Below are 65229 nucleotides of genomic sequence, written 5' to 3' on the forward strand. Positions count from 1 at the left end.
TCATCTTTGGATCGGCGCAGCATCAGCCGTTGCGGTCACTTGGGGAGCGAATCATCAGATGGAAGATCTTCCTCTCTGTATATATGACTTTGTAATAAATAAATCTTTATATATAAAAAAAGCCATAAAAGCCCAGAGTGGGTAGGGCTCAATTCCAGTTAGTTAACCCTCTTTAACCCATCTGCAGCTGCCCACACCTAAACCTGAACCCATAAACAATGTGACACAGATTCAGTCCAGGCCATTTATTGGGGAGGAGAACAAACGATGTGGAGCACAGCATGAGATGCCTGGAGTGTGAGTGTCAGACGAGGTGAGCTAGGGCTGAGGAGGCCAGAGTCTGTGATAAGAGAGAGAAGGCAAAAGCAGGCCAGAGGGAAGAAGGGATGGTGGAGACAACGAAGCAGGAACACAGATCACCAAATTAAAAAAGGGAGACAGCAGTCAATCCCTCACTCTGGCTTCAAGTTTGGCCTGGCACTGGATCTGAGAGAGCTGGGTCTGAGCTGAAATGGCACGTCATAAGAGGGAGGGCACAACCAGATGATGGCAAAGGGATGAAGGAAACAATGTTCCTTCCCTTGGCCAACCTGGGAAGAATCCATTGAGTTTTTTTTTTTGTTTTTTTTAAAGATTTATTTTATTTTTATTACAAAGTCAGATATACTGAGAGGAGGAGAGACAGAGAGGAAGTAGAGCTGCCTGGACTAGAACCAGCGGCCACATGGGATCAAGGCGAGGACCTTAGCCACCAGGCCACGCCGCCAAGCCCAATCCATTGAGTTTTGATTTGGTTTTGGTTTTTAAAAGAACACCATCATGGCTCAGTAGGAAATTAAAGCAAAGCCATATAGGTACTGGAAATATGAAGGAGGTTGCCCCAAGAGATTAGTGACCAGAGAATGAGGGTTTTCTCAGAGAGGGCAGCGCAGTATGCTGGGGGGTGTGAGGGAGACATGCTGGACCAAAAGGCTTTAGAGAAGGGGAATGTGTCAGGGTCCAGCACGGGGAAGAACCACAAGTCCTGAACTGTTGAGGAACAAGTAGATGTGGCGCAGGTCAGCAATGGACATGTCCACGTTTGGGGGCAGGAGGTCCAGGTCGTCAGGCTCCTTCCCAGCAGGAAGGCCAGGTTGAGGCAATGAAAGATTCAAGGCCTGGTAGAACTGCTGGATCTGGAAGTCCGACAGGGGCCTGGCCCTGTCGTGGTGCTCAGTCGTGGAGCTCTCAAGCTGCGGGCTGGTCCAGGAATTGCAATAATCGTACGGACAGCACTGGACCTCGTACCAGTAGTTCGACAAGTAGGTGCTGCGCTTCTCTTTGCAGCGGTAGGAATTGTGCTGCCCACAGCCTCGGATGTTGAAGCGAGCCTTGTTATCTGGAGGACAGGGGACAGCTAGTGACTCCTGCCACTGCCTCCCACAGTCCTTAAACCTGGCACCCTGCCACTGCCTCCATTCTCGAGTCACACTTGATTTCTGTCATGAATTTCTTCAGAAGTTGGGAAAATGAGTTTAGCTGGTCCCCAAAACCCCAACCCTTTCCTCCAAGATCTTCCTTACACTTCAGAGCCTGGTAAGCCCTCATTTGCTAAGGGAAACCAAGCCGGGGACTGTCTCAGCAAGAGCCCCTTCTTGGAACTGTACTCACTATAGTGGATGGTGATCACCATGCACAGGGATGAGGTGCTGATAGTGCACTTCTCTGAGCCTGAAATGCATCCCACAGCAGGATCTTCCAAGAGGCAGAAATGGCAGGCCCGAACTTCCGGAACAGGAGCTGGGAAACAGAAGGGAGGGACACGAGCACTGGCTCATTCCCCAGTACCCTGCCGGGCAAGATGTCGGAATAGCTGGAGTCCCACCTCCACCCCTCCCTGAACACAGGCAGCCCTTTCTCCCTGTGGGGGTCCCCTTACCCTTCCCCGCTACGAGGTCCACTATGATCAGCACACCCACAAGGGCATGGACCTCCATCATGTAATTCTGGGGACAGGGATGCCCCAAAGCTCCAGGTTCCTGTGACCACGCGCCTTGATCTGGAGCTGCAGCAGGCTTGGGATAGGCGGTCTGAGCCGGAGCTCCAGTTATAATCCTGAGGCAGGAAGTTCCTGACTTGGCTAGGAAGACAGCATCTGCTGCCCACAGGTCTGGTTCCTGGAGTGTGGGAACCACAGCCTACACAAGAAAAACCGGGACACCACCTGGGCCTTCAACCACTTGTGTACTTTGTCCTCAGAGAACCAATTTCCCTAATCCTCAGGGGTCAACTGACTAGTGTCTCTCTGGCGCCACCTGCTGTCCTCTCCTCACTACAAGGCCAAGTCACCAACTGGGGAACCCAGGATGTCCTTTCTGAGAGCATGTTCAGCTCCCCCAGCAGAGGGCACACAGAAACCATTAACAGCAATTCCACACCAGCCTCCCCTCTGCACCCCATACAGGTCTGTTCATTTAAAAACTTTAAAACAAAATTCAAAAAGTGCTACTGATTGAAACCCTTCACAGTTTAAAGGCAACTAATGATACCCCAAAGTTCTAATCTTGGAAATTCCATTTTTATGGGTCTTTCTCAATTTATACTTCCCATACCTAATACTAAGAATTTTGGTCTGTTCTACAATAAAAACATCCCATAAACCCAATGGGCACAAATCTGGGGAGGCTGCGCAGGGCTATGAGGGTCCCGGGGTCCAGCACATCACCACTGCCCCTTCCACTACCACAAGCACCAGCAGACTGCCTCGTGGCCTTTTCTTCCACTTTATTTCATATTCCCACCACAATAATGACTCCTTTAATTTAAACTAAAAACCATAGAGGGTTTCTGAAAGGGTGACAGCAAAGGAATAGAGGTGTCAAAGACTGAGGGGCAGCTGGGTTGGGGAATCAACGGATCGTCTTGACTGGGCTCTTGAAGTTGCTGGCGGCTTGGAGCTGCAGCTGATAGGCCATCGGATGGATCTTGAAACCGTAGAGCCTGGGTGGGACACAGGTCAGAGAGACAGCAGGGTGAGGTCCATCCTGGCCCTGCCAGTGGCCTGCATGCCCACTCCCTGCCAGCTACCCAATGGTTCCTAAACTTCTTCACTCATAAGTACTTGAAAATAATTTTAAACAATCTTTAAAATTAAAATTTCAAAAGTTATATGTTAATACCACTTTCAATAAAAACTGAACTTTTCTTCCCCACTCCAGAGCAGATGAACCAAACTTAACCTGTAACTGAGGATCTCTTAACAAAAGGTCAAGTACTTGACAGGCAGACAGTAACAGCTACTGTTTAAAAATGGTACTTTGAGTGCTACATAGTGGTCTAAACTCATACATCTGAAAAGCACGATCAGGCAAGTGCTGCTGCCACTCCAGCTTAATGAACAAGGGAACTAAGAGATTGGTCAACTTTCCCTCAGACACCAGCAGGAAGCAACCCTGGCTGTGAGAGCAGTTGGCTGCAGGAGTGGGTCACCCTCCGCCCATCCTTCTCTCTGGGGGATCCTGAGTCTTTCCTTTGACACACAGTAATTCTACGTCTGCTCCCCACCTGGGCACAAACTGGTTGGCAGGTCGCTTGGGCCGGTACTCGGGATGCACCATGAATAGCATGTGAGGGAAACCGGTGCCGAAGTAGGCGCCATCTGTGTGATGGTGCCGTGACGACTTGGGTGTGTATACATCCATGCACTTAGGGCAGTAGAGCTTCACCATGGCTTCACCTGGGATGTCCGACAGACCTGGGAGACATTGCAGACTCAGCAGGCTGGGCAGCCCAACTCTGTCCCACTCCTTGCCCCAAAACTTACTTCACAACTTGCTGCACCCGAGGTACTTCCCAGGGAATTGCCCGATGGTGCCCGCTTCTCCCTGCTTTAATACTCACCGATAGGAAGCATTGGCTGGTTCTCACAGTACACACGGGGACAGTAGCCAAAGTCTCCCTGCTGGTATTTTTCCAACTGAGGTGAATAAAATGGAAGGGATTGGCGGGTAGGGGTGAAGAGAAGGAGAACTCCTTCATCAGTCTAACCCATGTCACTCTGCCCCCATCTCCTGCCTCTTCTCGAGACCAAATGGGCCCACAGACCCCTCGGCTGCCTTCCGCCAGTCAGGGAGGCCACAGACCTTCAGAGCCATTGGCTATTTGTTCTCTGAGGAAAAGGCAGTCTACAACTCTGATCAAGCTCCTATTTCTCTCCTTGAGAACACCCCCTCCAAAGAGTTCACAATTCCCCAGTCCAAATGCTGGGCTTCTCTCATCTCAGCTAGACGTCTCGACAGGGCTGCCATGTTACTTCTCCCTGTAGGAACCTGTTGCCCTTACTGCCTCAGAGGGAGTTCCGTGGGAGCAGAAAGGCCTCACCATCTGGGCGATGCCTCGGTTGGTGAGGATGTAGCGAGCATGGATCAGTCCATAAAGCATCTCAGCCGCCTGCTCAATCAGGTCGCTCTGGTTGGGGTTGTCTTCCAGCTCTTCATCTGAAATATGGGCCAGCCAAATGCAACCACTTGTTTGCCAGCTTTCCTTGGCACCCCGCCCATCCCCGGGGGCTGCTGGTTGCCCAGTTTGCCCAGCACCTAGCTTTGAGCCTCACCCAACTCTCACGTGGGCCTTTACCCTAGGGTCTCAGACCCTTCCACCAACTCAGGTAGCCCAGCCTTCTTTCCACACCTCTTCAAGCCTCTGCTCTCGTCTCTCCCTCCCAACTCCTTAGTATATAAATACAAAGATATCAACGCAGAAGGTGGAACTCTAGACTGGAAGGTACAAGGCAGGGAAAGAAACAGTAAGCAAGATCTATGAGAAAACTGGCATTCACAGAAGAGAACTCAGTTACAAACTCAGAAAGTAAGGGAACAAGTGATATGCTATAAAACTAGGCATGAGTTCAAGTTGGGGATCAAACCCAAGCAGGGACCTTGGAATTAGAGGTGTTAGGGAACCAAAAGGAAATGTAGGAATTCAAGAGGTAAATAGGAATTCGAAGAGAAAAAAATAAACGCACACACATGTGAAACAACCTTGAGGGTGTCTTACCAGGTTCCAGGTCCAAGATCATGTCTAAAGCTTGTCGATAGTGAGGCACCTGCTCATTGAGCCCAGTAAGGTTAAATTTGTCCTGGATGTAGTCTTCATCCACCTGTTAGAATGCAGAGGTCAAGACAGAACTTCATCTTAAAATATACATATATATATATTTTTAAAAATTTATTTTTATTTGAAAGTCGGATACACAGAGATGAGGAGAGACAGAGACGAAGATCCTCCGTCCGATGATTCACTCCCCAAGTGACTGCAACGGCTGGAGCTGAGCCAATCTGAAGCCAGGAGCCAGGAGCCAGGAGCTCTTCCAGGTCTCCCACATGGGCACAGGGTCCCAAGGCTTTGGGCTGTCCTCGACTGCCTTCCCAGACCACAAGCAGGGAGCTGGATGGCAAGTGGAGCTGCCGGGATTAGAACCGGTGTCCATATAGGATCCAGGTGTGCAAGGGAAGGACCTTAACCACTACGCTATCGCGCTGGGCCCAAGATATATTTATTTATTTATTTATTTATTTATTTTTTTTATTAATTACATTGCATTATGTGACACAGTTTCAAAGGCTCTGAGATTCCCCAACCCCTCCCTGTGCCCTCCCCCCATGGTGGATTCCTCTACCTTGTTGTAGTATTAAAGTTCAAATTAAGTCAAGATCCTTTCTTTGCAAACAAGATATATTTATTTTTTTTATTTTTTTAAAGTTTTTTTTTTTAAAGATTTATTTATTTTATTACAAAGTCAGATATACAAAGAGAGGAGGAGAGACAGAGAGGAAGATCTTCCATCCAATGATTCACTCCCCAAGTGAGCCACAACGGGCCGATGCACGCCGATCCGAAGCCGGGAACCTGGAACCTCTTCCAGGTCTCCCACACAGGTGCAGTGTCCCAATGCATTGGGCCGTCCTCGACTGCTTTCCCAGGCCACAAGCAGGGAGCTGGATGGGAAGTGGAGCTGCCGAAATTAGAACCGGTGCCCATATGGGATCCCGGGGCTTTCAAGGTGAGGACTTTAGCCGCTATGCCATACCGCCGGGCCCAAGATATATTTATTTTTAAAGGTAAATTTTACAGAGAAAGAGGCCTTCCATCTGTTGGTTTGCTTCTCAAAATGGCTGCATTGGCCGAAGGTGAGATAATCCAAAGATAGGACCCATGTGGGTGCAGGAGCCCAAGGACTTGAGCCAATCTGTGCTGCTTTCCCAAGCCATAATGAGGCAACTGGATGGGAAATAAAGCAGTTGGAACTTGAATCAGAGCTCATATGGGATGCTGTCGCTGTAAGTAGAGGATTATCCTGAAACAAAACCCCACCTGGCCCCAATGGGAACTTCTATTGGAATCCCCAGCGTTAACAGTTAGTAGGCAAGGTGATCTAATGCTTGTCCTGAATACAACTGCATCTGGCTTCCGTCTCCCACTCCCCGCCCAGCCTAAGCACTTTAGGCACCCATGCCCTCCTACGAAGACTTCAGCTTCTCTCCTCTAAGGACAAGCAAGCACAGCCACCTCCTCTTACAGACAGCTGAGGTCCCCATGCCTCCAGGCCTGTTTCTCATGCCTAGGAAGCAGTCCCATCTTCTCCTTGGGGAAAGCTGCTCTGAGGAAGGCGGGAACGGAGCATTCTGGGTTTTGAGGATGGTGAGAATTACCTGCGTTTGCACATTACCAAACGTCCTAACAGTCACCAGACATAGGGACTACCAGCATGATTCCACTCATGCAAAAAGAAAAGAGGAAGGACATTTGGCAAAGAAATTAGAGCACCATCTGGGACACCCACAGGCCAAACCGGAATGCCTGGATTCAAGTCCCAGTTCATTTTCAGTTCCAGCATTCCTGCTAGCACACACCCTGGAGGACATCAGGCCCAAGTACTCGGGTCCCTGCCACCCACCTGGGAGGCTTACACTGACTTCTGGGATTTCTGACTTCCGCCTGGCCCAGCCTTCACTGTTGAGGGCATTTAGGACATAAGAAAAACGAAAGCTAAACAAAACCTCCACAGCCTGACTAGTCCAAAGTTACCTTGCAGGAGGGTGACAGAATTGGAACTTGGATCTTAATCTTGCCACATCACCACAGGGCAGTGGGGGGTTTCCTGACAGGACCCCTCCTGTACAGCAAAGAGTTTCCATGTAGCAAAACGTGCAGAAGGCAAATCTGTACAATGCCTGTCCATGGGGATAGCACCATGGCTCAACAGACTAATCCTCCACCTGCAAGCACCGGGATCCCACAAGAGCGCCAGTTCATGTCCCGACTGCTCCACTTCTCTTCCAGCTCCCTGCTTGTGACCTGGAAAGCAGTAAAGGATGGCCCAAAGCTCTGGGACCCTGCACCCACGTGGGAGACCCAGAAGTTCCTGGCTCCTGGTTCACACTGGCCGTTAAGGCCCTTTGGGGAGTGAACCAGAATAGAACATCTTTCTGTCTCTCCTGCTCTCTGTAAATCTGCCTTCCTGATAAAATAATCTTAACAACAACAACAACAACAAAAATGCCAGGAGTTGGCAAGTGGGAAAAGCGATCAGAACTCACCTCACAGAAGAATTCATTGCCACGGAGCCCACAGAACCAGGAAATCCAGGACACTTCTTCCGAGCTGCTCATCTTCAAGTCAGCTGGAAAAGGGAGTTTCTGTCAAGCCCAAGCTCTCCCCTCCCTGGCTCGGGCATCCTCCCTCCTCCCACACTGTCTTTCAGCTCTGGAAGAATTTGGGCCACCCCTATATTTTTTTTTAAAGGAGCCCGGCTTCCGGGGCATGCTTCTCTAGCTCTTCTTACACCTCAGCCCCTTCTCTCTAACTTGAGAAATTCCTTGGGGTCCCGGCACTCGGGAGGAGCCAGCAGGGACTGCCCTGCCAGTCCTTGCCAACACTTCCCCCGCTCCTGCAAGCCAGGACCCTCTCCCGCGTGTCAGCTCGGGCAGAGCCCTCGGCTCGGGCTGCCCACCACCGCAGGGCTCTGCAGGTCCCGGCACTTCTCAGGATCCCGAAGTTTCTCTCCCCGAGCAAGGACTCAACACCTCCTCTGCTCACAGCTCGGGGCGGGGCATGGGCACCATCGGGTTGCTTTCACCGAGTCTCCCCCCGAAGCCCCAACAACCTGCCCCTCATCTCTTAGGCCATCCCTCCCTTCCAGTGGCGCCGGACTGGATCCCTTCCTCCCTCGCCCCCCACCTCAAGATGCCGGAGACCCCATGTGCCGCTCCGGAGACCCGGAGCTCCGCACCGCGACGACCTCTGACTCACCAGCTGGACGGGGAGCGGGAGCGGGGTGGGGGAGGGGAACCGCTGCTTCCGAGGAACGGCGGCGACTGCTACACCGAAGGCCGCGGACCCGACCGCGGCAGGCGAAGTGGGGTGGGGGGGCGAGTGGAAACTGGGGAGGGTGGGGGGGGAAGAGGGCAACGCGCAAGCGCTCCGGGCAGGGCGCCGCGGTGGCTGCTGGGAGATGAAGTCCACTACGGAGGTAAGCTGGCGAAACGAAGGAGAAGCGAACTACGAATCCCAAGACCACTCACTCACGACCCTGGGTGTCGCGAGGCCCCTGAGGCAGCGGCTTGGGGGGCGGAGCACAGCGAGGCGCCACCGGAAGCGGAAGCCAAGTAAGGCGTTCGGGGATGGGAGCCTGAGAAACAGAGTCGGATGCTCCTTCGGACTGAGGGGCCCGAAGGGGGCGGGGAGAGGAGCGAGGCCGGCGGAGCCCGTGGACGCTGTCCTCCGGTGCCCCGACTGACCGCCGGCGGGGCCCTGGTCCGGCCCGGGCTCGGGCTTCCTGGGATGGGCTCCGTGCTGAGGAACCTGGTGTGTCTGCGCTGAGGACGGTGTCGCTGGAGCAGGACGGCCCCAGGGCGCTGGTCTGAGGCGGCGCCAGCCACTGCGCTGTGCGTTCCCTGGCACTTCTCCATGTGCTCTTAGGGCGCTTGGGTGGGTCTGAAGCTGAGGACCCTAGGTGTACCCTTCTAGCCTGATTACAGTGATGGTGAGGGGCACCGTGGCGTTATTTAGTGTCACAGCACTCCACAGGGTTCCCTCCGGCTCCTCAGGGACTTTCTGAACTCGGAGAGCGGTTCCCCAGCTTCTGAAGATGAGCTTGGAATGGGGGCTGCATTGAGGGAGGCGAAGGGCCTTGAGGGGCGTGATGTAAAAGCAGACCCAGCCGACGGATCTTCCCGGTGGGGAAGAGTCCGGGTGAGCATCCGGACCCAGCCCCTTGGGGCGCGCCAGTGCGCTCAGGTAAGGCTGGGCTGCCGTGGTGGTGCTGCTACGCATGCGTGCTCGTGCTGTGTGTGGCTATCTGATGGTAGCGACGCTTTTGATTAGGGTAGCGCCATTTTGCTGTACGGAAGCAGCGCAGACTGCATCTTTTGGAAATCTTCCCGAGAATCGTCATGACTGTTTCTGTTCGGGACAAGGGAATCCCAAAATAGGATCAAGGAGCATTTAAAGGGCCAGGCTGAAACATTTCTTACTGATATGTCTTCCTGGGAAGGAGAGTGACGTTATTTGTTTAACAGCTGTCTCTTGAAGTTTTCCTGTTAGCTTTTAACAAACGGGAATGTCTGTTATTGCAAGGTTTTGAGACCCATAGTCCTTGGGCTGTGAAGTTGTGGGGTCAGTTTTGTGGTGGGAGGGTGGTGGTGTTTTTTGTTTTTGTTTTTGTTTTTTTGGCTTTAAAGCTACTTTTCCTTTTCCACCAGGTCCCTGGAGATGGCGTGGCACCGTAGCAGCCACTAAGAAGTTGACTTGTCGTATCCTCCCCTGGCCTCGTCTTCTCAGTCCTTGCCAAGAGCTATGTCCAAGCCCTCCCTGATCACATTCACCCCCGCCACAGACCCCAGTGACCTCTGGAAGGATGGGCAACAGCAGTCCCAGCCTGAGGAACCGAAGGCCGCCCTGGATGGGACTGCCGCCCGAGCTTTCTACGAGGCCCTCATTAGGGATAACAGCAGTGCCCTGGAACCGCAGACAACTCACCCCGAACCTGCACTGGCAAGAAAGCGGAAGAAGAGAAAAACGATGAGAGAGACTGTGGCACAAACAGCATCAGCAGGAGTGTCAGGAAGACACGAACAGTGGAGATCTCCTGAGGCTGAGGACAAGATGACCCAGAAGATCCTGAGGGCCGCCCAGGAGGGAAACTTGACAGAGCTGCGAAAGCTGTTGGAACCCCATGAGGCAGGGGGAGCTGGGGGGAATATCAACGCCCGGGATGCCTTTTGGTGGACTCCTTTGATGTGTGCTGCCCGTGCGGGTCAAGAGGCAGCTGTGCGATACCTCCTGGGCCGTGGGGCTGCCTGGGTGGGTGTCTGTGAGCTCAGTGGCAAGGACGCTGCTCAGCTGGCTGAAGAGGCTGGCTTCTCCGAGGTGGCCCGCATAGTCAGAGAGAGCCCTGGAGAGACAAGGACCCCAGAGAATCGGTAAGAAGCCCAGATAAAACTCTTTTCTGTGCACTGTCCGTCCCAAGCCTCCCCAGCAGAGGCTCCAGAAAAGAACCTAAGGGGGGGGGAGGGTTCTATCCAATCTAAGCCGATACAGTAGTGTACTAGAGTGCTTATAAACATGAACTCCCTGGGTTTCAGTCCTGATTCTGCTTACTTGCATGTAATCTAATGTTCACATGTTGCTTCTTAGTTTATGAGAAAGGGGCTATATAACAGCACCCTTTTTAACAGAGTTATGGTTAGGATTGACAGGTTAACACATGTGACGCACTGGAACAGTGTGTCCCACACAGTATGCAAGGTATAAATATCGATTAATCAGAGTTATTCCTCCCTGGCTCTGGGACTTGTGAACCAGGATACCATCTCTTCTCCCAATGATTCCTCTCTGAGTCCCACATTGCTACATGGGAAGAAGGCAATTTGTTCCTTAAACTGAAAGGATTCCATCTGACCCAACTAAGGCCTCAGTTCCTCCGCTCTTCTCTTTTTCTCTTCCCTTTTAACCTTTTTTTTTTCTTTGCAGGTCCCATACTCCCTCTCCCCAGTACTGTGAGACCTGTGATGCCCATTTCCAAGACTCCAACCACCGCACATCCACTGCTCACCTGCTATCATTGTCTAGGGGTTCTCAGCCCCCCAACCTTCGCCTTGGGGTGCCCACCTCCAGCCCAGGTTTCCAGCTGCTGTTGAAAGGGGGCTGGGAGCCAGGAATGGGGCTGGGACCCCGAGGTGAGGGCCGAGCCAACCCTATCCCCACTATCCTCAAGAGGGACCAGGAAGGACTTGGCTACGGATCAGCACCCCAGCCCCGAGTCACACACTTCCTCTCTGGAGATACCCGGGCTGTGGCTGGAAGGGTGAGAGGCCCTCGGGTGGCTACACTGAACCGAAGGGAGGCTAGAAGGCAGGAGGAAAAGGACAGAGCCTGGGAAAGGGACCTGAGAACATATATGAACCTTGAGTTCTGACCTTGAGCAGGCCAAGCCCTAGTCTGCTACAGACGTCTAAGGCAGGCCTCCAACCTGGGGCAGTTTGACTTACGCATTCTGGGATCTGCCCAGGTACAAGACCTCAGGTTTTGAATGCTGAGCTGAGAGAAATAAATTGTCTCCCTCTGTTGTGGTTTATTCACTTTTCTGAAAGTTGTGGGGAAGTCAAAAAGAAGTTATTGTCACCACCTATAAATTTCAGCTAATTCAGAGCCTTCCCAAGTAACATAATAGGGTCACTTCACTTCCCGTCTGGGTTCATTTCCATGTTCTGATAACTTCTGGTGCTACCTCACTTCTTCATTCAAACCCTGACCCAGGAACTTCCCAGCTCCATGGTAAGGATCACCTCCCTCAGGAAGGATCCTCTGACCACTTCAACCTGTTCATTCACTAACTTCACAAACAAGAAGCTCATATAGTATGTCATACAAGCATGGGCTAATAGTATGTTGCAGCAAGTTAACCTGTTTTAGACTGGATTGCTAGTTCGAGTCTTGGCTGTTCTGCTTCCAGCCCAGTTTCTGCTGATGTGCCTGGGAAGGCAGTGGATGAAGTATCTGGGCCCTACTTCCTGTGTGGGAAACCGGGATGGCGTTCCTGTCTCCTGGCATGAGTCTAGCCCACAGAGGGCTGTTGCAGCCGTTTGAGGAGAAATTCAGCAGACGGAAGATCTTTCTTTGTTATTCTGCTTTCCAGATAAATAACAACAAAAGAGAATACAAATAAAACACATTCCCAACCAACAAGGAATTAAGCAGTTTTTGGGGGGAAGGAGGAGCTATTGTGTGCCCAAATACCACAAATCATGATAGATACTGCTGCTCTGTGAACATCACAAAATGTCCAATATGAATAGGAAAGATGCCAGAGGTGGCATTGTAAGCAAAGCTGTTGTTATGCCAGCATTCCATATACACACCAGTTTGAATCCTGGCTGAGTCACTTCAAATCCAGCTCCCTGCTAATGTGCCTGGGAAAACAGAAAATAGCCCAAGTTCATTGGCCCCTGCACCTTCTCTTTTTGTACTCATAATTTTTTTTGAAAACAAATGACAGAACATTCGCAAAGAAAGACTCAGGACCCAGCGTGATGGCTCAATGGCTAAATCCTTACCTTGCTAGCACCAGAATCCTGTATGGGCACCAGGTTGTGTCCTGCATACTCCACTTCCCATCCAGCCCCCTGGTTGTGGCCTGGGAAAGCAGTAGAGGATAAACTGGGACACTGTGCTCACGTGGGAGACCCAGAAGAAGCTCCTGGTTCCTGGCTTTGGATTGGCTCAGCTCCAGGCGTTGTGGCCGCTTGGGGAGTGAACCAGTAGATGGAAGAGCTGTCTCTCTGCAAACCTACCTTACCAACAAAATCTTAAAAAAGCAGGCCCAGCGCAGTAGTGTAGTGGCTAAAGTCCTTGCCTTGCTCTCGCTGGGTTCCCATATGAACACTGGTTTTTATTCCGGCTGCCCCACTTCCCATCACGCTCCCTGCTTGTGGCCTGGGAAAGCAGTTGAGGACAGCAAGCTTATAAGCAAATCTGAGGGCAAGGCCAGGCATTTTGCTAAAGTTCAATGGCAGAGTCCTGGACACCTTCTAAATAACCCAGGCTTGACAGAGTACTTAGGACAAACTGCAAGGAAGGTCATAACTACACTTAGAAATCCAGCTGTGGTCTCTTGAGAAACAAGAGTGGAGCTTCCCTGGTCAGGGCAGCCTTTCAAGATAAACGCTTTAGCAAGTATTTTATCAAAATGGTTTCAAGCAGAGTTCAAGTGCTTGACCCTTGCTGCTGGTGAAGATGTGTGAACAGACCCAACCGTATGTTCAGACAAATAAAAATTTTATTAAGTCGGAGGTGTTTATAATACTTTGTAGTGAAAGAAGGAAGTCAGGAAAGGTCCAGTTTTACTGGAAAAAAGTCACTGTGGTAGGGGGAAACCAAAGGTTATCCAGCTTATATGTTGAGCTGGGACCAAGACTGGAGTCCTAAGTCTCCTAAGTTAGGGTTCTCCACTATCTGGAAATTCCTAAGAACAGGAGGAACATGTTTACACTTCTCTTTCCCCCACTCCCACATCCTCCCTCCCTTTGGTCCCTTTGGATCCATTATCTCAGGTGCTAAAGCACTCGAACCACTCTGTTGTTGAATGCCAGCACAGAGGGACAGGGAAAGATCAGTCGTGCCTTTCTGGCACGGGAAATGAAGAAGTGTTGGAGCATGTGGAGAACTCTAGGGGACAGCGGTGGGGCAGTGAGTTTAGCAGGGCTCTGGAGCCCCAGGGTCTTAGGCGCTAGCCCTGTCCCTGGGGTTCTGCGCACTGCGCTGTGGTGCGCAGTGACAGCGCAGGGGCACGGGGGAGGTCGATCCACAGGGTCCGCCCCGAAAACTGCCGGCTCCGCCCCCGCCTGTCCCTCCGGTCCCGGAGCAGCTGCTTCCGGGCTCCGCGGCTCCGGTGGCTCCGCGAGGCCGCGGCTGCGGCGCTGGGCCCAAGAGGGCCCCCCCCCCCACGGTGTCTGGACTCCTGGGTTCCCAGGTAGGCCCGCGCTTTGCCTCGCGACTGGGTTCTCCGAGGATTTTGTCCTGACCTTGCAGAGGCCGCGTCTCTGCTGCGTGCTCGCAGGACAGTCGAGCTACTTCGTAGGATTCATAGCCCCCTACATCAAGGGACTGGGACTGACGCCGTTGGCGGGAGTCTTCTGTATACCTCCATCCCACCTCCCAACGAAGAGACTTGCTACTCCTCGAGCTCCCTTAGGGCAGCAGTTTGAGGTCTTCAGATCCAGGGGGACCTAGGACCTCGGGGCCACCCACTGCTGTTCCTTCTTGGATGGAGCACTGCCTCCCCAGATTCTGGGGCACCTCGGGGAGTGGCCTGAGTGAAACTGACACTGCAGGGGTGACCAGGCCTTGTCATAGCCCTAGACGCCTGGAATCTTGTGTGGGGTGTGGGAGCCAATACTTGGGGATGTTTCTCTTTGCTGAAGAACCGTAAGAAAGGAAATCAGCCGCTGGCCACCTTTGAGGCTGCATGGCCATTCAGGGTAGTGAGAAGCCACTTCTGACTTCACAGGAGGACGCAGTTTCCCAGCAAACACTTGTTCTGAGCTTGAACAGACTGGCTGCCTAGAGGACCCTGAGATTCTAAGTAGTGGCAAGACTTGCCCCAGGATTTGGAGGCTCCTAACACCGCAGCCATGTTCCTGCGTCGACTTGGCGGTTGGCTGCCTCGTCCCTGGGGCCGTCGGAAACCAACAAAGCCTGACTCCACGGTGCCAGAACCCAGGTGGGTGGACAGCTCTTCTGAGAACTCGGGCAGTGATTGGGACAGTGCTCCAGAAACCTTGGGAGATGGGGGGCCTCCCAAGGCCAAGGCCCCAGGGACGCTGCGGAGCTCTGAAGCAACACCAGAACCAAGCAGGGAGCCCCACGCGGAACACCTGGGGAGCAGAGGAATGGAGTCCCTCAAGTGGAACAGGGGTGTCTCCAGCACACAAGAGTCAGAGCGGCGAGAAGCTGGAGGGACTTTGGGAATAGAGCCTGTGGACACGGGAAGCAACAGGAGACCTGGGGTGTCCCCTGAAGAGGGACTGAGTATTGCTGGGCCTGAAGCTGCAGTGGAGAGACCCAGCCGGCACCAGAAGCTGCTGGGTTGGCTGCAGGGGGAGCCAGGGAGTCCCCCACGGTACCTGGGAGGCCCGGAAGAGTGTCTGCAGATCTCCACCAACCTGACCCTGCACCTATTGGAGCTGCTGGCCTCAGCCCTGCTGGCAGTGTGCTCCCGGCCTTTACGGGCGGCCCTGGATGCGCTGGGCCTACGTGGACCACTGGGCCTCTGGCTCCATGGGCTGTTGTCATTCCTGGCTGCCCTGCATGGGCTGCATGCTGTGCTGAGCCTCCTCACCGCCCATCCCCTGCACTTTGCCTGTCTCTTTGGCCTCTTACAGGCCCTGGTGCTGGCTGTCAGCCTCCGGGAGCCCCGTGGAGATGAGGAGGCTACTGACTTGGAGGATGAGGGGTCAGAGAGGAAGGATGAAGAGCAAAAGGGAGACACAGGCAAGAGGCTGTGACTGTGGGCCGGGGCAAAGGATAAACACAGAGTACCATTTAGTAGGTATGCGTGTGTATGTGGGTGGAGGATTGCAAGGACAGGGACCTCAGGAATGGGGAGGAGACCATAGAGCATGTGGGCTCAGGGCCCCTCGTCACATGCACAGGAGAGAACAGATCTATTTGGTGTCTGTGTTTATGGGTAGTGGGGCCATCACCCTTGGAGTCACCAGCTGTCGTTATTTTTTTGCTTTTACATTTCTCCCACTTTGTTGCTTTTTGCTTTTGTGGTTGTTTTTCACCTCCACTTTTTAAAATCCAAAAAAAAAAAAAAGTGTCATGCGTGAAGAATAAAGACCAAATGGTCCTTTCTACTTTTTAACTCCCTAGTGGAGGAGGCCAGAGGCAGAACAGAATTCTACAAAAAGAGCCTGGGCTTGGGTCTTAGGATCTGAGCCAGCTAGGGAAAAGTGGGGCTGCTGAGCCTGAGGGCTGAAGGGGACAAGACCCCCTAGGTGACAGGATCTGGTATTCACGGAGCCACAGGGAGTAGGGATAGGGGAAGCGGTATTGACCAGAGGGAGAGCTCACAGACACACTGGGGAAAGCGCAGGTGTTTGTCATCACCACTTAGCAATAAATGACTGTGTCACACTAAATCCTAAATACACCACTACAAAATAAGTTACCCCCAATCACGTGTCCTTTCTGATGCCGTCCAACTGCGGGGATAGGTGGCGGAGGGGCTGGCTGAAATGTAGGGTGTGGGACTGAAGTGTGGAGACGAACACAGCAAAGAGGTGAGGACTGAAACTTTATTATTCTTGAAAGGCAGCTGGGAGTCTCCAGCTTCTCTTCCCCGACAGGACCTTGGCTCCCACAGAAGTGCTCAGGGGGCACAGGTCGGTTACTGGACAGACAGCTCACAGGCCTCTGTGATGGGAAGAGGGAGAAAAAAAGAGGATGGAGAGGAAGTCCAAGGAAAGAAATGAGGTTGGGGGTAATGTGGGGAAAATACATTTTTCCATTCCTAGAAAGAAATGGTCCCCGAAACTTTTTCCCTTCCCTCTTTATCCAATACAAACATAGAAACCTCTCTTTGGAGTTGCCCAGAACCCATTCCGGGAGCCACGACCCTCTGATGCCATCACAGCCTATGATGAATGGAGCCAGCAGTGGTCACTCTGTAGGAGGCAGCCTGTGGTGTTGCCCTCTGGTGCTATCACAAGCCTGCCTCTTTGACCCAGCACCCCTACAAGACTCAGTGAGTTCTAACCCTCTGAGTCGTTAAGCCCTCACCTTGATTCCTGGGAGTCAGTAAGAAGGCTCTGGAGTTCAGGCAGGAGGTCAGAGACTGGAATTCCTGCACACACTTCTCTGGAGGTTGTGGTGAGCGATCTGTGAGGGCAGGGTTGGGTCAGGCCCCTCAAAGCCCCTGCTGTCCACTCCCACCCCTAGCAAGGGCCTCCTGGAGTGCTGGGCCCTTGCTGGGAGGATGTCACAGAGCCTAGAGTGAGACCTTTTACCCCTCCTTGTTGCCCCTTGGCCCTTCCTGTCTCGCGTCCCCTACTCACTGTAGAATAGAAAGCGCTGATATCCCTGCCCGGTCTCTTTCAGCATGATTCCACCTGGGCATGAGCTGGAGAAAAACTCTGTCTTCATGTCAGGGCGGCCTGTCAGTGTGGGTGGAAGGATGTGTGAGGTCAGAGATGTGAAACCAAATAGAGGGAGCTTGGGGAGGGTGAGGGCTGGAGAGAACCAACCTTCTGTCGTCAGATTGGCGCTCCCTTCAGTCAGATGGTAAGTCCACTTCCGTGGCACACAGAGTCCATTTTTTCTGCAGAAATGGTGGCAAACAGGATCTTAGGCTGTCCCTTCAACCACCCAGCACTAGTCTCCACTTACTCCACCTGATGCCTTCTTCAAGCCTAGCTCTGTTTGGGTTGCACACCCCGAGATGTGGTTAGACCCATCTCTCTCCAGGGGACACTAACAGAACTCCTGTATTCACTGGGGGCAAGAACACTGGCTTAGTAGTGCAAAGAGCCTAGCTCTTGCTGGGTGCTCAGACTTTAGGCAGCGTACACTCAGCGGTGCCTTTGTCTCCCCTCCACTCACGTGCGGATGGTAGCGCGAAGCTGGAGCTGCACAGGGGTTGAGCCAGTAGCCATGTTGAAGACAATGTTGTCCACAGGGTCAAAAGTCGCCAACTCCACCTTGGTGGGAGCTGCCCCTGCAATAAAGTGCCACTGGCCCAAGTAGGGCTCTAGAGACTGGAGATGGAAAAAATAAAAGAGGTGAATCAGGAAAGAGCAAGAATTAGGGGTGGGGTATTGGCTGCCTTCTTCCTGACTGGGGGTCGAATCCATGACTAAACAATCACTAAATGACTTTTCCTCTCTAACCCTCCCCAAGTCAATCTGGTTATCCACTCTCAGTTTGGCCAAGTCTTCATACTGATGGCCAGTGGACTGATACTTTTCTTCTCAGTTTGGCTCCTGGTCATGGTAGGTCATCCATTCGAGTCCCTCTGAACCTCCACCATAAGGTGCCCTCCCCCAACCCCTTCTCAGTCCATACCTCTTTCCCATGCACTTCCAGAGTTGTCAGTGGACTGTTGTTGGGGCACTGCTGAATGGAATTAAGAAGAATGCCATACAGGTAGAGTACAGCTGCCCGAAGCCAGTGGAACATCTTCAAGACAGGAGGGAGTTGCTGCTCGGTGTGACCGGTCCACTGCTGGCTGCTCTGTCCACTGTGCTTCCAGCCCCCTTGCCTTGACCCTTGACCCTTTCAGCTGCTAATGAATAACTTCAACCTTGTTTTCCAACTCCAGCCTGGCTTACCTAGTGTTTGGGCCTTCCTCCCCCTCTTCTGCCTACACTCACTCCACCATGCAACCTGGGATGTGCAGGGCCTCTTGGAGTCACGAGAAGAGCTGAGTCCTCAGGTAGGAGCCCACAGTCTTTCAACCCGTATCTGAACTGGATGTTTGCTGTGTGGTGCAGCACTGAGGAGACACTGGGATTTTCAGTCATTCACTTAGCAAACTGTTTTTTGAGTTCCAGATGTTTGCCAGGAACTAGCTAATCTGTGGGGATATAAAAATGAATCAGATACAGTCTCTGGCCTTGAAGTTAGTAAAGGGAAAACTAGCTGAATACATAAATCATTGCAGTATAACCTGATCAGTGTCAACAGATACAGACCAGTCACGGGGTCCATGACAGGTGGGGGGGTCATGTCAGAGTTTTCTCTTGAAGTTTCCAATTAGGGAAACAGTATGTATACACTCTGGAAAAACTTGAGGACACTCAAGTGTTCGTTTGCAGTTTTTTAAAAAAAATTTATTTTCATTGCGCAGTCAGATATACAGAGAGACAGAAACATCTTCTGTCTGATGATTCACTCCCGAACTGACTCAACGGCTGGTGCTGAACCGATCCGAAGCCGGAGCCAGGAACCTTCCTCCAGGTCTCCCACATGGGTACGGGGTCCCAAGGCTTTGGGCCGTACTCAACTGCTTTTTCATGCCACAAGCAGGGAGCTGGATGGGAAGTGGAGCTGCCGGGATCAGAACCGGCGCCCATATGGGATCATGGCATGTTCAAGGCGAGGACTCTAGCCCTTAGGCACGGCACGGCACCAGGCCCATTAACATGTGTTTTTTTTTTAAAGATTTATTTATTTTATTACAAAGTCAGATATACAGAGAGGAGAGACAGAGAGGAAGATCTTACATCCAATGATTCACTCCCCAAGTGAGCGCAATGGCTGATGCTGCACCAATCCGAAGCCGGGAACCTGGAACCTCTTCAGGGTCTCCCACGCAGGTGCAGGGTCCCAAATCTTTGGGCCGTCCTCGACTGCTTTCCCAGGCCACAAGCAGGGAGCTGGATGGGAAGTGGAGCTGCCGGGATTAGACCCGGCGCCCAAATGGGATCCCCGTGCGTTCAAGGCCAGGACTTTAGCTGCTAGGCCACGCTGCTAGGCCCAGCATGATGTTTTTTTTTTTTTAAATATTTATTTTATTTTTATTACAAAGTCAGATATACTGAGAGGAGGAGAGACAGAGAGGAAGTGGAGCTGCCGGGATTAGAACCAGCGGCCATATGGGATCAAGGTGAGGACCTTAGCCACTAGGCCACGCCGCCAAGCCCCAGCATGATGTTTTTATAACTACAAGGTAGCCATGCAACATAGTGGTTGAAATTCTAAATGTAACTCTTAACCCTTTCCTATTAGATCTGGGATAATTTGATTGATCTTCATATTTGTTTTTCCATCTATAAAATGGGCAAATTATCAGCCTCATTTAATTGAGATAATGTACACAAAGTCCTTAGCAAAAACCTGAAAATGGGCCAAGTCCCAAGTAAATACTTACTAATGGTAAATACCTGTAAAGCACTTATTAGCTTCTGACAGGTCATTTCTGACAGGGATAGGCAGGAAGCAAAGAAATGAAAAGAAGCCTCCATGAGATCATAGGGAGGAGCTACAAATGCAATGAGATGTAGGTTCCCTTCCAATCAGTTCCACCCATGGATGAAAACCAAAAGGTTTATTCTGGACATTGAAGCTTGCTCTGAATTTGTGATTTACCTAAAAAAAAAAAAATTCAAAACTTAAATCCAAGTCCATTTGACTGGTCTACTTTGGTGATACTTGACACTTCTTGTATTAAACAAGTAAAATGCACACACACACAAAGGTAAAATGCCACAATTTCTGGAGAAGTAGAATTGGAGTCTGGTAGAACTGTGTTGGTCGGTTCTAGCACTCAGGTTCACTTAAACATACTCATCTAGGGCCAGGCATGATAGCGTAGCAGCTAAAGTCCTCGTCTTCAATGGGTCGGGATCCCATATGGGCACTGGTTCTAATCCCGGCGGCCCCTGCTTGCCATCCAGCTCCCTGCTTGTGTCCTGGGAAAGCAGTCAAGGACGTCCCTGCATCGATGTGGGAGACCGGGAAGAAGCTCTGGGCTCCTGGGTTTGGATCGGTTCAGCTCCAGCCATTAGGGCAGCTTGGGGAGTGAACCATTGCATGGAGGATCTTCCTGTTTCTCCTCTTCTCTGTATATATGTCTTTCCAATAAAAAAAATAAATGAAATCTTTTAAAAAATACTCATCTATAAAAGATATTAACATTAATTTCAAATGTCAGGTGTTTCTTAATGTCAAATCCTTAGTATTATTAGCGGGCACGCTAAGCAGGTGCTGCTTTTTGCTTTTTTTTTTTTTTTTTTAATTGAAACAGTATCGGGACCTGAAGCATACAGTAACAATCCCCAAGAAATCACAGGGAAGCTGTGACCCCCCCTCAACCCCAGTCCTGGGGGCCCTTTAACTCTCCACTGTCAAGGTCCAGTCGGCTACCAAGAACACTTGGTGACGCAAGGCCTCACAGAGAGGCAGGCTGGCCATCCCGAGACCCTCGCGGCCCGGGAACCTGCACCCACAGGCCTCCCCGCGCCCCTCCGGCCCAGCGACGCCTTGCCAGCCGCCGCCCGCCGCCCGCGGCAAGGCCGACTTCCGGAGACGCCGAAGGAAGCTGCAGGGAGGGCGAGAGCCCGGAGAGGGCTTTAGGTGGCTAGCAAAGTGCCGTCTTCGATTCTCCGCCTGCCAAGATTTTAATCCGATTCACGGGACAAGAGTCCCCGTCTCTAAACTCCAAGGTATACACAAGCTGCCCGGAGTCTCTCTTGTGGCAGCCGCAATCCTATCCGGCAATTTTTTTTTCCCCCAGGCATTTATAGTGACCACCTCCACCAGCAGTCGCTCAGGCGCACATAAGCCAAGCGACCCCCGCGAGGGTGGCTGGGTAGGCGGCGCTTAAGGGCATCTACGCATGCGTCATGATTGACGCAAGCGCAGTCCGGTCCCCCGGGCGACGGCGGTGGCGGCTCCTCGGGGTGGTCGGCTTCCTCCCATCTCGGCCGGCCCCGGCCCGTCTCGCCCCCAGGAATTCACTGTTTGGGGCTGCGGACTTTCTCATCCTGCCTCACAAAAGTAACGCCTGGGGACCTTGGTGGGGGGAGCCGGAAGTACCGCCTCGCGATCCCCAGAGACGATCGGGGAAACGGAAGTGATCGTCGGAGACAGGTTGGGGGAGCCCGGAAGTGACGGTCCCGTAGGGAAGCCGGGGGCGGAGCCGAAGGTCGGTGGGGAGTGTCTGTGTGTCTATGGGGTCTGGCCGCGGCCGGGTGGTGGTGGTGCTGGCCTCTGGGGAGCCCGGGAGAAGGCGGACGTGGGGGGCGATCAGCCAGCCGACCCGGCACCCCCTCGTGAGTGTCCGCCGTCTCGGGGCTGGGGATTTCGGCGGGGCCGATGGGCGTGGCGCGCGTGCGCGAGACCCCTTCCCCGGCCGAGTCCGGTGCGTCCCCCTCGGCGTCGTCCGCGATCCGGCGGCGTCGGGGTCCCGGGGTGACACTGGCCTCGGGTCCCCACGCCTGCTCCTTTTCTGTTTCCCTCACCCGACCGGCCCGCCCTCATTGTGAGTGGCGTTGTGGGCCTCTCCTCCCTCCCTGGGCCCGTCCATCTGCCCTTTGTGTTTCTGGTTGCCCTGGAATCGGAAGGGGGCCTGGGGGTGGGTATGAGTGTGTGTGTTCGTGCTGGAGAAACTTTTTAGTTTTTTGGGGGAGGGCGGGGTTTTAGCCCAGGGAGGCTTCGTAGGTATAAAATCCGCTGGGGCTGAAGGCGGACCTCCCTTCCCTGCGTTCCTCCTGTAGAGAGGTGTCGGCCATGGAGCCCAGTGATAGTGCCAGTACCGCTATGGAGGAGCCCGACAGCCTGGAGGTGCTGGTGAAGACCTTGGATTCCCAGACGCGGACCTTTATTGTGGGGGCCCAGGTGAGACTCCCCAGTAATTCTGGAGGACATCTCTTGGCTTCTATGGGGCCGCTTAGACTTGAGGAACAGCCTGTGTGTGTCGTCCTCAAGTTTTGTTGATTTCTTTGTTCGTTTTTCTAATGCACTGTTTCCTGATTTTTTTTTTAAATGAATGAATTGCAGTGGGTTCTGTTGAGGAAGGCAGGAAGGAGAGAGGGTGGGGGAATGTGCTGTCAGCCTGTGTGCAGCCACGGCTGCAGGCTTTGGGATTGGAAATAATACAGTGACTTCCTCCCTCCAAGAACAATTGTGTTCTAATGAACAAGAATTGGTCACATGAGTGTATTAATACTCTTGACAATTTTTTTTTCTTTCTCATACGCTCCCCTTTCTCTTTGTTTCTGAACTTATCTGAGAGGCACAAGGAGAGACAGGCAGAGCTCCCATCTGTTGGTTTAATGCCCGCAGCGCCTGAGACTGACCTGGAACCGGAAGCCTGTGTGCTCATTCCTTGAGCCATCACCTTTGTCTCCCAGGAAGCTGGAACCGGGAGCCAGAGCTGGTGCTTGAAACCAGGGGCCTTACTGTGGGATGTGAGCATCTGAGTGGCTGGGCCAAATGTTCATTGCCTGTGCCATTTTTTTTTTTTTTTTCTTTCTAAAACTAGACATCAGAACTCATGATGAAAGTAGAATCTTACTAGACAAGTGAAAAGCATTACTGTACTTGTGCATAGAATTTTAAATTCTTGAGCTTAATACTATGGACACTACTATCTGTATCTTTATTGCTGAAATTATCTGGTGAGAAGGTTGTAAGCAGCTTGATCTACAGTTTCCAAAAACGTTATGTTACTAAGAAAACCATACAGGCCTTTGTGATTAGATGTATGCAAACAGTCTAGTACTCCTAAGAGAAAGTTGTCTAATTAAGAAAAATGTTTTCCCTGGTTTTGCTCCATTCTTGCCTCCTTCTTGGCTGGTATTCTAGACTCCTAAAGCCATCTTCCTCGCCGTTGTTTCTGTCTGTATGATTACAGGGTTGTCTTGGTAAATAAACTGGGATTTTTTGGTTTGTGAAAGGGTCATTAGTATCTCAACTCATTCCCTTGGGAACCAGGTAAAGGAGGAGAGAAGGGGATGTCAGTCTGTTTTTTCTTCTCATCCACACCTTCTCTTGGGTCCCAGTCATGAGTGTTATTAAGTTTATTCCTTGCCTTTTGATTTCAGGGCCTTGCACAGTAACTACATCATAGTTAAGACAGCTGGCTAGTGATTCAGTGATTTTACCTCTTCTCCACAAATGTCCCTGTTCATATGTCCTCTTCCCTCTAATATCTGATTCTCGTGCACGTCCTTATGCCTTGCAGATGAGTGTAAAGGAGTTTAAAGAGCATATTGCCACCTCTGTCAGCATCCCCCCCGAGAAACAGCGGCTCATCTATCAGGGGCGAGTTCTGCAAGATGATAAGAAGCTTCAGGAATATAGTAAGGGGTTGGAAGAGGCACTGGGGAGGCTGAGGCTTCTGTCCAGAAGGCTGAGCTGAGGCTGTGGGTTTGCTGGATCATACAAACGTTTTGGGGTGTGTGTGTGTGTTTCTTCCTACAGATGTTGGAGGAAAGGTCATCCACTTGGTGGAACGGGCTCCTCCTCAGACTCAGCTCCCTTCGGGAGCATCTTCTGGGACAGGGTCTGCCTCAGCTGCCCATGGTGGGGGACCCCTGCCTGGGACTCGAGTGCCTGGGGCCACTGTTCATGACCGGAATGCCAACAGCTATGTCATGGTTGGAACCTTCAATCTTCCTGTAAGCGTGGGTTTCACATAATGGTGTTTTGTGGGGACAGGTAGTTTTGGTGTTGATAGCAACAGGAGGCTCGTGAGGTAGATGTGTCAGTCTTCAAGTCGAGCTTTGAGGACCTCGTGGTCTAGTATTGGACTCAGTCTTTGAGGGGAAGGGGCGGCGGGGCTAGGGAATGAATTGGGAGTGTGGAGGCTTTAGTGTTTGGCTTCTCCCAGAGCAACTTCCCTTACCCTTTCCCCAGAGTGACGGCTCTGCTGTGGATGTTCACATCAACATGGAACAGGCCCCGATTCAGGTATTGAGAGGCCTGGGAGGGTCAGGGAAGGGGATCTGGGAGAAGGAGACCACAAAGTGGGGGAGGACCTGGCTGAGGAGATGACTGGGACCTGGCATAGTGGGCAGTGGAGCTTGTGGCTTCATCTCCAACCTGCCCTGATTATTCTCTCGTTGTAGAGTGAGCCGCGGGTACGGCTGGTGATGGCCCAGCACATGATCAGGGATATACAGACCTTACTCTCCCGCATGGAGGTAAGTGGGCAAGTCTGGCTAAGGTCTCTTTAGTGCATCTTCCCTCCCTCTTCTCAGGGGCATGACTAGATTCAAGCATAGAATTTTAGCTTCCTACTCTGATCTGTTCTCTACATTCTTTGTTCTTTGTTCTTTGGGGGGCTACCTTGACCCTGCCTGTTCTTTGGTGCCTGGTATCTGGGGAGTTTGTTTCAATCTTGCCAGATAGTTCTGATAACATTTCTTTTGAATTAAAGAAGAATCCCACGATTTTCAACTTTCTCATTATTTGATATCCTAATGTAAAACAGTTGCAATTTGTGGCCTATGCGTTCTTTCGGAGATTAGTAAACCACAGTCTATTCTTTGTAATCACAAATATTACAGATGCTTATTGTGTAGCCTTATTTGTGCAGCAGTGCACGGGTTGTTAGAGACACAGGTGCCAGCCCTGCCTTTAGGGAGCCTCATCGGGGCATCCTCTGCACTCAGAATCCTTGGGCCTGAGTAGTCTTCTACAACAGTCTCATCCTGCTTTTGGTATTCTCACTCTCCCCACCTTCAGTGTCGAGGGGGGCCCCAAGCACAGCACAGTCAGCCGCCCCCACAGACTCCGACTGTGGCCCAGGAGCCAGTGGCCCTGAGCTCTCAGACATCAGAAGCAGTTGAAAATGAAGCACCAGCTCGGGAGCCCATGGAAGCAGAGGAAGTGGAGGAGCGGGCTCCAGCCCAGAATCCGGAGCTTACCCCTTCTGGCCCAGCCCCAGCGGGCCCGGCACCTGCTGCGGAGACAAACACACCCAAGTGAGAGGTGGAGGGGACTTGGGGGGATCTTGGGTGAAGTGTGAGGGCCAGGAAAGATACAATGGCAAGGAAAGCGTTGCTTGGAGGTCTCACTGATAGGGTTAGTGTTGAGGGGCAAGTGCTCGTAAGTGAAGTTAGGATTGATAGCTGAGTGAGGGTACTGCTCTCCCTTGAGCAAGGAAACCCTCCGTGCTCAGTGATGCCTCTTGAGCCTGATCAGATGCTGCACCTCAGGTTCCTAAGGATCCCAGCGCTTTTCTTCAAGTTAGTGTCTTGTGACTATGTGTGCAGGATTGTGGTGGGGAGGGTGAGAACCGTTCAGTTTCTTCCCCCTGTCCTCCCATGGTGAGAGTGAAGTCCAGGGTGTGCTAGCGCGTGAAAGGATTAGTCCAAGGACAGATGGGCAGTGTACTGCCTGTTTAGGAACTGATGAAAGCCTTGGCTCACTGCCCTTGGGACTGTCCACAGCCACCCCTCCCCTGCGGAGTATGTCGAGGTGCTCCAGGAGCTGCAGCGGCTGGAGAGCCGCCTCCAGCCCTTCCTACAGCGCTACTACGAGGTCCTGGGTTCAGCTGCCACCACAGACTACAACAACAATGTGAGTCCTCGGGTAGGCCTATCCCCTCTGGAATCCGGGTGGGCCAAGACTCAGATAACACTCTCCTCTCATGTGCTAAGAAACACAGAAACCAAACCCAGCCAACCAACCAACCACCAAAACCCAAGGATACTTACCTAATATCCCTGAGTTAATCATTTAGGAAGTTTATAAAGAAAGAAGATTCATAGGAAATGACCTGTTGGTCCATTGTAGAGTTTATTGTACAGGGGATTTTTTAATGTGTATATGGTAGAATTTGTGTCTAAGGATATAGTTGAAGGTTTTTGGGGTCAAGGCAACTGTTTACTGCTTTTGTTAGTGAAGTGGATTGCTGCTTGATACTCTTTGCTTTTCTCTGACCCTGGAGCACAGCATGAAGGCCGTGAAGAAGACCAGCGGTTGATTAACTTGGTAGGGGAGAGCCTGAGACTGCTGGGCAACACCTTTGTGGCGCTGTCTGACCTGCGTTGTAATCTGGCCTGTGCACCCCCACGCCACCTCCACGTGGTCCGACCCATGTCTCACTACACCACACCTATGGTGCTCCAGCAGGCAGCCATTCCCATTCAGGTGGGTCAGGAAGAGCTGGTCTGAGAGAATGGAGAGGTGTTGGGGAATGACTTAAAATAGCTGTGAGGTTTGAAGGAGGTTAAGAAGGGAGGAAACTCTGGAAACATGATGGTGAAAGTGGGGAAATGTCAGAGGTATATTGTAGATTATTTTAGGTGCTTCTGTTTTTCTTATTTCTATCATCCATCTGTTGCTTCCAGATTAATGTGGGGACCACTGTGACGATGACAGGGAATGGGACTCGTCCACCTCCGACCCCCAGTGCAGAGGCAGCTTCCTCTGGTCCGGGGCAGCCCTCGTCCCTGGCTCCATCTTCTACCACCGTTGAGTCCTCTGCTGAGGGGGCTTCTCCCCCAGGGCCAGTTCCCCCGCCAGCTGCCAGCCACCCAAGGGTCATCCGAATTTCCCACCAGAGCGTGGAGCCCGTGGTCATGATGCACATGAACATTCAAGGTGAGTTAGAATCAGTCATGGCCGAGAAGAGCAGCATTGTGAAGGAGGTAGGACTGGCATTGGGCTGTGACACACGAGGCTGGGGAAGGGAAAGGTGACTGCTGGCAGCAGCAACTGAGAAACCTGGCAGAGGCTCCCCTTGGTGTGTGTCGGGAGGGGCAGGATGGGGTGCTGTGTGTCCTTAGTGATCTGTTGTTGTGGTGAAGGGAGCACCTACTCCCTGTCTTGATGGATGGCAAGGCAGGCTTTGCCGTTGGGTAAATGGGAACCAGCAGGATGGCTGATCGCAGGAGGATTTGGTTAGGTCTTAGCCCCGCCTATCTCAGGGCCGCTCTCTCTGTCTCCCTGCCCAGATTCTGGCACACAGACCGGTGGTGTTCCGAGTGCTCCCACTGGCCCCCTAGGACCCCCTGGTCATGGCCAGACCCTGGGTAAGAGTGAGGGCATCAGAGCAGGTTAAGCTCTGGGTAGAGAAGGGGTAGGGCTGAATGGGTGGGTTAAAGGGGTCCAGGTTCAAGGTTACATCAGACCCGCCCCCCAGGCTCCACCCTCATCCAGCTGCCCTCCCTGCCCCCTGAGTTCATGCACGCCGTCGCCCACCAGATCACTCATCAGGCCATGGTGGCAGCTGTTGCCTCCGCGGCAGCAGGTAATGACCTGGAATGGGAGGCCTGGGAGGTGGGGCTTAGTCCACGGTGGCGGGTGCTGTCAGCTAGTGGCCAAGGACCCAGCCCTCAGCTCGCTCCGGTCTTTCTCCTCTGCCACCCATAGGACAGCAGGTGCCAGGTTTCCCAACAGCCCCAACCCGGGTGGTGATTGCCCGGCCCACTCCTCCACAGGCTCGGCCTTCCCATCCTGGGGGGCCTCCAGTCTCGGGGACTCTGGTGAGTAGACATAGGGAAGTTCGCGAGGGGAAGAATTTGGGGAAAGAACCTCAAACTGATATGAGGGAAGGACAGGGCTAAAATTCTCCCCTCATCTCCCTCTCCCCAGCAGGGTACTGGGCTGGGTACCAATGCCTCATTGGCCCAGATGGTGAGCGGCCTTGTGGGGCAGCTTCTTATGCAGCCTGTCCTTGTGGGTGAGTCCTGGCTCTTTCCCATCTCACAGTTCAGAGAGTGCTATGATGCCAAAGCCTGGGACTATTTTCTGTCTTTATTTCTGGTATTTTCCGTTTCTTTCCATTTTCTCTTAGTTCTTGCTTTCCTATTAGACCTCATGAGGCCACAGTGATGTCTGACTTCTTTTCATATATCCACTTGCTTTTGGTTCCTGACAGCTCAGGGGACCCCAGGAATGGCTCCACCTCCAGCTCCTGCCACTGCTTCAGCCAGCGCTGGCACCACCAACACAGCTACCACAGCCGGCCCAGCCCCTGGGGGGCCTGCTCAGCCACCACCCCCTCAACCTTCTACAGCTGATCTGCAGTTCTCTCAACTCCTGGGGAATTTGCTAGGGCCTGCAGGGCCAGGGTCTGGAGGGCCTGGCATGGCTTCTCCTACCATCACTGTGGCGATGCCCGGAGTCCCGGCCTTTCTCCAGGGCATGACTGACTTCTTGCAGGTGAGTGACTGGCTTGCCTGTTCCTTTATGCTTCTCGACCCAGCCTATGTGGCCTTACATAGCTGCTGGGTGACCAAGGACACAAACTGAACTGTTCTCATTTTGGAAATGAGGAAAATGTAGTGATTAGTGTCCTGCTCTCTGGTTTGAGGGAGAGAAGTTGCCTAGTCCCGCTCTGCTGTTGACTCTTGTTGTGAGCATTCTTGTCTAAGAAGTCAAGCGCTGGCTTCCTGTCTCCCCAGACTGCTGTGGGTTTCTGTGTCCCTTGGCCTGCGTCTCACTTCATCTGTTTATTTCCCAGGCAACACAGGCGACTCCTCCGCCCCCTCCACCACCTCCGCCCCCACCCCCCGCCCCAGAGCAGCAGACTGCACCCCCGCCAGGGTCCCCTTCTGGTGGTGCCACGAGTCCTGGAGGCCTGAGTCCAGAGAGCCTTTCCCCGGAGTTCTTCACCTCAGTGGTGCAGGGTGTGCTGAGCTCGCTGCTCGGCTCTTTGGGAGCTCGTGCCGGCAGCAGTGAAAGCATTGCCGCCTTCATACAACGCCTCAGTGGCTCCAGCAACATCTTTGAACCTGGGGCTGACGGAGCCCTGGGTGAGCCAAAAGGGGAGCCTTGGCCTTCTCTGGGATGGGACAGCCAGGGAGGCTGCCAGCACAGGATGGGGGTGACGGGCTGCTGGGGAGTGAGCAGGCCAAGGGTAGAGGCCTTTACTAACTTCTGCCCCTGTCTCCAGGATTCTTTGGGGCTCTCTTGTCTCTTCTGTGCCAGAACTTCTCCATGGTGGACGTGGTCATGCTTCTGCATGGGCATTTCCAACCACTGCAGCGGCTCCAGCCCCAGCTGCGATCGTTCTTCCACCAGCACTACCTGGGGGGCCAGGAACCCACACCTGGGAACATCCGGGTAAATGAAGGCTACACACCTTCAGCGCCTTGTTTCTGGCTCTGCTTGTTTGTCAACTGAAGCTGTGACTCCTCTAGCTCTGGACCTGCATGTGTTTTGGTGCGGGAAGGGCAGAGGAGAAAGTCTCCCGAGAATGGAGGATTTGGGACTAAGCTGTGCTGTTTTCCTTGTAGATGGCAACACACACATTGATCACAGGGTTGGAGGAATACGTGCGGGAGAGTTTTGTGAGTGACCCTTGCATAGTCCTTTCCTCTCTTGCGTCGGTCAGGACAGCTGCTGTCCTTAGTGCCTTCTCCTCTACCAGTGTCAGAGCGGGGATCCTAATTAGGGGTCTTTGTCTTGTTCCTCAGTCTTTGGTGCAAGTTCAGCCTGGTGTGGACATCATCCGGACCAACCTGGAATTTCTCCAAGAGCAATTTAATAGTATTGCTGCTCATGTGCTGCACTGCACAGGTCAGGGGCTGGCCAGGCGCGGGTGGGTGAGAGGTACATAGTGAATGTGCGGAGCTGCCAGGTGCCAACATTCTCTCCTTGTATCTTGCCCATAGACAGTGGATTTGGGGCCAGGTTGCTGGAGTTGTGTAACCAAGGCCTGTTCGAATGCCTGGCCCTCAACTTGCACTGCCTAGGGGGACAGCAGATGGAGCTTGCTGCTGTCATCAACGGCCGAATTGTAAGCACCGCCTGCCTCCCTCAGCTCCCCAGCCGCATGTCCCTGAGGGTTTTCATTTGTCTTTTTTTTTTTTTTTTTAAAGATTTATTTTTATTACAAAGTCAGATATACAGAGAGGAGAGACAGAGAGGAAGATCTTCCATCCAATGATTCACTCCCCAAGTGAGACGCAACGGGCTGGTGCGCACCAATCCAATGTCGGGAACCAGGAACCTCTTCCAGGTCTCCAACACAGGTGCAGGGTCCCAAATCCTTGGGCCGTCCTCGACTGCTTTCCCAGGCCACAAGCAGGGAGCTGGATGGGAAGTGGAGCTGCCGGGATTAGAACCGGCACCCACATGGGCTCCCAGCGCGTCCAAGGCGAGGACTTTAGCCGCTAGGCCACGCCGCCGGGCCCTCATTTGTCTTCTTTAAAGTTCCTTCTTGTACTCTAGATCTGTGTTCCAAAAGCTGGTTGAGGATTTTGTCTTCCCTGTCTTTTTTTTTTTTTTGCCCCTCAGCGTCGTATGTCTCGTGGAGTGAACCCGTCTCTGGTGAGCTGGCTGACCACCATGATGGGACTGAGACTTCAGGTGGTCCTGGAGCACATGCCTGTCGGCCCTGACGCCATCCTCAGATACGTTCGCAGGGTTGGTGACCCCCCTCAGGTAAGGGGCTTGACCCCTCAGGTGAGAGGTCAGAGGGCAAGGCAACTGGAGAGGTCTAAGAGACCTTTTGTGTTCTTTTTCTCCACCAACATCCTAGCCACTTCCTGAGGAGCCAATGGAAGTTCAGGGAGCAGAAAGGACCTCTCCTGAGCCTCAGGTAACAGGGAGAGGTAGAGAGGCTGAGATGGCTGGAGGATTTTAGTCTCTTGACTTCTGAAGCCTAATCTTACTGCCCTCTGGCTCCCAGCGTGAGAATGCCTCCCCAGCTCCTGGGACAACAGCAGAAGAGGCCATGTCTCGAGGGCCACCCCCTGCCCCTGATGGGGGCTCCCAGGAGGAACAGGACGGAACCTCAGCGGAAACAGAACCTTGGGCAGCTGCGGTACCCCCCGTAAGTGTCCGGAGATGATCCAGTGAGCTGAGGCCACTGAAAATGGTGGGAATTACTACTTTCAAATATTTTCCTCCCCAGGAATGGGTTCCTATTATCCAGCAGGACATTCAGAGCCAGCGGAAGGTGAAACCGCAGCCCCCTCTGAGTGACGCCTACCTCAGTGGTATGCCTGCTAAGAGACGCAAGGTTGGTTTGCCTCTTCTCTGAAGATCTCTGTTCCCTTCTCATGTTTAGAATTAAACTAGAGCTGGAATGAGCTCTTCTAGTTCAGTCCTTATTCAGTGAGGAAGCCTTTGGACCCATTCTTGCTCAGTTGTTGCACGAAACCACACAGGACTTGGTCTTTGTCACTTTGCTGGCAGTCTGTCGTACTCCCTCAGTTGCCTAATTCCCACATGACTAGTGTCCATTTTTCTTTAAGATTCCTTTCTCTTGTGGCCTAGCTAACTCTGAAATCCAGATGGCTTGACCCATTCTGTCCCTCTTGTTTTGAAGAACAAATTCAGTAAATTCAAACCCCTTGTCTCTGGCCAGAGCCAGACATAATTAGGAAGGCTTTTCTGTTATCCAAACCACATGTGGATCATTTCCCTTCTTTCTGCTAGTGTGGAGACCCAATGGTTGGTTGATGGAAAGGGCGCACTGGGTGGTGGCACTGGATCTGACGGTGATCCTCTTTTCCCTCCCCACTCCCCTGTCCCCCAGACGATGCAGGGTGAGGGCCCCCAGCTGCTTCTCTCAGAAGCTGTGAGCCGGGCAGCTAAGGCAGCCGGAGCTCGGCCCCTGACGAGCCCCGAGAGCCTGAGCCGGGACCTGGAGGCACCAGAGGTTCAGGAGAGCTACAGGCAGCAGGTGCCCCCACCTTGAAGCAGAATAGGGATGGTCCAGTGGGAGGGATTGGGATAGGGCCCCTCTCCCCAATCCCTTCAGACAATTGGTTAGCCTGGGGTTGCATTGCCACTAGATATGGTAAAAGTATTTTTCCCTGGTGGCATCTGAGAAGGCTCAGCAGTGCCCCATTGGATAGTGTGTGGCTGGTGGGGGGAGTGTTAGCCCCTGAGGGGATGGCCTCCCTTGCTTGTTGGGGTCCTGTAGCCTTGACCAGTGACTCTCCAACCTGCTTGCTCTCTCTTTAGCTCCGGTCCGATATACAAAAACGGCTTCAGGAAGATCCAAACTACAGTCCCCAGCGCTTCCCTAATGCCCACCGGGCCTTTGCTGATGATCCCTAGTTCTTTGCTCTGTGGCCCTTCTTTACCAGGGGACCATCTTCCCCCTCTTCCTTCACAGTATTTAAGAAATAAAAGTCGGATTTTCCTGGCTCTTCTGTGCGTCTTGGTCTTCAGTGTTTTTCGTATTCTCCTGGGCCAGGCATTTGACAAAAGGTCAAACTCTACTTGTGTTGGTGTTCTGTGTTTGTTTGGTTGAGTCCTGGCTGTCCCACTTCTGGTCCAGCTTCCTTGTTAAAGCATCCCTAAAGTAGGCAACAGATGTCTGAACCACACCCACAATAGAAGTGGAGTCCTGGGCTTCTGCAGGCATTTGGGGGAAAAGCCACTCCCTAGGAAACCAGCTATTGCCATGATTCCTCTGTGAACCTAAGTTAACTTTTCATAAGTTTTCTGAGGGGTTGGTGCCATAGTGTGAGTTAAGCCTCTGCTTTGTGTGCGAGCAATGAGTCCCAACTTGAGATCCAGCTCCCTGCTAATGTTAATGCCTGGGAAAGCAGCAAGATGACCCAGGTTGTTGAACCCCTGCAACCACATGGAAAAACCCACAAGAAGCTCCCAGCTCTTGGTTGCAGCCACTTGGTGATCTAATGGATGGAAAATCTCTCCACAAGTCTGTAAACTTGTCTTTTAACTTAAAATAAATCTCTTAACATTTTGAAAGGCGGAATGGAAGGGAGAGCCTCCATCCACTGGTTCACCTCCTAAATGACTACAGCATCCAAGAATGGGTCAGGCCAAAACTAATCTACAAGGGTTGCAGGAACCCAAGAATTTGGGTCACCACCACTACCACCCATGAAGTTGATTAGGACAAAGGGTACTCCATCCCAGGGTGTGAGAATCCTGAGCTTCACAATGCCTGCCACCAGATGATTAGGTATGTAAATTAGCCCCAAGATGGAAGATCCATCTTACATGACAACAGAAAATGCAGTTCCAGACCAAAGTAGAATTAGCACATAGAGGCAAAGAGTTCTGCCTGACAACACTGAAGCTCACCTACCACATTCCAAGAGCCCATTAGTGTGCTGACAAAATAAGATACACTTGTGGGCCCGGCCGTGTGGCCTAGCGGCTAAAGTACTCGCCTTGAACGCACTGGGAGCCCATGTGGGCGCCGGTTCTAATCCCGGCAGCTCCACTTCCCATCCAGCTCCCTGCTTGTGGCCTGGGAAAGCAGTAGAGGACTGCCCAAACCCTTGGGACACTGCACCTGTGTTGGAGACCTGGAAGAGGTTCCTGGTTCCTGGCTTCGGATCGGCATAGCACCGGCGATTGTGGTCACTTGGGGAGTGAATCATTGGATGGAAGATCTTTCTGTCTCTCCTGCTCTATTATCTTTCCAATTAAAATAATAATAATAATAAAAAAATACACTTGCAGCACAGCTATGAACAGGACTTTTTGCCAATGGAACAAAGTGACATATGACTGCCAATTCTTGGCTGCCATCAATTGCAGTTCTACCCTCTCCTACTGATTAGCTTGCTGCAGGAAGTACCAACAATGTGACATTTTCAACACCCTTCAGGAGGAGCAACATGGAGACCATGGCAGGATACCCACCTTTCAGATGTACCAAGACCCTACATGATGTGAAGGGAACCATATCAGGGCCAGCAGAGCCGTCAACAAACTTCCCAAATGATTTTGTCCATTGGCCCTAACAGATTTGTCCAACCGAGCCCCAGCCCAAACTTTTTGTAGTTCAAAAAGACCAACTAATCAGGAGCCACATAAACATCACTTAACACCATGCTCTTGCAACAGCAAACAACCAACCAACCCATCCCCACAATTGTTTTGTGGCAATATTTTTTTAATCTTTTTATTATTATTTTTTAACAAACAGCCCCAGGGATAGGGGACCAGAGGAAGAGGGAGGAGGGGAAGTGAGGCCCCAGCCCCACAATCCCTCCCCACCCACCCCTTTCCCCTTTATATATTTATAATCTATATACAAGCCCCGGGGATGGGGGGCAAGGGGAACTCCCTCAGTGGGGTGGGGGTAGCCCAGGTTCCTTGTCCACTCGGGACCCAGGCTCCTCCGGTCTTCGGGAAGGCCCCTCTCGGGAAGGTGGCCCTGTCCGCTCCCAAGGCTTCGGCATCCAGCGTAGAGCATCAGGTGGGGAGGCCTAAGGGACAGGTATGTAGAACAGAAGGCTTAGTGGTAGGTGGTGGAAGGACGGGAAGTCAGGTAGGACTCTCAAATTCAGACTTGGGGCCACAGGGTTTCTCCTTCACCTGCTGATAGAGGTCGATGCGCTGGGTGCGGAACACTCCGCTATAGGTTGAAGGTGGGGCCTTGAGACGGGAATTGAGACCAGAGAAGGACCTAATGGGAGAAGAGTATTTAAGGCAAGCCTAGCATCTGATCTCTGGTCCCCAAGTCAGAAAGCTTCAGGATTGGATGGGGAACCTGCAGTTCCATTCTCTTTTACCTTCCAGCTGGGGGAGTACGTGAGGACCCAGATCCCCCAAGGTTGCTGCTCAGTTTTCGATAATCCTGGAACGGCTTTAGCTCCACTGGGTGCAGCTGAAAGCAAAATTCATGAATGCCCATTCATCCTGAGATGCCCACTCCTAACTCTGCAAGTGTTCTGGCACCCCGGTTCCTGTACCTTACCTCTGCTCGCCCCAAGCTAGGAGGGAAAGGCCTGGCAGGTGAAGGCAGCACCCGAGTCGCAGGAGCAGGTGGGGGCCGCACAGCTAGGCTGGGGGGCTGTAGAGCAGGGCCCACAGGTAACAGAGAAAGAGGTGGGGCAGGAGGTGGCGCTGGCGGCAGGGAGCCGAAGTTCACCACAGGCAGCTGAGAGTCTACCACAGGTAGAAGCATCTGTAACAAATTCAGGTGTGCATGTTGGGGAAGGGGAGAAATGCTGGAAAACCAAGGGGTGACCAAAACCCAAAGCAAGAAGAATCAGTGAAAGGAACAGTGTCAAGGGAAAAGGTACCTGCTGGGTAGGGGCCCCAGAAGGAAGGAAGCCACTCTGGCCACCAGGCTGCAGAGGAGAATAAAAATCCGAAGGGGATGGCAGATCCTGGCGTACCTACTCAGGAACAAGAAGAAACAGCAACTCCTCCGAAAGCTTCTCCCTCACCCCTACCTCCTAAACCTTGGCAGTACATGCCCACCTCTTACCTGAAGCAAAGGCGGGTCAGGCAGAGGGCTGGGACAGAAAGCTGGAGAATAGAGGAAGGAAGGTGGAGGGTAAAGAACTCCTCCAGCTGGCAACTTCCCCAGCTCTGTTCCTTGCAGTGCTGAGAAATCCAGAAACTGGCCCTTGAGAGCTACCCCAGAGAGAAGTGCCGAGGGAGGGGCTGGGCCTGGAGGCAGGTAGAGAGCCTGTGATCTAAAAAGAAATTGAGGTGAGGAAAGATGTTAAGCTAGTCATTTTCTCCTTTAGTCTGAGTTGTCACACCGCTCATGTAAACTTCCATCTTCCCTTTCCCCTGAGGTATCTCTCAATTTCCTTACGAGGTCCACTTAGTGTTACCTGTAGGCATTCAGTGAGGGGGTCCCAGGGCGGAAGCCACCACTGTTGGGATGTAAGTGAGAGTCCATGGTTCCACCAGAGACCTGTGGGAAAAACAGCATAGTTGGGATAGTCCCAGTTCCTCTGGCTGGGAAAGCTGGCAGTGGAAAAAAAGCTGGCACCTCACTGGGATAAAACGCAAGAAAACTGGAATAACAAAAACCAAGGGGGCTGTCGGTCTTAACTTCAAAACACATGAAGGCTTGGCTCTAGGGGGACAGCAGGCACACGAGTATGATCACCCATTCTAGGGATCAAGGGGATAGGAGAAGTGAGCCCCACCTGTGAATTAGGAGGCCCAGGACTGCTGTAGAAGACCTCAGGGTACAGACGCTGGCTTGAGGAGCTGGGCTCTGGACCAGAGTGCCCAGAGCCTGCATTCTTGGACTGTGGCTCAGCTGAGGCAGAAGTACTAGGGAGAAGCTCCCAGTCTCGGCCTATTGGAATTGCCTGAAAGGAGAGACCTTGTCAAGAGGTATGTATGTCTGGCATCTTAGATGCCCAGGCCACTCCAAGGGATCTTTACCAGCAACTTGAAGCCTTGTCACTCTCTCACCTCAGTGACTGATGCTGTTAGCTCCTTCTCTGCTTTTAAACTGTCTCCCACCACTAGGCGTAAGTCTGAATCCTGTGATCATGAGGCATGGAGATTGTCCCATGACTCAGATGTGTCAAGTCCTACTTCTACCCCTCCCTTCTCTCCACCCAACCCACAGTCTCCGATCCAGCCCATGGCCAACCTTGTCACTAGTGCCAAACTGGACTGGGGGGCCAGCTCGATGTGCTGGCCGCAGAGGGCCAGGCTCTGCACCTCGGTCTGTACGCTGAGATCGCTCTGTGCCAATGGGACCAGGGGGCAGAGGCTGCTCCCGGGGCAGCTCCTGGGGTGGGGAACATAATAAAGTGCTGTTGGAGAAAAGAGAAGGAACCCTCTGCCAAAGAATCCCCACAATACAGGGAAAGGAAAGGGGCAGGCAAAGGAAGAACCAAAGGGAGGTGCCTAAGTGTCCCTCTTGACCTTTCATGGTTTACCTTTCTGTCCCCATCATGGGAAGCAGGTGGCCGTCTCCCAGGAGGTTCAGAGGGCTCAGAGCCAGGTGGACCCTCACCAGGAACAGCATTCAGGGGTGAGGGACCTCCAGGCCGCTTGGGAGGTCCCTCTGCTGCTCCCTTGAGTCCTCCATCAGGAGAGCTTCGCTGGCTGCAGGGACCTGATGACACCTGAGAATCCCCACTCAGGTCCACCCCACTGTCAGACTGACTCATCTGAGAGGAGTGGAGAAGGAGCTGGTTAAGCCAGGGTACAAAGCACCCCAATTTGTGATTCACACATATAAACAGAAAAACTGAAAAGGTCACTATGTTAGCATCAGCCCGACTTGACCTACAATAGGCAGGAAGTTCTCAACCTACTCCCAGCTCATGTTTTCTCCCATGCCCCACTCACCTCTGTGCCAGGCACATCCTCAAAGGGACTCAGCGGTTCCATCCAGGGCTCCATGGATCCAGGCCGGTAACTTTTTCGGCTAGTGGCTGGAAGGAGGAGCACCGACCAGGATACAGAAAGTGAAAGAGAAACAGCTCTGAAGCCCACCTCCCTCTACCCCACCATTAGCCTTTCCCCTTCACTCAGCTTAACTCACCAGTATGCAAATGGTTCCAGATATGAGGGGTGAGGGCTTCAGTGCCTGTATCTGGAGACTGCCCTTGAGGGCCTGGGACCTCAGCCTTGGGGCCCAAGAACCCAGAGCTGTGAGAAGGTGCCAAGGATTCCTAAAGGTGACAGAGGCCAGAGACAAACGTGAATAAGGGTGGAAACACAGGACACTGGGACACAATGAGAGGTACAGGGCCAAGAGGGGTACAAGCAGGAACTCACTGAATTGAGCAGTGACAGCAACAGAGATAAATGAAACAAAACCAAGAAAAACCTTCAATAAAAGAGTGAAGTACAATCTCAATCCTCATCCCTCACCTCCTGCAGCAACTCTGGTTTTCTGGGAGGCCGCTCCCGCCGTTTGGAGGGGAAGGGATTAACTCCAGAAGAATCTCGTGCAGTTCCACTCACTCCTCTCACCATAGGCCCTGGCTCCTCGAAGTGGGAGTCTGGGAAGAAGGGAAACTGTCTGTATCTGCCTCCCTCTTACAAGGGCCCCTACCTTTTCATCCCCATGGTATCTCCCAATCCTCCCACCCCAGCTCCCTGCACTTAAGCCAGCAGGAAGGACCCCAAGTCCCTTTCCTCCCTCTCCAGCACTGATCTCTGGAGAGGTAGACCTTTTCACCCATATGTCCTCCAGCTTACCAGAACTGATGTTGTTGGCCCTCTGAGGATCATATCGGCTTGGGGGCCGAGAGGAGGAGCCCTGAGGGGTTTGGGGAGGCCCAGGCTTGGGCCTTGGGTGCCCGCCTGGTGCAGTTACACTCCCTTGGCGACTGCTTAGCTGGGCCAGTGCCTGTTGAATACCAGCAGGGTTGCTGTGGATAACTTGGTCCAAACGGAAGACAGCAGAACTGCTTGGCGGCGGGGGAGGCAAGGGAAGCCCTGGAGGACGCTCCTCTGGAGGACGGCTAAAGGAACAGAATATCAGTCCTAGGGTTAATTAATTGTGATCTTTCCCTGTCAAGTCAAGCATGTTCAATTTTTCCTCTCAAAAGCTACCCTCATCCCCCTCAAAACCATGCATACACCTAAGGACTTGTACACAGTCTACGAGACAGTCTCATGGGTGTAGTTTACTGTCACTTGTTACTCTTCTAGCTGTCCCCTCTATACATGCAAACTCCAACGCCTTCTTCATGACCTCACCTGCCCCTACATTTTACACTCAGACCTCACCTCATCCATAGCCTTCTCCCCTTAGATAGGTTTGGCCTAGAGGTTAAGAAGCCACTTGGGATCCCTGAATTCCCATCGGAGGAACCTGGATTATTAGCCCTGCCTCTGATCCTAACCCTGTTAACGGCACCCACATTGCAGATCTGGATGGAGTTCTGGACTCCTGGCTTCAGCCTGGCTCAACCCGTTATTGGGGGTATTTGGAAGTTAAACAGGTGAAAACTCTTTCAACTGAAACTTGTTTTTCACCTACCTTCGGTTTTTGGGCGAGGGCCAGCTCCTTTTGTCTCCTCGTCCTGGGCCAGTCCTTGCCCCAGGACCCCCACCACCTCCACCGCCACCACCAGCCTTGCCCCCTGGGCCGGGGCGCCGGTTCTGGCGATCCATGCCTGGCCGCTGACTGGAGAAGCTCCGTTTGCTCAAATCCTTGGCTCTCTGGCTCAGATCTCCACGGGACATGGTTGAAATGCCTGGACCAGCTCCACCTCCACTGCCCCCAGGAGTTCCCACAGCCTTGGGGGCCATCAGTGCTTGTGGAGGAGCCTCCTTATCCCCCCGGCGCTCACTGGCAAAATCGCTGCTCTCTGATGCAGTCTCCCATTCCTCATTGGCTTGGTCCGAGTTCTGGTTTGACAAATCGGGAGACTTGGCGGCTGCCCGGCGAGGTGGTGGGGGCACAATGACCGTAGCGAGTGCCTCCTCAGGTCCTGGAGTGGGAGCTGGGAGGGCCAGAGAGGGTTTGCCCTCAGCCCCTCTGGCAGCATTTTCCCGTTCCTGCTTCAGCCTCCGAAAACGAGGCGGTTTATCTTGCTGCTGAGCCCTCCCATGACGCCTCCTTCGGGGTCTTTCTCCGTCTTCCACGCTCATGCCCATGTTGCCACCTCCGCTGCTGCCTCCCCGTGCCATGGGAGACAGAGGCCCTGGAATCAGCTTCTCTTTCAAAGGCTCCTTATTTGTCGGCAAAGGACCTGCTGGAGGCTTTTTGGGAGCCAAGGGCTTAGTTGGAGGGCTCCAGCCTGGGCAAACAGCAGGAGGGGGCCGCCCGCCTCCGCGACCCCTGCGAGAAGGCACCCCTCTTGGCGTAAAAACTCGCCCGCCACGAGCAGTGGAGAAACGGGCTGGGGCAGGGGAAGGGGGCGCTCCTGGTGGTGGAGGTGCCAGGGGAATCTGGGCGAGCACTCCCTCCTTGGGTGGTGGGGCCTCCTTGTCTGAAGGGGCCAGATCACTCTCATGGGTCTCACTGCCGGTTTCTGAGCCACGCTGTCGGCGCCGTTTTGGGATCTCTTCATACTCTGAACCTTCACTTCTTGTCTCGCTGGCAGTGCGGCCCCGAGGAGCCGAGGAGTGGTTTGGTCCACCTGCTGCACTTCCTCGCCCATCTTCTCCACGAAACTCTCGGTAACTGCGGAATTCTCGGCTTCGGGCTCCCCGTCCCCGCCCTCCATAAGTCCCGCGAAAGCCTCTTCCTCTGGCAAAATACTCTCCCCGGCCCCGACCACGGCATGATGTAGGACCAACTCTTTCATAGGAATAGTCCCTCCGAAGCCTTGGCGCAGGAGAAAGATTCCCGCTGGGCGGGGTCTCTTTGGGGCCCATTTTGCCCTTGGCTGTCTTGAGAGGGTCTGGTTTCGGGGCCTTAGCTGCTTCATCCCCCTGTTCAGCGGGCTTAGAAGGCAGCTCTTCCACTTTCGCAGGTGGTGGTTTCTTTATAGGCCCTGCCCGGCGGGGAGGTGCCCCTGGCTCCTCTGGAGGAACACCACGGCGACTGCTGCCTGGGCGAGGGCCCCAGCGGGTCTCTGTGCGACTCTCCCTGCGTGGAGGTGGGGGGCCTTGGCCCCCTCCAACTCCACGGGCAGGTTTTCGACCTGCTTCTGGCCCCGTCAGCTGTGGAATCTCCTCTTTTGGGGGTTCCTTCTTAGGTGGTGGAGCTTGTGTCTTGGCTGTCTCCTCATTGCCTGGAGGCCAAGGAAGCGGACGGGGCCCAGGGGGAACAGACTCTTCCAGAGAGAAACGAGAGATCGGGGGTCCAGGGGCTCCATTCTCAGGGAAGCCTGGATAACTGGCCAGATAGGGTGGTGGAGGAGGCACTGGAGGAGTCTCACTCCTGAAAAAGGAGACAGAAAAGAATGGAAATATGCATCTCAGAATACAGAAAACTATAAATACGGATGAACAGTACTTTATCAACTAAACACTCTTTACGTTCATTGCCACCACTTAACCAGTAACCCAAATTATCTGTCACGGAAGCCTAGATCCTTTCACCAGGAGCTCACCCATGTCTTCCTACAGCACTCACCTCATGCCCTTCTCATCTTCTTCCGCAGCCTGGCGCAGAGGGGAGGTCAGTGGGCGAGGATCAGTGGGTGTAGTGGTAAAGACATCTCCAACCCAGGCCAATTTGGGATCCACTGGTGGAGTGCCCCGTTCCCGCAAGAGGGTGGGTGCGTGGCGTTCAAATGGCTCTGAGCTTGAGCCCCCACTGTCTGAGCGTTCTCGGGGAACGAGGCCTGTAGAAACAAAGAAAACCCAGGGCAGGTGTTGTGGTAGAGCATGTAAAGCCTCTACCTGCAACAGTGGCGACCTATAAGGGTGCCAAAACAACGTCAGCTGCTCCACTTCCAATCCAGCTTCCTGCTAATGCCGTAGACGACAGCCCAAGTGAATGGGACTCCTGCACCCAAGTGGGAGACCAGGAAGAAGTTCTTGGCTTTGGCCTGGCCCAGCCCCAGCAATTTAGGGAGTGAAATCAGATCTCTCTTCCAACTCTGCCTTAAAACAAAACAAAACAAAAAAACCCACTCTTTGATCACAAGCACTCCAGTCTTTCCCATCTAATCAGCTCCTATTTCTAGTTCCCACTAAATCTGAGCCTTTTTTGCTCTTGTTAAACAGGCATGCTTACACTCAGCTTTCCTACAGAATAGTCAACCCTTGTCCCTACCAAATAAATCCTGGCCAATAAGGGACCACTGTTTTTCCCTCCAACCCCATATTCACAACAAAACTACTTCACCAGGGCTGAGCATTTATCCTCCCTTCTTCCTTACTAAGACTAGTCCCACCAGGTGAAACCCTAACACTTATCTCCTAGGACTGAGAGGCTCTCTGGCCCTCTGCCACTCCCATGGTCCCTTACCCGAGGGATGCACGCCAGGAGAGTAGAAGTCCAGAGGGGGCCGGCCCTGCAGGAGCCGAGGGTCCATGTAAGGAGGAATCATCATCCAGCGGGGATCAAAGTTCATTGGAGGCATGGGTGGGGGTCGGCCCAGAGCACCCGGATACAGGGCCTTAGGGGGTGGTGGTGGAGCTTGTGGAGCTGGCACAGCCCCCAGGGTCACAGGCTGTGGTGGTGATGGGGGCACTGGGGCAGGGGGCGCAGAGCCCTGTTGATGCTGCTGCCACTGCTGCTGCTGCTGCTGTTGCTTCAGGAGCTGCTCCTAAGGGAGGACAGGAGAGAGGATAACAGGACCAAAAACCACATATCTCAGAGTCAGTCAACAAAGAGAATGCTCAAATGTGACAACTTAGACTAGACGGAAACTAGGGTGCCATGGCAAAGCAAGAACTGGCTAAGTAGCAGGGCCAGCAACACAAGTGGAGTAACTTGTCCTCACCTGCTGCTGGCGCTGGAAACGAGGTGGCAATGACTTCTGATACTTGGGATATCCCAAGCCCTGGCTCGGGGGCTGCCGGGTAGGACCAGCCCCATCACTCTTGGGCTCCAACTTTGGGGCTGGGGGTGTGGTAGGAGGAGGAAGCTCTTCTGTTGGTTCTGGGCCCTCTTTTGAAGGCAGCTGGGGTTCTGCTACAGTGCAAGGATCAGAATGACATAACGTATCACCAGAATTCCTGGCATTTCAGGCCCCACTTCAAACTCTTTCAAAACAGAGGTGGTTCTACTGAGTATTTATACTACTAAAGCTCTACCCATTTAAACTCCTCTCAGTAGCCACTGACAGTGGTATCAATACTCCTCAGGTTAGTTCTTTTCTAAGCATACAGGATAGTGGTTTTAGACACTTCCTTCTGTCCGATTCATTTTCCCTACTACTGATTATCCAACAAGCTAAAAACAGGTGCTTTCTATTTCATTTACCTCATCCTTACCACCCTGCACCCTAAAACCAAGCCAACATCTGCCACCACACTTCAAAGTAACTATCCCCTCCTCCATACCTGGGCTGGCTTCGAAGCTGCCACTGCTGGTGCTACTGGTAGTGCCACCACCACTCACCAGAGTGGAAGCTGGAGCCACACCTGGACTGGGGGTGGACTGGGCAGGAGGGGTCTGTGCTGGCTCTTCAGGTTCCTTTTCTGCAGTTGGAGTTGGAACTGGTGCTGGCACTGGCGGAGGAGCTGGAGGTGTGGGCAGTTCTTTGGGAACTACAGGTGGTGGAGCAGGGGCAGGAGGGGCAGCAGGTGGAGCAGCAGGCTCTGCTTTAAGCCGCTTGTCAGGTGCCCCAAACTTTTCATCGAGTCGCTTGAGTTTCTCCGCGCAGGCTGCCCGACGCTCCTCCTGCATGCGGCGCTCCTCCTCTTCTCGTCGCCGCCGGGCCCGCTCCACCGCCAGAGAGATCTCAGATGAAGATTGTTTTCGCCGCTGCCGCCAGGCCTCATCTTCATCCTCAGGTGCTGGGGGCTTGCAGGGAGGGCCTCCACGATCCTGTCAATGGACAGATCCGGCAAGGCCAGGGTGGTCAGGCATTATGCTTTCCACCATTTCTCTCACAGATCAACCATCCCTCTCTAGTTGCAGTACCTTAGGGTCAGCCCTTGGGGTTGATGGTCTCAGTGGGTGGGGACAGGCTCTAACGCTGGTGCTTTTTCCTGGTCCCTCTCCCCTGCACATCTGAAAGTCACCTTGTTCTTTCCCACCATTTCAATTTCTCACACTTTTCACACTCAGACTTCTCTAACACCAAGCCATGTCCCCAAGATTTGCAGATACCCTGCAGGTCTCTACTTCACACAGCCAAGTTCAGACTTCATCCATCCCATCTCTACTACCTCCACCACTTCAACTACTGAGCTGACACTCCCACAACTGACCCTCTAAATTCCTCATTTGAGACACTCACTGGGTAGTCTCCAGGAGGGCCCCAGTTCCCAGCAGGGCCCCGGTGAGGTGGAGGTGGGGGAGGCTTTGGGGCAGGAGGCCCCGGCTCTGTCTCTGTAGGCCGAGAGGTCTCTGTCCAGGCTGTCTTTGGAGGGGGCGGTTCATTCCCAGGAGAGGTGCCCTTCTTGCCATCTGTTTCAGGGGGCCGCTCCTCACTAGCAGCAGATTGGGAATCCTTGCTGTGAGATCAAAGTGGAATTAAAATCAGCTGCAAATTAGTACATTATCATGAGAAAAATTAACTCCCCATCCAACCCCAATAACTCTAACTCACTGGCCCTCAGCTCCCTCCTCATCAGAGTCTCTCCCATCTTCCTCATCGCTGAACTTGAGCTTCTCAGTATAGTCAACCTCCTCATGGGCCCCTGAGAAAAAAAATTAAGATCAGTAACAGAAGCAACCTATTCTCTAATGTCCAGTGTCTTCCTGAGAAACAAAAGAACTGTTCAGAACCATATGATGCTGGGACACAGCACTAAGGTCGGCTCCTTCCCTCTAAGGTTTAGACCCAACTCTAAAGCCTGTCATACTGACTGCCAAGATTCTGCCACAACTCAGCCCTCATATTTCCTCATGTTATCACCCCTGCCCTTAGATACATACTTTTCTCCCATACACCCTCATTAAAGTTTTTTCTTTAAACATCCAAGTTATTGCTTCCTTGAATGTTCACCTACCTGCCCAACCATCATCATTCTCCTGGTCCAACTGGTCAAATTCTTTAAGATTATCCTCCTTAAGAATAGAAGGCCGACCTACAGGCTCTACCAGGCGCATGGGTGGCCCTGAGCCCCGGGGGCCTGCTACACGAGGAAAACGGCTGCATACAGAAAAACAAATGGGAGAAGACAAAAATAGGAAAACACATTGTAAATCCATTCAAGACTAGACCTACTGCTTAGAAAGAAAACCATTCTCTCTCTAATAGGTTTTCCCCATCCCCAACCAATCCCAGACCTGGATTGCTCACCTGGGCCCATCAGGTGTAGGGTATCGGTAAGGCCCCTGGGGTCCGTAGGGCGGAGGGAATGGGAGATATGGGGGATACATCTGCAAAAGGGGCCAACAGCAGGTGCTCAGAAAGGAGAATCAAGCAGCTCATTAACTCTGGGAACTTGCTATCCCCCCAGTTTATCTCCATGTCATGGGTGCTCTAGGTTCCAGTGCATCCACAAGGTAAGAACCCCAAACTCACAAAGGGCGGCATCATTCCGCGGTAGGGAGGGAACTGGGGTGGGCCCGAGGGCTGCAGCCCGCCCCGGGGGTCATGACCATGATGAAGTTTGGAGTCCGGGCCCTCCAGCTCATCAGGGCCACGCCCACCTCCGTCCCTCCAAGTTGTAGAATCTACATTTTGGAAAAGACAGAAAGAAATTATTAGTAATTCAGGGGCACGTGAGCATAGTGACAACAATCGGGGAGGAGGACGAACAAACCAACACTTAGCTTTGAGTAGGAACTGTCTAGTCCAAAAGGCAGCCACTTACTCTGGGGGCGGAGGCTTGGTCCGGGCCCAGACGACTGTTCTGCAGACTCCCTTTCCTTGGCAGCCTTGTCCTGGTCGCCAGCCGCCTGCAGGGTCGGAAATTCCTCTCGAGAGAATCGTGACAGTAGGCTTGATGCCCTTCCACCTTTTGGGATGGGAGTGCACAAAAACAGCCAAAAGCATATTCAATAACACACATCACCGCATTGCAAAGCTCCCAGAGATACATCAAACACCCTCCATGGACTAAGTGCATGTTCCCCCAAACACAAGGTCAGTTCTGGGATCTCATCACCCCCTCAACCCTTACATGAGACTGAGACTTAAAATTTGCTCATGTGTCCCACAACACTAAATAAGGGATCTAAGATGTAGTGAAGAGAACTGAGAACGCTTTACTAATGAAACAGTGTAGGGCTCCTGCCGAGGCACCCACACAGTTCACCAGACAGTATGGCACTCACCATCTCCATGTGCTCCATGGGTGACGCTGGTTTGCGCCCAGGACTTTACCCCGCTTGGAACCGAAGGAGTGTTCTGAGGAAGCAGAGAGATGAGAAACGATGATATAGCTGGAGGTACCATGAGCCTTTTCTCCTCCCACCCTTCCAGTTCTCCTGGTACCTCGGGGGCTGCTGGGGGTCGTTTCGGCTGGTTGGAGGCAGGCGTCTGTGAAGCCGGCAGTGGCTGCGATTCCGGCGGCTGAGCGGTTGAGGCATCGGAACTGACAGGATAGCAAAACAGAAAGGTTATCCACAGCCTCAAGAAGCCCACCCCGCTTCTCCCACTGGGCGCAGGAAGGGGCTGAACCCTGAAGCATTGCTACCACCAACAATCAGGACAAAACACTGTCACTCTGCAGGAGCTGCTGTTTCTTCAAGCTCTCACTTCATTTAACAGAAAGCTGAAAGTACCATTCTAGTCATCTAAACCTGGAAAGGGTGGCAAAGGCATCCCCCTTTCTCTCTGGCTTTTAATGTGGCTCAGACAGACCAAGCCCACTCCAATTTAACACTTAGTTCAAAGTTAAAATACTCATCACTGCAGGTTCCCCCAAAGCTGTCTACCTCTTGGGGTCGGACTGCTCCTGTTTGCTTGCCCATCCTGTTCCGTCTTTCGGCACTAGTGAGACATTCGGGTCATTGCCTTTGTTCTCGGCTTTTAGGCTTGGAAGGTTGGCTGGGGGTGGCATACGCCGGGCAATGGCAACTTTCCCAAGACTCTGCAGGCCATGGCGAGGAGCAACTGGAGAAAAGGTAGAGAGATGGTCAAACATGCCTCACCTGGAGATCTGACAGCCTCTCACTCCAGGCCCAATTTAAACATCCTCAATGTCTTGCTCCCAGACATCATTCCCATCCCCTGTACTTGATGAATTGAGAACACTATTAAGATGAAATAATTTCATTCAATGCTTCAATGTGGGAGGGTTGGTCTTGAACCTGCGGGGAGCAAGCTGGCTCCAGAACTTCCCCAAGTCCACATTTCTTTGCCTCCAATTCTTACGTGTCCAAAGACAGGGTACCATAGACACGCCTTTGTAGGAGGATAACTGGTATTTGCCCAGAGCCCAACACCCACCCGGAAAGTGCCAGTGTCCCTCCAATCTTTGGCACCTCTCTTATAACAGTTCCCCCCAGAGGGCTCTAAAACATAATGCCCCACCCATGACTAGCCTCTAAACATTTGCAGCATCTTTGTAGCAAGACCCTCACCAGCAGGTTTCTGGATCTCTAAGGACTTGCCCTTATACGTATCAAACAGGTTGAGCGAGGAATACTTCTTTCCATCCTTCCCCTTGGCAGTCGGCCCCGAGCGATCGGACATTGCGCTGGAAGCTCATTGAGTACGTTGGGTCCTGCAGGCTCCTCCCCCAAAACGTGCCGGAGCCTGTGGGCCAGACAAGTGTCTGTCTCTGCCCCCCTTATAGATAGCTACACCAGAAGCCCAGCAGTAACCTCTCCTCTTTCCAGACAGATGTGTGACTCTTGGGGACCTTTTCTTCCAGCCTATGGAAACTGCTCAGTCCCTCTGAGCCACTAACTCACTCAGCTCTCCAAGCCCAATGCCATGCTCCCTTTTCCCCAGCCTGTTCTGGCCAAAGCAGTCGAAATAACCGCCCCATCCTCCTAATATAAACAATGTGGTAATCCATAAAGGGTAGTGGCTTCTTCATTACCCCTCACAACAATCTCTTCTTTCTCAATCAAACTCATGCCAGAGACCAACAATAAAAAAAGGTCAAACGGGGCCCGGCGGCGTGGCCTAGCGGCTAAAGTCCTCACCTTGAAAGCGCCAGATCCCATATGGTCGCCGGTTCTAATCCCAGCTGCCCCTCTTCCCATCCAGCTCTCTGCTTGTGGCCTGGGAAAGCAGTCGAGGACTGCCCAAAGCCTTGGGACCCTGCACCGACATGGGAGACCTGGAAGAGCTCCTGACTCCCAGCTTTGGATGGGCGCAGGACCGGCCACTGCGGTCACTTAGGGAGTGAACCATTGGACAGAAGATCTTTCTGTCTCTCCTCTCGGTATATCTGACTTTGCAATAAAAACACATAAATCTTAAAAAAAAAAAAAAAAAAAGGTAAAGCAAGTCCAAGTCCCAGAAAAAAAAAAATCAGAAAGGGGCGCATGATTCCATCAGGTAAGGAAGATAGGTTAGAGGACTACTTGGTAGACACCAGCTCCCTAATCAGGCCCCAGAGTCCACTCCAGTAGCCTTATGTTCCCATGTGGGGGTTTGTAGAAAGGCATGCTGGGAGTTTCAGGATTTTATGAGCTTGCTCGGGCAGACTAGCGGCTGGTGCCAGAGAAACCCCCAAGGAACAAACAGTGGCTCTGCAGAGCCCGAGATTACACTAACCCAAGTTTTGTAATAACCTATCCTTTCTCCAAACTTGCACCCATCTTGGCTCTAGGGGGGATGGGGTGGGGGGAATCTTGTCTGCACAGAAATACTGACTTCTCCTATACCGAAAAGAACAAAGCATTTATAGATCCACCTCAACAGCAGCCTGTTACCACTGGCCATACACCAGAGGGCCAAGGCCAGACCAACTCCATTTTCCTATCCTCCAGAAAAATACCCCTCAGCAGTGATTCTCATCCAATCACCCACCCCTCACCCCAAACAGGCCAAACTCTGCAACCTGAGTCCATTCTAGAATGACGAAACACTGATTTATGGGGAACAGTGTAAAAGAAAGGAATGAAAAGCAGGGGAAAGCAACGAGACAGACAAGCCCAAACCAGAGACAGAACTTTCCGACAGGCTAGAAGAGATGAGAAGATGGGGCGTGTTTGTAGACGCTTGAGGACATCTGTGGAAACATACATGAAAAGGGAACAGAAGAGTCGAAGAGCGAAGAGGCTGACACTAACAGGAGCACTAAAAAAAAAAAAAAGCAAGTAAGCAAGCAGGTGGGAAATAGATGGAGACAGGAATGGCAGGATGTAGAAAGTGAGGGGGCAGTGTCAAGAGACCCAGGAAGAAAGGGGGAAATGAGGGCGAAAGAAGAGGACGAAGAATGGGGAAAATGGAAAGGCAGAGATCGAGGAATTTAAAGATGCTGGATGAGAACAGGGTTCCGGTGGGAGTGACTCGACGCAGAGGTGCCAAGAAGGTGGAACCCACACTCCGGGAGATGGAAGGGGACCCAATGCGGTGAAAAGGAGACCCTGCAAGAGAAGGACCCTCGGACGCGGCCCACCCCAGGGACACGGCGGCCGGCGAGAGGGTCACCAGATGGAGGTGAAGAGCCAGGAGCGCAGTGGAAGGTGGGGAGGTACGGGCTCGGGAGCGAGGGGAGGGGTGGCTCGCTCCCTGCCAGGACGGTGGGTGGGTGAGGTGAGGCTGCAGACCCTCGCACCGGAGCTGGAGATGCCGGTCCGGGGAACAGAGGTCCCGGAGGGGGAGGGGCAGCCAGGCCCGGCAGCAGGAGGACAAAATGGCGGCGGCTAATGGCAGCTTCTCCTCCCCCCGCCGGCCCGCCACCACCGCCGCCGCCGCTGCCGCCGCCGCCACCGCCGTTCCGCGCCGGAAAAGGGCGTCAGCGCTCGGCTCGCCCAGACTCACCTGGCCGGGTGCGCAGGGGTTCGGGACTGGGGCCTAGGGGCTCCCCGGGGCGGGATGGCGGTGGGGCGGGGGCGGATGGCGGCGGATGGCGCCGGGCTCGGCTCCTCCCGTCTCCCTCGCTCACTCCGCGGCTGGGCTCCGACTAACGGCCCATCCGGGCAACCGCCGCCCCCGGGAGTGCCCCCCCACTCCCGCCTCTCTCCGCGACTGGACACGCCCCTCTATTTGCATAAAGGGCGGGGCGCTCGCTAGCCTTCCTCTCTTCTTCCAAGACTATCCCTTTTTTTAAAAAAAAGAGGGGGCAGGGCGTACGGAGCTTGCGGCGGTTATTTGCATAAAGAGGAGGGACTTACGGACGCTAGGACGCCGGTTGGCTGAGGAGACGGACGACCGGCGACGGCCGTTGAGACGTGCTAAGTGGGCGGGAATTCGACGCTGCTCGGCCGGGCGGTTGGGGCGCGGAATTTACACGACGGAGGGTGGGAGTAAGAGGCGGGGCGTGCGTCGTGCGTTCGTGGAAATAGGAGAGCGGAGACGTAGGGACGCCGTAAGTGGAAGGAAGCCGTGCAGTTTTTAGCGGTGGAAACCGAGAGAGCTAGAGAGACGGACGGAGAGGCCGGGGCGGGGTAACGCAGGCCCGGGAAGAGCCCGAGCTCACGCGTGTTTGCGCGAGAGGTGGAAACCCCAGTGGGGTGGGCCTGCACTTCCTAAATCACGTCATGCAGATGAGGCGGGTAGACGGCGGGACTCCGAGGGTTGGGGCTGTCATGGCAGCAGCGAGGGGGAGTCGGATGTGCTTGCATAATATATGCAAATTATCGAACAAAAAATAGAGTGGGAACTATCCATTGGTCGAAATATCGGCAGCCAGTGACCTAAAGGAACGTAATATAAATCTTCATGAGTAGACTTGCATTTGATATCAGTGGCTGTTTGTATTCCCTCAACAATGGATCATGTTACAAAATGCGGTGCTGTTTATCTCTTGTTGCTCAGCGACGGAAGAACCCTCTGCCTCCATCAGACCTGGTGCCCATCCAACCGATCATTCCAGAGTGGTAAAGAAGTAGAGGAACGCAATATTACATGCTTGAGGAGGGTTAGGAATACTGCAAGAACTCAGCGAAGCGTGAAGAACTGGTTAGGACCTAGTCAAGTGTGAGGAGAGGGTGCACATCTCGACATTAGTAAAGGCGTGTGGGCTTGGAGATCAGCTGTGAATCTGGTGTGGCCAGTCCCTTGGAAGCAATGAAGACAGAAAAATTAGGAGGAAATCAGTTCAGAATTCCAACCTGAGGCTGATTTAGAGTGAGTTCATTTCCCACACTTTCAATCTAGCAAGCTATGACACTGTTTTTGCACCAATTTTACTTTTGAGAAAAATATTTTAAAGATTTTTTAAGAGATATTCATACTTTCTGATTTTTCTCCTAACACACACACATTCTCTTTTTAAAAAAGATTTATTTATTTTTATTACAAAGTCAGAGAGAAGAGACAGAGAGGAAGATCTTCCATCCACTGATTCACTCCCCAAGTGAGCGCAATGGCCGGTGCTACGCCGATCCGAAGCCGGGAACCAGGAACCTCTTCCGGGTCTCCCACGCGGGTGCAGTGTCCCAAAGCCTTGGGACGTCCTCGACTGCTTTCCCAGGCCACAAGCAGGGAGCTGGATGGGAAGTGGAGCTGCCAGGATTAGAACCGGCACCCATATGGGATCCCGGGGCTTTTAAGGCAAGGACTTTAGCTGCTAGGCCACGCTGCCAGGCCCAACACACACTCTCTTTTAAAAAAAAATATATATTCTTACTTGAGAGAGCTACAGAGAGAGAATCTTTTATCTGCTGGTTCATTCCCCAAATGGCTGAAGCAACCAGAGCATCTCTAGTCCAAAGCTAGGGGCCAAAGCTTCTGGGTCTTGACAAACAGGGAGCTGGATAGGAAGTGGAGCAGCCAGGACACAAATCAGTGCCCGTATGGGATGCCAGCACCACATATTAACCTCATTGTTGTCAATACTTTTCCTTTACCAATTCCCATAGTAAAATGAAATCTCCGGGCTTGTTGTAACAGCCTAGCGGTTAAAGTTCTTGCCTTGAACGCGCCCGGGATCTCAAATGGGTGCCGGTTCTAATCCCGGCAGCCCCGCTTCCTATCCAGTTCCCTGCTTGTGACCTGGGAAATCTAGTCAAGGCCTTGGGACCCTGCACCTGCGTGGGAGACCCAAAAGAGGCTACTGGCCTTGGATTGGCTCAACTCCAGCCGTTGTGGTTATTTGGGGAGTGAATCAACTAATAAAAACCTTTTTCTGTCTTTTCTTTTCTTTGTAAGTTTGCTTTTCCAATGAAAATTTAAAAAGATTTATTTATTTGGGCCCAGTGCAATAGCATAGCGGTTAAAGTTCTTGCCTTGAATGCGCCAGGATCCCATATGGGCGCCAGGGATTTCTCTAATCCCAGCAGCTCCACTTCCCATCCAGCTCCCTGCTTGTGGCCTGGGAAAGCAGTTGAGGACAGCCCAAAACCTTGGGACTCTACACTCACTTGGGAGACCTGGAGAAAGTTCCTGGCTCCTGGCTTCGGATCGGCATAGCACTGGCCATTGTGGTCGCTTGGGGAGTGAATCATCGGATGGAAGATATTTCTCTGTCTCTCCTCCTCTCTGTATATCTGACTTTCCAATAAAAATTAAAAAATAAACCTTTTAAAAAAGATTTATTTATTTGAAAAATAGAGTGACAGAGATGAATCGGAGGAGAGGTGGCTTCTATCTTCACATGGCTACAATAGCTAGGACTGGGGCCAGGCTGAAGCCAGGAATGTGAAACTGCATCCAGGTCTCCCCACATGTGTGGCAGGGTCCCCCACATACTTGGTCCATCCTCTGCTGCTTTCCCAGGAAAATTAGCAGAAAGCTGATCTGAAGCACAGAAGCCAAGACTAGAACCTACGCTCAGATGTGGTAAGCCAGTGTTCCAAGTGAGGTCACCGCAATGCAGACCCTGACTTCTAACAACGTGGCTGAATTGTGCCTGTTCTGTATTGAAGACAAAGCACGAGTGCACAATAAGTTCTTTTGTGACTCTTTTTTTGCTCAGTGTTTTGTTCATGAGATTGTCCATACAGTTGTGTACAGATATGGTTTGTTCTTATTGCTGCATTATAGTAATACATGATGTGCCTATGGCCCAATGTATTTATCTTGTATGAATAACTTAGGCCCAAGATCATTACTATCATTCTTGCAGTCCGTTATTTCATGTGAGGACTACAGGATTACTACATGGCAAACATGTAGAATAGTATCTGTCACATACAGGTGCTCAATAAAAGTTAGTCATTCAGTTAGTTATATTCAGGTACAGTGTTCATATTTAGGTGAGTAAGGGTCTCTTTCTCACCTGAAGCCCTATACTGTTAACTGTAGCTGTGCAGGACTCACCCACTAGGATGCCTCCCTGGCTCATTGACTGGGTCTGTCCTCAGGGTATAAATCACATAAGCGAATCAGATTCTCTTTCCTAGGGTGGAGGGAGTGATCAGGAAACATGAAACATCGGCCAGAGGTTGTGCTAGAGTTGACTCACTCAATCCCATGGAGGAGGATATGGCCATCCCCACGAAAGCTCCAGCCCTCCCTTCTGTCGTTTACAGACCCTGTATCCCAGATGTGTACCCCACCAGCGCTTCCCAATACAACCTCCTCTACCCTTCATTATATAAAGTCCCTTCCTTCCTTCCTTCCTTTCTTTTCTTTTCTTTTCTTTTTTCTTTTCTTCCTTCCTTCCTTCCTTCCTTCCTTCCTTCCTTCCTTCCTTCTTTCAGATTTACACAGAGAAGGAGAGATAAAGTCTTCCATCTATTACTTCACTCCCCAAATTGCCACAATGGCCAGAGCTGACCTTATCTGAAGCCAGAAGCCAGGTGCTTCTTCATGGTCTCCCATGAATGTGCAGGGTCCCAAAGCTTTGACCCATTCTCTACTGTTTTTCCAGTCCACAAGCAGGGAACTGGATGTGAAATGGAGCAACCAGGACACAAACCCATGCCCATATGACTTCCTGATTGCCTGCGAGTGGAGGATTAGCCAATTAATCCATTGTGCTGCTCTCCCTCCCCCATAAACTCACTTTCTATAGCATGTCCCAAGAGGACCTCAGTGATTCATATAATGCTTCAATTATGAGGCCTTAAAATGTTGTCATCCTTGACTTCATTAAATAACACCACCGTTTTCATCCTTTCACTTCAAGTTTAAATGTTCTTGTGGGCTCTGAATAGGTCAGGTGTGATAGCAGAGATCACACTGTCCAGAAAAGAGCTCAGGGAGGCTGCCCAATTGGTCAAGGGCCCAGAACTAACAATGGTAGAAAATGTGGTTTGTTTTTTTTTTTTTTTTAAAGATTTATTTTATTTTTATTACAAAGTCAGATATACTGAGAGGAGGAGAGATAGAGAGGAAGTGGAGCCGCCGGGATTAGAACCAGCGACCATATGGGATCAAGGCGAGGACCTTAGCCACTAGGCCACGCTGCCGAGCCCCGAAAATGTGGTTTTGAGGAAAGCATCTCATTTCTTAGGAAAGCCACCTTGAGCCTGGGTGATAGTTTTTCACGTGTACATAGCTTTTCCCCCTTCCCACATTCCCCGAGGCCAAGCTGACTTAAACATTTGGAATCCTTCTCCGTGCACAAAGTCATGTGCCATGCAATATAAACTGGAAAACTGTTGATGAATTGTTCACCTAAACAAGTCCTTGCTGCCCTTCCCTTAGACATATCCCTCTTCCCCAAACCAAGCAAAAGATATCCCCCAAATAAAAACCCAGCTGACTTGACCTAGAGTGGCAGGAATCTTTAATTTGGCTCACAGTTTTGTCTCCTTTCTCCACACTGGGGTCATTAAAGCCCCTTCCGGCTCCACCCACCCAATCAAGGCAACTCAGAAATGGCTTTCTTGGCTGGAGGACCAGTTGGCTTTTCTTGTTCTCTTGTTTTCTCCTCATACATTAGAATCCTGGTTGAAATGGGGAAGAGACACAGGGATCAGGAAACGCTTTTCTCAAGGCAGAGAAAGGCTTGCTGAGAGAGCCCAGGAGGGATGAGGTTGTGGGGTTGGGAGGAAGAGGTTGGACAGAGATGGAGGTGCTGAGGGATGTAGGGACCTTGAAGAGCCTCAGAAGAGTGTCCCTAAGCTTGGAAGAATAGATGCCAAGCAAAGTGTACCTCTTGAACGTAGGGTCAAGGGGAGTGGAACAAGCGAGTGTTGTTGGGATTGGCACTCACATTTTTAGGATGGCAGATCTCTTGCCCAACATCATCCTGAGGAAGTCGGGGTAGCTGAATGTCTCCCCAGAGCCACCTGACACATCGCTGATTAATTTCTTTAGCTCCAGGTGAGTCTTGGGGGCCCCAAGTTTCTCCAGCATTCTCTTCAGGGACATGATATCTGGAGGGCAGAGGGCAAAGATGAGGGGATGGGAAGGAGAAAGAGAGGAAGCCCCCACTCCTACCCTGTTCTCATGTTCCCCTTCCTCTGACTCAGGTGGGTGTGGGTGGGCTGTTTCCCAGACCACAGAGAGGGGAGCACCCTTCTCTCACCGATATCTCCATCTCCATTCAGGTCAAATTCCATGTACTTCCCTGAGTGAGAGAGGAAGCAGAGAGAGTAAGTGCTGCCTGGAGGGTCAGAGGCAGAGGGTGGAGGTTGCTGGCTCCTGCTTGGTGGGGAGAAGAGGTGGGAGGAGGAGGGGCAGACAGAGGAAATTGGGATGGGGGACCCTGTTAAGAGGGGAGGGCAGTAGGGGAGTTGCTGAGAGGGATAAGCCAGGAAAGGGACCACTATGTAGGAGGCAGGTGGTAAGGACCTGTTCCCTTCTTTCTACTGGACAGGTCAGTTTAATACCATGTTGTCTGCCTTCTTCTTAGGAAAGGCGCGCCCCCCCTTGCCTCCACCCCACGGGAGCTCCTCACTCTTGAAGGCTTCCAGTTTGGAGGGCAAATCCTCATCCGTGCTGTATTTGGGATCATCCAGGAATTGCTATAGGAGACAAATAAGAACAAGGGTAGGACCTTCCCCTGACCAGCACGATGCTCCCTCTGTCCCCCAGGCACAGCCCCCTCCCTTCTTGCTGCTACCTTGTTGATCTGGTCTAAACCTTCCTCCTGCCGGGCCTTCAGCAACCCAAAAGCTTTTCCTCCTGTCAAGGTAGAAAACATCATCACCATTGGCCCCTGCTTGCCTCTTCCCACCACAACCTGGCACACCCACAGTCAACGGCTTCTGGGTTTTTTAGCTGAACTGGCCCTGCAGCCCAGGTCTGCCCACACCCTTGCTCCCATCTTATGTCCCTGTCTATTCCACCTTCCCTACCCTGCAAATCCTTGGCGTGGCTCATAACTCAGCAGGTGCTGGGAGAGGCAGGGAGAGAAACCAAACGCTGCCAGTCAGTCTCTCTGCCTGCTGCCTGGCCATCAGACACCCAGGAGCCTCACTCCCAGACTTCCCCTTTCCCCTTATTCCCTCCTCCTCTACCCCCACTCCCCACCCCCAGAGCCTAACTTCCCCATCAGCTTCTGCTGATGCCAGCACCCCAGAAAGGAGAGACAGGTGTAGAATTGAGCGGACAAAGAAATTCCACAAAATTCCTCTTATAGCTCAAAGGATTGCAAAGGAGATATTTTGACAGCCCTTAGAGGTGTGAGGAAAGGGCTTTAAGAACCCCCAGGGGTATTTATTCTCCAGGCCATATGGCCTTTGACCCTTTCCCAAGGGCTTGCGTTTTGTCAGATGTCCTGTCACTGGGCATGCTGCTGAAGAAGGACTGGCTGAATTTCTTGACTCTGGGAGTGGGGGAAAAGTCTCACCACTGCTTGGCAGCTGCCAGAGGGTGTTGGAGATGCACGTGGGGCCCATAAAGAGAAAAAAGCTGCATTCCTACCATCCAGAGAGGCCCGTGGAGAGATGGACATGCTTCATGAGGGATTCTAATTTGTTTGCTTCAGGATGTGCGATGTCACCCTCTTTTCTTGCTTGTTTTGTAATCTGTAGTGAGATCTACAGAGCTCAGGAGTTTGAGAACTGAAATAGACTCTTTGGAGGAACTCAAAGTGGGACTGAAAGAGATAGTATTTGTGATTTGTGAACCAAAGAGACAGGGAGGGAGTTACTGGCTCACTCACACTGACGACATTGGAAGGTGTGTGTGTGTGTGTGTGTGTGTGTGTGAGAGAGAGAGAGAGAGAGAGAGACAAAGATTGGGCATGCTGGTTACCATGGATTCACTAGAGTGAGGGTAGTTCTGATAAACAGCCTCTCTAGGCAGAATTTAATCTCCATTATCACAAATTGACTGGTCACTGCTAGAAGAAGTAAGGAGAGTGCATCTCCATTTGCTGGGATGTCCTTGTCCCAACTTCCACTCATGGCTCGCTCCGTCCATCCTGCCCAGCACTGCCAAGCAGATCATGTCTTCTCCCTCCCTCCCAAGTTTCTCCTTCTGCATCTGGGAGGTTTCACTTCTCCCTGTCCCCTTCCCGACCTGGGCAGGTGGGGGCAGAGGATGCTGACTTCTTGGCTTACCTTTTTGGCAGTTGCCTTTCCCTTAGGGGACAGCAGCAGCCATGTCCTCCCCATGCTCAGAGTGCCTGCTGTGGAATTCTTTCTTTTTTCTTTTTTTAAGATTTATTTATTTTGGGCCTGGCGGCGTGGCCTAGCAGCTAAAGTCCTCGCCTTGAAAGCCCCGGGATCCCATATGGGCGCCGGTTCTAATCCCAACAGCTCCACTTCTCATCCAGCTCCGTGCTTGTGGCCTGGGAAAGCAGTCGAGGACGGCCCAAGGCATTGGGACCCTGCACCCGCGTGGGAGACCCGGAAGAGTTTCCTGGTTCCTGGCTTAGGATCGGCGCGCATCGGCCCGTTGCGGCTCACTTGGGGAGTGAATCATTGGATAGAAGATCTTCCTCTCTGTCTCTCCTCCTCTCTGTATATCCGGCTTTCCAATAATAATAAAATCTTTAAAAAAAAGATTTATTTATTTTTATTGGAAAGTCAGAGATATACAGAGAGGAGGAGAGACAGAGAGAAAGATCTTCCGTCTGATGACTCACTCCCCAAGTGGCTGAAACGGCCGGAGCTGAGCCAATCCAAAGTCAGGAGCCAAGAGCCAGGAACCAAAACCTTCTTCTGGGACTCACATGCAGGTGCAGGGTCCCAAGGCAGCTGAATGGGAAATGGGGCTGCCGGAATTAGAACCAGCAGCCATATGAGATCCCAGTGCATGCAGGCAAGAACTTTAGCCACTCCCATGGAATCATTTCTTTATTCATACATTTATTCCACAACTTTTTAAAAAAAGTTTTGTTTATTTATTTGGAAAGTCAGAATTATAGAGAATGGGAGAGATAGAGACAGAAGGATCTTCTATCTGCTGGTTCTGTCCCCAGATGGCCACAGTGGCCAGTACTGGGGTAAGCTAAAACCAGGAGCTGCTTCTGAGTTTCCCATGTGGGTGCAGGATCCTAAGGACTTAGACCATCCTCTGCTACTTTCCAAAGCTATAAATAAGGAGCTGGATCAGCAGTGGAGCAGCTAGGACTTGAGCCAGTACCCATATAGGATGCAGGTACCATAGATGGCGGCTTTACATGCTATGCCACAACACTGGCCCCAGTTAGTCAACAATTATTGAGTGCTTATTATATGCCAGGCAGGCTTCTCAATCCAGTGGGCTAAACAAACAAAAGTTCTTTTTTTAAAATTTTAATTTAGGGCCCGGCAGCGTGGTCTAGTGGCTAAAGTCCTCACCTTGAACGCGCCGGGATCCCATATGGGTGCTGGTTCTAATCCTGGCGGCTCCACTTCCCATCCAGCTCCCTGCTTGTGGCTTGGTAAAGCAATCAAGGACGGCCCAAAGCTTTGGGACCCTGCACCCGCGTGGGAGACCTGGAATGAAGTTCCTGGTACCCAGCTTCTGATCAGCGCAGCACTGGCAGTTGCTGTCACTTGGGGAGTGAGTCATCGGATGTAAGATCTTCCTCTCTGGCTCTCCTCCTCTCTGTATATATGACTTTGTAATAAAAATAAATAAATCTTTTTAAAAATTTAATTAAATTTATTTGATTGTTTTAATAATCAATTATTTTATTTTACATTATTATTATCATTTTATGATACAGGTCCATAGGCCCTGGAATTTCCCTTGCACCTTCCCCAAATTAATTTCTTCCCCCACCACCAAGTTCCCCTATATTATCACTATAGTATAGTTAGTTTTATTTATTTATTTACTAATATTGGAAAGGCAGATATCCAGAGAGGAGGCAAAACAGAAAGGAAGATCTTCCATCCGATGGTTCACTCCCCAAGCAGCCGCAATGGCTGGAGCTGAGCCAATCCAAAGCCAGGAGTCAGGTCTTCTTCCAGGTCTCCCACACGGGTGCAGGGTCCCAAAGCATTGGGTCATCCTTGACTGCTTTCCCAGGCCACAAGCAGGGAGCTGGATGGGAAGCGAGGCCACTGGGACATGAACTGGTGCCCATATGGGATCCCAGTGCATTCAAGGCGAGGACTTTAACCACTACACTATCGCGCTGAGACCTATAGTATAGTTCTTTTTTTTTAAAAAAAAAGATTTATTCATTTTATTACAGCCAGATATACACAGAGGAGGAAAGACAGAGAGGAAGATCTTCCGTCCGATGATTCACTCCCCAAGTGAGCCGCAACGGGCCGATGCGCGCCGATCCTAAGCTAGGAACCTGGAACCTCTTTCGGGTCTCCCACGCGGGTGCAGGGTCCCAATGCATTGGGCCGTCCTCAACTGCTTTCCCAGGCCACAAGCAGGGAGCTGGATGGGAAGTGGAGCTGCCGGGATTAGAACCAGTGCCCATATGGGATCCCGGGGCTTTCAAGGCTAGGACTTTAGCCGCTAGGCCACGCCGCCGGGCCCAGTATAGTTCTTAATAAACAGTCATATGTCCATCATTGTGGACATGGACAATGGCAAAAATTCCAGCATCCTATTGTCAAGATATAGTTAACAATTTCACTGGGAACCCATCTTTGATCTGGAAGTAGAGATGTACACTGCAGTGCATCAAGTTAAATAACATGCTAGTGAATAACTAATGTGTCATTGAGGAAATGAAAAAGAAAAACTTCTTGAAGAAAATAATGTTACTGATGATCTATGAGTCAGTGAAGAATTTAATGAGGAAGAAAATGTTTTGAAGAGAGATGGAACTAAAAAAAAATTTAAATAAAAATCCATGAGATATAGTTTCTGCTGATCTTTGTTGATGAGATATGTCACCTATAGGCAACAAATAGATGGGTTTGGTTGTTTTAATCCAGCTATTCCTCTTCTCTGTCAAGAGAACATCTTTAAGTATCTTTTGTAGGACAGGTTTGGAAGAGACATATTCTTTTAACTTTTCTTTACTGTGGAAGAATTTTGTTTCATTTTCAAAGACAAAGGAAAACTTTGCTGGGTACATTATCTTGGGCTGACTGCCAGCAAGAGACAGTGTGCAGGTGTGGATGATGTTTGTTCAATTTGTCAAGCTGAATTTCAGGAGCCAATTCTTCTCATCTGTCAGCATATATTTTGTGAGGAGTGTATTGCTTTATGGTTTAACAGAGAGAAAACCTGCCCCCTGTGCAGAACTGTCATTTCAGATCGTATCAACAAATGGAAGGATGGAGCCACGTCAGCACACCTTCAGATATATTAAGTTGTATAAACTGTTAAGGCCACAAAATGCTAATTTCATTTGGTTACTGACTGTTAACAAAGGTGTTAGAGTGGTTTTTCAGAGGTACAAGGAAAATGTTTCCAAGCTATTTCAGAACAGTGTGATAAGACTTACATGTGTAGTCCAATTTGACTAAAGAATAAATGAAAGAATTCTGTATTTTTAAAAATATACCTGTTACTCATTATAATGAATATACTTTCATTCTATCCTAATTATTTGACAGGTAATTGTAGTGTTAGCGAGTAAATGTATTTTCTTTCTGATGCTACCAAGACACTAGTTGGAAACTAGAATTTTTGGTCTTATAGGAATTCAGCTATTCTTTTTTGACATTATTTTTCAGAAAAAGGAATATTTGTCATAATATTTTAAGGTATATATTACCTGAATTTTCTTCAGCATCAACTTCTATAATTTCCATCTAAAATTTATTAAATTTCCAAAAAACTTGTATTTTTAAATGAAAGTTCTGAATGCTATATTTTGCCTATAAGAATCAGATTTTCTAAGATTTGCTGAGGATTATATATTTTAATCTTGCATTCACTGAGTTAATAATAAATGATTTAAAATGAAAAAAGAAATAATCCGGAATATGTCGCTCCATTCTCTTCTGGCCTGTGGCGTTTCCTGTGTATTTAATTGGCATTGCTTTATATGTTAGTTGATTTTTTTCATGTGCACATTTAAGGATCTTTTCCTTAAGTTCGATTGAAGAGAGCTTGGTTAACATGTGTCGTGGTGAAGATTGCTTTTCATCAAGCCTGTTCGGAGTTCTGTGCCTCTCCTGAATGTTGTTTCCCAATTCTTTCTTTAGACTAGGGAAAATTTCCTTTATTATTTCATTAAATACATTTGTAAACCCAGCTTCTTTTCCTGCATCTTCTGGGCCTTTTATTAGTATCTTTCAGTTCTTGAATGTTTTTTAAAGCTTGACCCAGCTCTCCTTCCAGCTTTTTGTTTGTTTCTTCCTGGTGACAGGGAATATCTTCTGATCCTGAGATTCTTTCTTCTGCCTCCTTTATTCTATTTTTTAGACTCTCCACTGTACTTTTTAATTTGCTCCACTGTATTCTTAATTTGTGATATATCAGCTTTCATTTGATTCATTTCCTGTGTGACATGTTCCTTAAAATTCTTGAACTCCTCTCTTACATGCTTCTCGATGTTGATAAGAAGCTTTCTAACAAGTTAAATTCTGTATTCTCCATTTTCTTGATGTATTCCTCAGTTAACTCTGAGGTTGGCAAAGATGTTTGCTCCTTTATGGGGGATCTTCAGTAATATTCATTATGCCTTTGTCTCCTCTTTTGCTCTTGGTCATTGTACTTCTAGTTATCAGATTCTTCTCCTTGGGGCAAGTTCTAAGCTGTGTCACCCACAGGTCTACAATTTAATTTTATTTACTGTGGTTGGCACATGGCTCTTTGTTTGCAGCCACTTGTGCCACTCCTTCCAGCAAGTTCCAGACCTGGGTTCTTCTTAAGGCTTCCACCATGGTCTCCATAGTCCCAGCTCCTGGCTCACCACTTCCTGTGATACTGTGCTGAGGCTGCACCATTGTCTGTACAATCTTTCTGCCACTTCAAGTTGGAGCAGGTCCCATGATTAGGGAGACACCAGGTGTCCTATATAACTAGATTGTTGGTGGTGTTGAGCTTGCTGTTGGCCATTAGGTCTGAGGGCCACACAGACCTGTTTTGACCCGTACAATGCCAAATCCGGTATTATTTCCCTATGGGACCAGTGCAATACACTGAGCTCATTGAGTTCACTCCAAACTCGGTGCATGCACAGCTCGTTGTTGTCCCTCCAGTCTTAAAGTTTTTCCACACTGTACAAAATTGCGCACCTACTAGACTTCTTGATCGGCTGGCTGTCAGGTCTAAGGGCTACTCAGACCTATTTTGTTTGGAAACTGTAGGATGCCAAGTTTTTGCAGTTCATTGACCCAGAAATGAGTTCGCTCCCAGCCCAGTGTATGTGCAGTACTGTCCATAGTCTTTGTCTCCATATTCAAAATGGTACCTGATTTGGCTCCAGAGGGAAGAGTGGGTTGTGAATTCCACCCTGTTCCTGAACTGCCTGTCTGGGACCTGCTGCTTCTGCTCCTGGTCAAATCAAACAGACCAACAGGATGAGCAGTTCTTTGGGTTCATCTCCTGAGATCCCAGTGAATGCCCCTTCCCACCTTGTTGCTGGTGAAGTCTGGCTGCCAGTGCAGTTCAGATGGCCACTTGCTGAATGCTGCTGGGGTATCGGTCACTGCAACACTTCACTGTTGCCTCTGCTCCTTTCCTGTGTCTGATCTCTCTAGATGCCCCTCTGCTATCGTTCTGTCCTCTCCTATTTCCCAGAATGTGCCCTCTCTGCTTCACACTGGCTGTTTCTCCGTCATTTTTAATGTGTCCTTACCCTGTTCTGCCATCTTGATTCTCCACAAAAATTCTTGTGCTTGTGGTCAGCCTACAATAGTAATCAAGAGGTGTGATTAAGCTGTGGAGCAACACACAGTGGGAACAAGGAAATACAGGTGCTTTAGGCTTTTAAAACTATTTGTTTTCATCAATGATTCATCCCCCCAAATGACTGTAACAACTAGAGGTTAGCCAGGCTAAAGCCAACAGCCAGGAACTCCACTCGGGTCTCCCACAATGGTGGCAGAGGCCCACTTAGTTAATACATCACCTGCTGCCTTTCCTTGAGCATCAGCAGGAAGCTGGATGGGAAGTGGAGTTGCTGGGACTGGGGCTGACACCCCATATCTGCTATGGGCACCCATCACTGCACCATAAACACTGTTTTGAAAAACTTTATTCTGACACCAAGCGTGTGGGGGTTTCTTCCACACCAACCAATGTGCCAGGCCCTGAACCCTAGATGGGTTTCCTATAGTCGAATTCATCTCTGATATTATTAAGCACTCCCACAAGACTTTCCTCACATAGGATGCTGAAGATAAGTCCTTCCGGTCAACCAGCTATAAGGTTGGGATGCTATGACCCCTACTTCAAGTTTGGTAAGTTGCGTGAATGGCTCCCAGAACTCAGAAACTCTTTACTTGGGCATCCTGGTTGATTGTGGAGGACACATCTTAGGAGCTGCCAGGTGGAAGAGATGCTCAGGATGAGGGAAAGGGAGGGAGATTGTCACTCCGGGACCTTCTCAGGCCATTCCTCCCTCCCAGCACTGGACTGGCAGCTCTCCAGACCCTCATCTGATTGGGGTTTTATGAAGACATCGTGTTGCAGGCACGGATTGGAAGTCAGGTTACAGGCCTGAAATGCCTAACCCTCTAATGATTTGGCTGATTCTCTTGGCAATGAGCCTTCCATCTTTAGGGGCTTTCCAGAAGTCACCTGATTCACATAAATGCAGGTGTGATTGAAAAGGGGCTTGCTAATGAATAATAGACGTTTCTTTTCATCTTTATCACTTAGGAATTTCCAAAGGGTTTCAGGAGCCCTAGCCAGGAGGTGGGATGGAGACCAACATATTCTTAGCATGGCAATATTATGTTGGCACAAGAATTTTCCAGCAGAGAAAGCAGCATGTATAAGGGTATTGAGGTAAAGGCAAGTTGGGTATCTGGAGTATTTGTGGAGCAGCAGGGAGGCCTGTGCAGCTGAGGCCAGACACAGCTGAGGGCAGCTTGGGTAGGGCTTTCTAGGCCTTTGCTCTGGCTGGGGTTTCTCCTTCCAGCCTGGTCTTCCCATTGAGGATGGCTTGGCCTTCCATGGTAAATATAGCCACCATGGTGGAATCGGGCTTAGAGGCTCAGAGGAACTTTCTGAGGACAGAGGTTGGGTGGGGAAAGAGGCAGCATTTTGAGAACTCATTCAAATCCTGGCTGATCCAGCTCTCTGAAAAGGGACTTAGGAAGTCAGCAGAAGATGGCCCAAGTACCTGGGCCCCTGCTACTCAGGTGGGAGACCAGATGGAGCTCCAGATTTCTGGTTTTGGCCTGGTCCAGCCCTGGATATAACAGTCATTTGGGGAGTGAATAGTAGATGATCTTTCTGATTCTCCTTCTGGCTCCCCTCCACCCGCATCACTCTGTTTTACAAATAAAAATATCTTACAGAGACTTTTAACACCCACTCTTCAGTTGCTTCTGATACATAGTGAGCATGAGAGCCACTGCACTAAACAAAGAGTAGCCCCCAAACCTGCAAGCTTACTCTGTATTGCTGAAGGTGCTAACACAGCGTAAGAACCAGTCAGTACAGGCATTTGGGGTATATTAAGACATCATTTGGGAGACGTGCATCCCATTCCTGACTGCCTTGGCTGGAGTCCTGACTCTGCTCCTGATTCTACCTTCTTGCTAATGCACACAGGTTTTGACTCCAGTACTCAGGTCCCTGCCACCCATGTGGGAGATTGCAATGAAGTTTTTGTAGGGAAGGCCAGTGGATAGGAGACCTCTCTCTCCATCTAAATCTGACTCTCTGATTTCTAAGCTAAAAGAAGAATGGGCCTGGCACAGTAGCCTAATGGCTAAAGTCTTTGCCTTGCACACTCCGGGATCTCATATAGTTACTAATTCGTGTCTTGCCTGGTCCACTTCCCATCCAGCTTCCTGCTTGTGGCCTGGGAAAGCAGTGAAGGATGACCCAAAACCTTGGGACCCTGTGCCTGTTTGGGAAACCTGGAAGAAGTTCCTGGCTCCTGCTCAGCACTAGCCATTGCGACTACTTGGGGAGCGAACCAGAGGATGGAAGATCCTCCTCTCTGTCTCTCCTCTCTGTATATCTGCCTTTCTAATAAAAATAAAATAAATCTTATAAAAAAAAAAAAGGAGGAGGAGAAGAAGAAGAAGCAGCAGCAACTGGTTAGTGGGTGGTAAGACTTCCCAGCCTGGAAGTCAGAAAAAGGAAGAGTAAGTTGTCAAGGACAAGGTTGAAAGAG

At 51.4% G+C, this 65229-nt stretch overlaps 8 protein-coding genes and 1 non-coding gene across 32 annotated transcripts; 3 read left to right on the forward strand and 6 right to left on the reverse strand.

The window, feature by feature from the left end:
* Positions 1 to 778: 778 nt before the first annotated feature.
* Positions 779 to 2641, reverse strand: LY6G5B (lymphocyte antigen 6 family member G5B). The gene is made up of 3 exons (XM_004598774.2): positions 1919 to 2641; positions 1651 to 1779; positions 779 to 1378 (listed from the first exon to the last, which is right to left on the reverse strand). The coding sequence occupies exons 1-3, from the start codon at positions 1977 to 1979 to the stop codon at positions 993 to 995; spliced, it is 576 nt and encodes a 191-aa protein (XP_004598831.2). The 5' UTR covers positions 1980 to 2641; the 3' UTR covers positions 779 to 992.
* A 102-nt stretch (positions 2642 to 2743) lies between these two features.
* Positions 2744 to 8459, reverse strand: CSNK2B (casein kinase 2 beta). Of its 2 annotated transcripts, none has more exons than XM_004598706.4 (7): positions 8290 to 8459; positions 7578 to 7660; positions 5035 to 5137; positions 4360 to 4475; positions 3880 to 3955; positions 3544 to 3733; positions 2744 to 2979 (listed from the first exon to the last, which is right to left on the reverse strand). In XM_004598706.4, the coding sequence occupies exons 2-7, from the start codon at positions 7647 to 7649 to the stop codon at positions 2889 to 2891; spliced, it is 648 nt and encodes a 215-aa protein (XP_004598763.1). In that variant the 5' UTR covers positions 7650 to 7660; positions 8290 to 8459; the 3' UTR covers positions 2744 to 2888. The 2 variants fall into 2 exon arrangements, with proteins under 2 accessions (XP_004598763.1, XP_058521485.1); XM_058665502.1 differs by having other exon boundaries at positions 8218 to 8296.
* A 756-nt stretch (positions 8460 to 9215) lies between these two features.
* GPANK1 (G-patch domain and ankyrin repeats 1) lies at positions 9216 to 12225 on the forward strand. Its single transcript, XM_058665489.1, has 3 exons — positions 9216 to 9276; positions 9741 to 10460; positions 11011 to 12225. Exons 2-3 carry the CDS (start codon positions 9835 to 9837, stop codon positions 11453 to 11455), a joined length of 1071 nt encoding a protein of 356 aa, XP_058521472.1. The 5' UTR covers positions 9216 to 9276; positions 9741 to 9834; the 3' UTR covers positions 11456 to 12225.
* Positions 12226 to 13875: 1650 nt separating this feature from the next.
* On the forward strand, positions 13876 to 16279 carry C1H6orf47 (chromosome 1 C6orf47 homolog). Its single transcript, XM_004598775.4, has one exon. The coding sequence runs from the start codon at positions 14670 to 14672 to the stop codon at positions 15540 to 15542; it is 873 nt and encodes a 290-aa protein (XP_004598832.2). The 5' UTR covers positions 13876 to 14669; the 3' UTR covers positions 15543 to 16279.
* A 38-nt stretch (positions 16280 to 16317) lies between these two features.
* APOM (apolipoprotein M) lies at positions 16318 to 18631 on the reverse strand. Of its 5 annotated transcripts, none has more exons than XM_058665522.1 (7): positions 18411 to 18631; positions 18103 to 18216; positions 17641 to 17795; positions 17286 to 17359; positions 17097 to 17195; positions 16822 to 16920; positions 16318 to 16455 (listed from the first exon to the last, which is right to left on the reverse strand). In XM_058665522.1, exons 1-7 carry the CDS (start codon positions 18558 to 18560, stop codon positions 16430 to 16432), a joined length of 717 nt encoding a protein of 238 aa, XP_058521505.1. In that variant the 5' UTR covers positions 18561 to 18631; the 3' UTR covers positions 16318 to 16429. The 5 variants fall into 5 exon arrangements, with proteins under 5 accessions (XP_058521505.1, XP_058521517.1, XP_058521530.1 ...); XM_058665534.1 differs by having other exon boundaries at positions 18103 to 18322; positions 18424 to 18547; XM_058665547.1 differs by having other exon boundaries at positions 18103 to 18319; positions 18424 to 18538.
* A 2750-nt stretch (positions 18632 to 21381) lies between these two features.
* BAG6 (BAG cochaperone 6) lies at positions 21382 to 32598 on the forward strand. 17 transcript variants are annotated; one of them, XM_058665559.1, is made up of 26 exons: positions 21382 to 21685; positions 22257 to 22377; positions 23726 to 23843; positions 23965 to 24161; positions 24400 to 24453; positions 24612 to 24686; positions 25231 to 25469; positions 25938 to 26067; positions 26443 to 26640; positions 26841 to 27093; positions 27447 to 27524; positions 27635 to 27742; positions 27865 to 27977; positions 28087 to 28174; positions 28373 to 28656; positions 28958 to 29249; positions 29390 to 29559; positions 29733 to 29786; positions 29913 to 30015; positions 30111 to 30235; positions 30736 to 30882; positions 30980 to 31039; positions 31130 to 31273; positions 31355 to 31462; positions 31982 to 32128; positions 32413 to 32598. In XM_058665559.1, exons 2-26 carry the CDS (start codon positions 22270 to 22272, stop codon positions 32506 to 32508), a joined length of 3489 nt encoding a protein of 1162 aa, XP_058521542.1. In that variant the 5' UTR covers positions 21382 to 21685; positions 22257 to 22269; the 3' UTR covers positions 32509 to 32598. The 17 variants fall into 17 exon arrangements, with proteins under 17 accessions (XP_058521542.1, XP_058521537.1, XP_058521578.1 ...); XM_058665554.1 differs by having other exon boundaries at positions 21382 to 21630; XM_058665566.1 differs by having other exon boundaries at positions 21679 to 21812.
* A 1730-nt stretch (positions 32599 to 34328) lies between these two features.
* On the reverse strand, positions 34329 to 50036 carry PRRC2A (proline rich coiled-coil 2A). Of its 3 annotated transcripts, none has more exons than XM_058665657.1 (31): positions 49916 to 50036; positions 47204 to 47378; positions 46556 to 46733; positions 46113 to 46212; positions 45953 to 46025; positions 45490 to 45633; positions 45198 to 45349; positions 44973 to 45052; positions 44680 to 44822; positions 44277 to 44367; positions 43965 to 44181; positions 43063 to 43549; positions 42501 to 42691; positions 42023 to 42323; positions 41183 to 41393; positions 39137 to 40987; positions 38350 to 38615; positions 38020 to 38150; positions 37688 to 37817; positions 37492 to 37577; positions 37077 to 37310; positions 36785 to 36925; positions 36601 to 36672; positions 36327 to 36494; positions 36006 to 36088; positions 35651 to 35861; positions 35463 to 35558; positions 35135 to 35344; positions 34950 to 35044; positions 34753 to 34843; positions 34329 to 34643 (listed from the first exon to the last, which is right to left on the reverse strand). In XM_058665657.1, exons 2-31 carry the CDS (start codon positions 47313 to 47315, stop codon positions 34503 to 34505), a joined length of 6486 nt encoding a protein of 2161 aa, XP_058521640.1. In that variant the 5' UTR covers positions 47316 to 47378; positions 49916 to 50036; the 3' UTR covers positions 34329 to 34502. The 3 variants fall into 3 exon arrangements, with proteins under 3 accessions (XP_058521640.1, XP_004598770.2, XP_058521648.1); XM_004598713.4 differs by lacking the exon at positions 49916 to 50036 and adding an exon at positions 49563 to 49753; XM_058665665.1 differs by lacking the exon at positions 49916 to 50036 and adding an exon at positions 49349 to 49466.
* On the reverse strand, positions 46906 to 47037 carry LOC118758428 (small nucleolar RNA SNORA38). The gene has a single exon (XR_004995719.1). It is a non-coding gene; the product is annotated as a small nucleolar RNA SNORA38 (small nucleolar RNA).
* A 4352-nt stretch (positions 50037 to 54388) lies between the features above and the next one.
* On the reverse strand, positions 54389 to 56061 carry AIF1 (allograft inflammatory factor 1). The gene is made up of 6 exons (XM_004598714.3): positions 55934 to 56061; positions 55699 to 55760; positions 55534 to 55600; positions 55162 to 55203; positions 54847 to 55009; positions 54389 to 54577 (listed from the first exon to the last, which is right to left on the reverse strand). The coding sequence occupies exons 1-6, from the start codon at positions 55956 to 55958 to the stop codon at positions 54493 to 54495; spliced, it is 444 nt and encodes a 147-aa protein (XP_004598771.1). The 5' UTR covers positions 55959 to 56061; the 3' UTR covers positions 54389 to 54492.
* Between the last annotated feature and the right edge of the window lie 9168 nt (positions 56062 to 65229).

This window comes from Ochotona princeps, chromosome 1 (assembly GCF_030435755.1).
Source record: "Ochotona princeps isolate mOchPri1 chromosome 1, mOchPri1.hap1, whole genome shotgun sequence".
In the NCBI taxonomy this organism is placed as follows: domain Eukaryota; kingdom Metazoa; phylum Chordata; class Mammalia; order Lagomorpha; family Ochotonidae; genus Ochotona; species Ochotona princeps.

Excerpts from the sequence above, each read along its gene's own strand:
- LY6G5B (XM_004598774.2), bottom strand. The coding sequence starts at position 1,979 with ATGATGGAGGTCCATGCCCTTGTGGGTGTGCTGATCATAGTGGACCTC. Across the intron at positions 1,780-1,918 it reads GGACCTCGTAGCGGGGAAGG|CTCCTGTTCCGGAAGTTCGG; the intron begins GTAAGGGGACCC and ends TCTGTTTCCCAG. Across the intron at positions 1,379-1,650 it reads GGTGATCACCATCCACTATA|ATAACAAGGCTCGCTTCAAC; the intron begins GTGAGTACAGTT and ends CCTGTCCTCCAG.
- CSNK2B (XM_004598706.4), bottom strand. The coding sequence starts at position 7,649 with ATGAGCAGCTCGGAAGAAGTGTCCTGGATTTCCTGGTTCTGTGGGCTC. Across the intron at positions 5,138-7,577 it reads GCAATGAATTCTTCTGTGAG|GTGGATGAAGACTACATCCA; the intron begins GTGAGTTCTGAT and ends GCATTCTAACAG. Across the intron at positions 2,980-3,543 it reads GCCAACCAGTTTGTGCCCAG|GCTCTACGGTTTCAAGATCC; the intron begins GTGGGGAGCAGA and ends TGTCCCACCCAG.
- GPANK1 (XM_058665489.1), top strand. The coding sequence starts at position 9,835 with ATGTCCAAGCCCTCCCTGATCACATTCACCCCCGCCACAGACCCCAGT. Across the intron at positions 10,461-11,010 it reads ACAAGGACCCCAGAGAATCG|GTCCCATACTCCCTCTCCCC; the intron begins GTAAGAAGCCCA and ends TTTTCTTTGCAG.
- C1H6orf47 (XM_004598775.4), top strand. The coding sequence starts at position 14,670 with ATGTTCCTGCGTCGACTTGGCGGTTGGCTGCCTCGTCCCTGGGGCCGT.
- APOM (XM_058665522.1), bottom strand. The coding sequence starts at position 18,560 with ATGACTGAAAATCCCAGTGTCTCCTCAGTGCTGCACCACACAGCAAAC. Across the intron at positions 17,360-17,640 it reads CTTCGCGCTACCATCCGCAC|AAAAAATGGACTCTGTGTGC; the intron begins GTGAGTGGAGGG and ends CCATTTCTGCAG. Across the intron at positions 16,921-17,096 it reads TCAGCGCTTTCTATTCTACA|ATCGCTCACCACAACCTCCA; the intron begins GTGAGTAGGGGA and ends CTGCCCTCACAG.
- BAG6 (XM_058665559.1), top strand. The coding sequence starts at position 22,270 with ATGGAGCCCAGTGATAGTGCCAGTACCGCTATGGAGGAGCCCGACAGC. Across the intron at positions 28,657-28,957 it reads GCATGACTGACTTCTTGCAG|GCAACACAGGCGACTCCTCC; the intron begins GTGAGTGACTGG and ends TTTATTTCCCAG. Across the intron at positions 30,016-30,110 it reads TCATGTGCTGCACTGCACAG|ACAGTGGATTTGGGGCCAGG; the intron begins GTCAGGGGCTGG and ends TCTTGCCCATAG.
- PRRC2A (XM_058665657.1), bottom strand. The coding sequence starts at position 47,315 with ATGTCCGATCGCTCGGGGCCGACTGCCAAGGGGAAGGATGGAAAGAAG. Across the intron at positions 37,578-37,687 it reads CTGGAACCATTTGCATACTG|CCACTAGCCGAAAAAGTTAC; the intron begins GTGAGTTAAGCT and ends TCCTCCTTCCAG. Across the intron at positions 36,673-36,784 it reads AGTTTGGCACTAGTGACAAG|GATTCAGACTTACGCCTAGT; the intron begins GTTGGCCATGGG and ends TCATGATCACAG.
- AIF1 (XM_004598714.3), bottom strand. The coding sequence starts at position 55,958 with ATGAGCCACGCCAAGGATTTGCAGG. Across the intron at positions 55,761-55,933 it reads CCACGCCAAGGATTTGCAGG|GAGGAAAAGCTTTTGGGTTG; the intron begins GTAGGGAAGGTG and ends CTACCTTGACAG. Across the intron at positions 55,601-55,698 it reads GTTTAGACCAGATCAACAAG|CAATTCCTGGATGATCCCAA; the intron begins GTAGCAGCAAGA and ends TGTCTCCTATAG.